The 71,835-nt window shown below is 48.7% G+C and overlaps 2 protein-coding genes and 1 pseudogene across 3 annotated transcripts; 2 read left to right on the top strand and 1 right to left on the bottom strand.

Moving 5' to 3' along the window:
• Positions 1-46,415: 46,415 nt before the first annotated feature.
• LOC147964528 (putative disease resistance RPP13-like protein 3) lies at positions 46,416-48,775 on the top strand (annotated as a pseudogene).
• Positions 48,776-49,335: 560 nt separating this feature from the next.
• ALDH5F1 (aldehyde dehydrogenase 5F1) lies at positions 49,336-58,712 on the top strand. The gene is made up of 20 exons (XM_087527134.1): positions 49,336-49,501; positions 49,621-49,737; positions 50,188-50,287; positions 51,114-51,162; positions 51,253-51,340; positions 51,435-51,545; positions 51,933-51,995; positions 52,087-52,197; positions 52,725-52,790; positions 52,914-52,991; positions 53,890-53,967; positions 54,595-54,661; positions 54,739-54,824; positions 56,798-56,830; positions 56,916-56,948; positions 57,323-57,423; positions 57,588-57,673; positions 58,013-58,119; positions 58,194-58,271; positions 58,345-58,712. Exons 1-20 carry the CDS (start codon positions 49,406-49,408, stop codon positions 58,375-58,377), a joined length of 1,581 nt encoding a protein of 526 aa, XP_087383260.1. The 5' UTR covers positions 49,336-49,405; the 3' UTR covers positions 58,378-58,712.
• Positions 58,713-65,653: 6,941 nt separating this feature from the next.
• LOC125517294 (myb family transcription factor IPN2) lies at positions 65,654-68,180 on the bottom strand. 2 transcript variants are annotated; one of them, XM_048682484.2, is made up of 6 exons: positions 67,653-68,180; positions 67,488-67,564; positions 67,308-67,365; positions 67,129-67,198; positions 66,913-67,009; positions 65,654-66,621 (listed from the first exon to the last, which is right to left on the bottom strand). In XM_048682484.2, the coding sequence occupies exons 1-6, from the start codon at positions 67,840-67,842 to the stop codon at positions 66,025-66,027; spliced, it is 1,089 nt and encodes a 362-aa protein (XP_048538441.1). In that variant the 5' UTR covers positions 67,843-68,180; the 3' UTR covers positions 65,654-66,024. The 2 variants fall into 2 exon arrangements, with proteins under 2 accessions (XP_048538441.1, XP_048538442.1); XM_048682485.2 differs by having other exon boundaries at positions 66,937-67,009.
• Positions 68,181-71,835: the final 3,655 nt, after the last annotated feature.

Below are 71,835 nucleotides of genomic sequence, written 5' to 3'. Positions count from 1 at the left end.
GAGGACATCTACGCGGTCACAACCAGGCCCGCACCTACCAAGGTTTCACTGCCCCATGGCCGTTCCGACGCGGCACCCAGCCTGCCAGGAACGCACCTACGTGGCAGCATGCAGCTTCTAGGCCAACCAGGCAAGCACCTGCGTGGTGGCATGCAGATCTTCGTGAAGACTCTGCCACCGCACCCACGCAGCAGCCAGCCAGTCAGCTGGTGTTGCATGCCTCGTTAGCTTGGACGCGCGTCGAAGTGAGGCGAGGCGGTGACAGGCGAGATGAGCTTCCTTGCCGTCCCTGATAAAGCAAGAGGACACGTCGGCAGTGCATTAAATGCATTTGTCCTACAGTTCCTGGAGATAGACTTGTACATTGTAGACACTTTCCACCTCCTGTGCGCCGCTGTGGCAGCCCCTTGGACATATAAAAGGAGGCCTAAGGCGTACTGAGGAGGGATTCGGACTTTTTGGGCTAGGCATGCATAGCAGCTAGTTCAAGAACTCAAGAACACCAAATATACACCAAAGCAGGATTAGGGTATTACGCATCGTTTGCGGCCCGAACCTGGATAAAATTCCCCCGCGTTGATCTTCTAAACCCGCTCTTTCCATAGCCCCGCGACCCATCAACCGTAGTAGGGATTCCCTGTGATCCCATAGGTGTCGTTCTTGAACCCCGACATCTTTGGCGCTCCAGGTAGGGGGTGCAAGCTGTGCAAATATGGTTTTGAAGTCAACTCATTGACTCCCTCGTCGCGATGGCTCAAGAGAAGAAGGCTACGTCGATCGGCCATGCTTTGGCGCCGTCAGCCAGGCGAGGCGATGCTGTCCGCAGCCGCAACAGCCATCCGCGTGGAAATGAAAAGCTATGTCACGCAGAACCTTGAGCAATTCCTTTTTAATATAAGGTTATTCTCCTCGGAAAATCTTGCCCCTTGTATGGGAAACTTGTACGTGATGGAACCCTTCCGCTATTGTCAACGCCCTCGTTCTGTTTCGAGTCTGCTCAACATTTCAAGCGGCTGCGCTGAGAACGGCAGGGTGGCTTGCCCGGCAGCAAGCACCCCCCCCCGGCTGGCCCCTAAGGATCCGTCCTTCAAAGCGCCATTGCATGGGTTTACGCGCCGGCAAACCTATCCAACTAGGCGTAGGGTGTGTACATACAAGAAAAGATCGAACAGGAAGATAGCATGCTTCATTTCAAAGTACTGCAGGGTTATGTTACATCAATAGTTGTTGCGGTTCTAACTTAAGATAAAATTGTCTTGGTCATGAACTCACAGCGATGATGGGAATCGGGGTGCCTAGTCCCGGCGCCGGCCCTCCACCCTCTTGACTCCATCGACGCACCTTATGATGGGCTCGATACGCTCTTCGAGCGCCGTGAGGTCCGTACCCTCCGGCAAGCTCTCCAGCGCGTCGGCGAAGTCGATGCTAGGGTTTCAGAACGCCACCTTGGTGAGCACCTTGGTCAAGGCGCCCCTGCAGAGCCTCCGGGACTCATTCGCCAGATAAACTGCTCGATTGGCGCGGAGCTGCTCCAGGGTGCAGAGGATGCCCTTGAAGAACAGGGTCAGCCTGGCATTGGGGCTCGCATTCGGCTCCTGGGGGTACCTGACATCCGGCATGCCCATGATGGCCAGCTTCGCAGAGATCCTCCCGGTGACGTCGACGAGGCGACTGATCCAGAGGTTTACTCCCTTTGCGTAATCCTTGTGCTTGGCGGTGTCATTGCTCCACAGCCGCTTCTCTTCCTCCAGGGCCTTGTTCAGGGTCTCCTCACAAGCCCCGGCCTCCGAAAGCTTCCCCTCGAAGCCGCCCAGCTTCAGCTTCAGGTCGTTGATGGAGTCGTTGGCCTCGGAGAGCAGCTTGGCCTTGTCGGATATGACCACCTATGCATCCGCCAGAGAGCGGTTGGCCATGTCCCTCTCCTCCGTCAGCCCCAAGATCTTCTTCTTCAGCTCCTCCCCCTCTAGCTCCAGCTCCATCACCTTGCCGGCGTGGTCCAGAGGCAGAGCACTAAGTGTGTCCTTGTGCTTCTACTCCAACTCCTGGGTCTGCTGCGCAACTATCTTTCCAACCTCCTCGTCCTTGCCGCGGAGCGTGGTGGCAAGCGCCTGCTCACGCGCAATGAGGTATTCCTCCTGGCCGTTCAGCAGGGCCTGCTGCTGTTGCCGGGCGGCTTCATCCTTGGCGGCATGCTCCCTCGCCGCCTCTTGGACCTTCTCGAGGTCGGCCTGCTTAAGGACGAGCTCTTGCTTGCGCTCGTCCAGCTCATCCCGGGAAGCCCTCGGCTCCTCCCGGGCCTCGGTGAACCAGACCCGCATCTGGGCGACGTGCTCCCCAAAATCTGCCTCCACCTTGTCCACCGCCGCCGTCCTAGACATCACCTTGTCCTGGCGGGCACGGAGGAGCGCTTGGAGCTTCTGGAAGTTGGCGCTCATGGCCCGAAGAAGCTGCCCCTCGTGGGAATCGCCATCCCCGGCACTTGGTTCATCGACAACCTGGAGCCCGGCGGTGGCGAGCACTTCATCAGCGAACACCTCCCCTTCGGGCGACGCTCTGGTGCTCACCGTCCCTGGGAGGCGGACGAACAGGTCGTCGCCCACCCTCATGTACTTGCCCGGGGCAGGGGCTGCAGGGGAGGAAGGTTGGTCATTGGCCACCTCCTCCTCGGTAGGCCCCTCGGCGGCCTCCCTGGCAAGCCCCTTGCCGGTCTCTTCGACAGCGGCCTTGTCGGCCTCCTCGGCAGCGGTCCCACCGGTCTCCCCAGCAGGCCCCTTGCCGGCCTCCTCGGTGGCGGACTTGGCGGCTTCCTCGGTCGCGATCTTGGCGGCCTCAGCTTCGGCGTCCTTGGCGACCTCCCTAATGACAGTGTCGATGTCCTCATGGTCCATCGAGGGAGGGTCTGGAAACCAGAAAGGAAGGATGAAACTAGGCCAAGGTTAAAGTTCAGAACAAGGAAAAAAAAGGACGAAAAAAATCCAGGGACGGGAGGCAGGCCACTTACCCGTACCGAGCTGCGGAGAAGTGTTTCCTTCCCCGCCCGCATCCGTTGGCAGGACGGAGCTACCGGCGCCCGTGTTTGTCTCCTCCTCCTCCACGCGGGTGGGGTCGGCGGTGATCGCCCTTGCCGGGGACGCCCCTCCGGGCGGCGTGGTGGATGGGGGCGGCATGTCGGGGGCGGTCCTCAGCGGCTCCTCCTGCTGCCGCTCTCCTCCTGCAAAACCCGGCAAGGTCAACACCGAAAATCCCTGCCCCGGCACCCGCCGACGAGGAGTGAGTAATGAACTTACGCTGGGGGCTGAAGCAGGGACTACGTCAAGGGCTGGGGTCCGGGCTGATCTCCACCACCGTCGGCGTGCGCGGAGTACTCTCCAAAGGCTTGCCGCCCATCGAAGCCTTGGACCTCTTTGCCACCCTCTGGGCCAGCATCTCTGTGTCCCTGCAAAGATGAGATCATGTCAGGAATAGCACAAGCTGAAGATCAAAGATAATGAAGGGCGAGGTGCTTACTCCTCCTCCTCCTCTGGTCTCCTCTTCATCTTCGGGTTGAAGGACCCAAGGTCAAAATCGGCCTCCGGGTCGCTGTCCGAAGGGGAAGGGGATGGGGTCCCATGCCGCTTGGACGAGGAAGAGGCAGCGGCCGCTGCCTTCTTCTTCGCTACCGAGGCCCTCGTCTGGCGCTCGGGCTACGCCTGGGCCTGTTGTCGATGTGTGGTCCTGGGGGGTCATCCGCCTCGGTATCCTCTTCGGCCGACTCCTCGGTCGCGTCTTCAACAAGGGGGGCCTCGGCGCCGGCGCCGCTAGCCTCCCCGGCAGACCCCGCCCACTTGACGAATTCCTTCTCTTCTGTGGCCGTGTCGGCCTCATCCTCCATGGCACCGATGCTGCCGGCCTCCTTGGCGCATTCCGCCTCCTCCGCTCTGGCGGCAATATATGCCATCTCCGCCTTGGTGGTGTCGCGGATGAGCAGCGGCTCGTCACGGACATACCTCTTCGACAGGTTGTCGAAGAAGGCCTGCACCCGCTCCGCTTCTGGCTCAGCCTAGCTTGGGTCAAGGCCGTGTGTCTTGAAGTTCGGCATCATAGCGATGATGGCGGTCTGGCAAGAGTTGTTGCGCAAAGGGACCACTCCCGCTGGCAAGCCAAACAAAGACCCGCCGGCCTTGACGGCCTTGCCGGACCTCTCGACTCCGCCGGTCTCGTCGACCTTGACCTAAAAAAGCCTCTGGCAGAGGTGGGCATGCTACGGCACCATGAAATTGTGCTTCAAGCCAGGGCGGAGCCTCATGATGTCGGCCCCATTCCTGAAGTCCCAGGCCGGCCTCCCCTTGTTGTGAAGTGGGGCAATCCGGCGGCGGATGAAGTCAGCCCCAATCATCTCAAGGGTGAGCCCGAACGAGGTGAGGTGATGGATCCTGGTGGTGGCCACTGTGAGCTTTTCGTCGTTGGCGTCGACATCGCCCCAGAATTTTCTACAAACTGGCGGGCATTCGACAGACCCAACAGAACTCCTGGGGATCTGCGTCCTCAATCCAGCACCACCGGCCCCGCCACTCTTCCCACCGCTCCTTCTGGGCACCCTTCGGGTACGTGCCCCTGCCCTGGGTCCTCGGGATCCAGGTGACGCAGCCAGAGATGGCACCCCCTGGCTGGATGTGAGGATAGAAGTAGTGGCAGAAGAGCGTCGTGCTGGGGAGCACTCCGGCGAAGCCCTCGTGGAGATGGGCGAAGAAGGCCATGCATGCCACGGCATTCGGCGTGAAGTCCAGAAGGTGAAAGCCGTAGGTATGCATGATGTCGTTGAAGAAATCGGAGAAAGGGGTAGAGTCCGTAGGAGAAGTAATCTAAGAAGAAGGGGTACCGATTCGGGCCATCCTTGACGAAGGCGGAGGGGGTAATGCGCGTGGCGGGGTGCCCCGATGTCTTCCTTCCCCATAGGGGCCTGAACATGTCCCTGAGGATGAGCGTGTCGACCGTCGAGGTGAAGAAGGCGCGCTGGGTCCGAAGCTCCACCAACTCGCTCTCCTGCGCCTCCTTCCCTCCGTCGTCTTTGGCCGCTCCCTTGCCCTTGACGGTCTTGGGTGCCATGGCAGCTGGGATGGGATGAGGGGTCGAAGGCAATGAGGGCGCGGCGGCGGCGAGTAGGGGCGAGAGCTTCGACCTGCGTTTGGAGAAGAAGAGGGGAACTGCGGTTCCGAGATTGGAGAGGGCACAGGGGGTAAACGAGCAGTGCCCCTGCAGTTCTTCCTCCTTTTTATGGGCAAGACGCGGGCTGCCTCTTTACTATTCACCATGATGTGACGCAAGCGTGGTGCAACTGCCCCACGCACAACCTCCACTTCATGCATTCAATGCGGATCATGGGGAAGCGCAACTGGTGGAGGAGTTACCGCAGTTAAAACCCTGCCACGTGCGCCCGTGCACCATTCTGGGCCTGGCCCAACAACGCTCCGCGCTTATGTGTGGCCCAGGCCCGGGGGCTCCTGTCGGTGTACAAAAGTGGGGGCCTTCTGTACCCCTTTACTTGTGCACGGGTAGTAGTAGCCAAGCATGCGACCACGCTTGGCAGGGCAGAGGAAGCGAAGATACAAACCTACCCGAGCAGCGCTGAAGCCGGAGGCGCGAAGAGCAAAGGGACAAGATGGGTTTCCCTCGGCTAGAGCCTTGCCGGGAACAACCTACGCTGCCCCGGCAAGAGCCTTGCCAGGTCAACTTACCCAACACCATCGAGACCGCCACCTTTGAGCCTGAGAATTATGACGCCATCAACAACGTCAAGACCAAGGCTCGGGAGCGCCTGCATGGTGGCATGCAGATCTTTGTGATGAACAGAGGCCCGCAAGACTAGACAAGAAACAGAAGACGAAGGCCCCCCGGCAAGACCCTTGCCGGGGATGCCCGCAAGACCCCGACAAGATCCTTGTCGGGGCCCCGACAAGATCCTTGCCGGGCCCCTGGCAAGACCCTTGCCGGGGACATCTGCGGGGTCATAATCAGGCCCGCACCTACCCAGGTTTCACTGCCCCATGGTCGTTCCAACACAGCAGCCAACCTGCCAGTCACGCACCTACGTGGCAGCATGCAGCTTCTAGGCCAACCAGGCAAGCACCTGCGTGGTGGCATGCAGATCTTCTTGAAGACACTGCCACCGCACCCGCGCAGCAACCAGCCAGTGTGGCGCTGCATGCCTCGTCAACTTGGACGCGTGTCGAAGCGAGGCGAGGCAGCGACAGACGAGACGAGCTTCCTTGCCGTCCCCGATAAAGCAAGAGGACATGTAGGTGGAGCATTAAATGCGTTTGTCCTACAGTTCCTGGAGATAGACTCGTACATTGTAGACACTTTCCACCTCTTGTGCGCTGCTGTGGCAGCCCCTTGGACATATAAAAGGAGGTCCGAGGCGTACTGAGGAGGGATTCAGACTTTTTGGGCTAGGCATGCACCGCAGCTAGTTCAAGAACTCAAGAACACCAAATGTACACCAAAACAGGATTAGGGTGTTACGCATCGTTTGTGTCCCGAGCCTGGATAAAATTCCCCCGTGTTGATCTTCTAAAACCGCTCTTTCCACAGCCCCGCGCCCTGTTAACCGCAGTAGGGATTCCATGTGATCCCATAGGTGCCGTTCTTGAACCCCGACACTTCCGTAACTGCAAAAACTCTGAAAAATTTGGACGGGCTGGGAAATTTGTATTCTAATCTTCTGCAAAATGAATTATTATTTTATCGCTCTCTAGTTAGAAATGAGAATTATTTTCGTGAACAAAAAAGTTTCTGTTTTTCAGCAAGATCAAACAACTATCACCCAAGAAGATCCTAAAGGCTCTGCTTGGCACAAACACTAATTAAAACACAAAAAACACAATCATAATAGTAGCATAACTGTGCTAAAACTCAAGAACAGAAAGCAAAAAGAAAAAATAAATTTTATTCATTCGGTTGCCTCCCAACAAGCGCTATAGTTTACGCCCTTAGCTAGGCATAAAGCAAGGATCTAAGTTTTGTCATCCTTGTTTCGAGATCCATAAGATGCCATCATGATTGATTCATATGGTGGCCTAATTCTTGTTCTAGGGAAGTGTTTCATACCCTTCCTCAAAGTAAACTGGAACTTAATATTTCCTTCTTTCATATCAATCACAGCATCGATAGTGTGTAAAAACGGTCTACCCAGAATAATTGGACAAGACGGATTGCAATCAATATCCAGAACAATAAAATCAATGGGAAAATAATTCCTATTTGCAAGAATAAGAACATCATTAATTCTTCCCATAGTGTCGGCGTTCTGGGAACGGGGGTCCCCAGACTTGCCTGCCTTCGGCCCACGGCATGGCTCTACAAGCGGGCTCGTACGGCCCATCTTCACCAACAAGCATTTAAGACCCTCGCGAGGCAGACGACACAAGACCTCCTCGGGAGAGGCCTCACCAGGATAGCTCGCAAGGGGTGGAGAGATCAAAGCAAGGCAAACCTTGCGAGGTTCCAATGACGTGAGCCATGATGATCGAGACCAGGTGGGCGCCAGCACGCACAGCGTCCTTGTTTCCTCTTTGGTGCTAAGGAGGCAAGCGCAGGTAAGGAGTACCGAGGCATCAAGCAAGGGTTTCCATATCACTGCAACGAGACCAAGACCAACAGGACAGCAAGACGGAGGTCACCATGGAGCCCAAGGCGGCGTCACCACCAGAGCCTTTGGCAGGCGAAGACTACTTTTGTCAGGATAACTTGTACTAGTTGTCCCCTTTCAAATTGGCCGTTGTTGGCTCCCTTCCCACTCAATATTTGGGGAGAGGACCAGGGCCTCTATAAATAGGATTAGCCACCATAGTAGGCAGGAAAAACGAATGAACAGAGCCTCAGCCATCTCAACTTGGACTGGATCCAACCCATCCTCACACCCACCAAGCACAAGAACACCTCACCTCAGGAGGCCGTTCTTCCCCTTGTACTGTTCATCCTCAGCTCAAGAGGCAATCCACCACACCACACTGGAGTAGGGTATTACACCACAACGGTCGCCTGAACCAGTATAAATCTTGTGTCTCTTGTGTTGCGAGTTCGTCGAGCTAAGCTTAGAGATCCCGGCGAGGCTGAGGGCGTGATTCGGTAAGGGGAAATCTTCGTGTGCACCCCAGTGTTCAAACCTTGAGGGTTTTGCCGGAACCCGAGGTCCAACATTTGGCGCGCCAGGTAGGGGTGCGCCGAAGCTTTCCTTCTGTCGCTCCACGTCCCGTCGCTTCGTCATCTCCATATCGGACGCTCGCCGAGCTCGCACTGAGTGCCGGGCCGCCCTTGCCGCCCGCGTTGCTCAGATGGCTCCTGTCGGCGGGCCACCCCGTCGTTCTCCGTCGCCTGCCGCCAACACCGCCACCGGCCCGGCAGAGAACGAGCAGCAAGCCTCCTCACTGCACCCCTCGGTGCGGTGGGACGGCCACACCGCCACTCCATCGCTGACCCCGGCCGGCTCGTCGTCTCACGCCCGTCGCGCTCCCACGGACGTGCAGGCCGCGCTGTGCATGGCGCGCGAACTCCTGCGCTACCGCCCCATCGACAACCTCTACGAGGACTGGCTCGACCGCATCGCCGAGCTTGTCAGCGCCGCAGGGGGCTCCCCTGTGCCGTCCCTCTCGCTGCCTCGCCCTCCGCCAGCTGCGGGCGACGTGGCTCATGGAGCGCCTCCACCACCTCTGCCCCAAGACAGTGCCCTGGCGCCAAGACGTGTGGCCCCCCGGCGTGATCCACCACGTTGGGCGCCTGTACGCGAAGAAAGAAGCTGCCAAGAAGTCCCTCATCCGCAAGAAAATGCTCCTGCGCTCCCGGCACCACTATGACAAGACCGTGCATCGCCTGTGTTGGCGGTGTGAGGGCGACAAGGCCAGGCTCCACATCAGCAAAGGGTCCCGATGGCCACCGCGGGCTGCCGCACTTTCACCCCTGAGCTATGTAGCGTCGCATGGCCAGGAAAGTTCAAGCCAGACCTGCCTCCGCGCTACGACGGCACCCCCGACCCTGCAGAGTTCCTGCAGCTCTACGAGCTGAGCATCAAGGCGGCCAACGGCGACGAAAAAGTCATGGCGAACTGGTTCCCCATGGCTCTCAAGGATGCCGCATGCTCGTGGCTCCTGAACCTGCCCCTAGGCTCCATCTCTTCCTGGAACGAGATGCGCGACCGCTTCGTCGCCAACTTCCAGGGCACTCGCGACCGCCCTCTGGCCGCGGGTGACATGCGCCGCATCAAGCAACAACCAGGGGAAACCCTCCAGAAGTACATCCAGCACTTCAACAACGTTCATCTCAAGATCCCCAAGGTGACGGATGAGGCCATCATCTCTGCGTTCTCCGATGGCGTCCATGACGTCAAGATGAAGGAGGAGCTCTCCATCCACGAGGAGCTGTGCACATCCCTGGCGCTGTTCAACCTGGCGACCAAGTGTGCAAGGGCTGAGGAAGGGCGCCTTTCCCTTCTCGAGCTCCCAGCTGCTGACCTGGAGGAGAAGAAAGCTAAGGCCAAGGACGTGAAGCGCAAGGGAGCGGCCGTACTCGCGGCAGAGCTGGACACGAAGCACGGCAGGGACCAGCCTGAGTCATCCAAGAGCAGCCGACCGTTGTGCGCCTTCCACAATGTGCACAACCACAACACCAACGATTGTCAAGAGCTCAGGGCCATTCGCGACGGACGCTTCGGTCGACGCCCCGAGCACAACGACCGAGGCTACGGCCGAGGAGGAGGATGTGGCAGAGGACGCTGGGACGACCGGGGCCTGCGCCAGGAGTGGCGCAACCAGACTCGTGAGGACCGCTGGCAGGATCAGCCTCGCGAAGGTGCCTGGAGGGATCAGCCTCGCGAGGATCGTCCTCAGGGCAATGCTGGGCTTCCTCCACTGCTGCCACCACCAAGAAGGAATGACCACCACCACCAAGACGAGGGGGATGGGGGCTTCCAGGAGCCGTGTGCTATCCCCTGCATCTTGGGCGGAGCTCAAGCCCCAGCCTCACAGCATATCTTCAAGCAGTTTGCTCACGAGGAGAACACAGTCCTTCCCAAGCTCGAGGCTACACGCCCGCTGAGGTGGTCCAAGTACGCTATTACCTTCAGCTCGGCTGACTAGCTCAAGTGCGCGGCCACCGCTGGCGCTCTCCCGATGCTCTGTTCACCCGTCATCAGCAACATGCAAGTCACCAAGACTCTCATCGACGGCGGCGCAAGGCTTAACGTCATGTTCGTCGAGATGTTCGACAACCTTCAAGTGCCATACGATCAGCTTCAGCCTACCAAGCCTTTCTGAGGAGTGACCGACGGCTCCACCACCCCGATAGGTCAGGTCTGCCTCCTAGTCACCTTCAGACAGCGCGACAATTACCGCACCGAGCTCATCGACTTTGACGTCGCCCACATTCGTCTGCCGTACAATGCCATCCTCAGGTATCCAGCCCCGGCTAAGTTCATGGCAGTGACCCACCACGGCTACAACGTCCTCAAGATGCCAGGAAGCGGTGGAATCATCATAGTCCCCTGCGAAGAAAGAGACGCGGTGTGCTCCCTCGAGCGTGCCTTCCAAGCTGCAGCAATCGACGACCCCGGCAGCAAGGGAGAGTACCCTCCTGAGGTCGTCCCCAAGAAGAAGAAGCAGCTACTCCGTACTGGGCCTCAGGAGAACGGCGCCACAAGTGCATCCACGTCAGGACCAGCGCCCGCACCTGGGGCGCCTCCCTCTGTCGCATAGGAAGGCGTGCCCGGCGCCCTCCTCGGGCAAGGCTCGGGGGCTCTCTTCTGGAGGGCCTCAGACCTTGCCAACATTACGAGGGAGGCGCTCAGGCACCATTTGAAGGCGTGCTTCATGGCACGTTTCCCTCAGGAGGACACATGGCGAGGAGCGCCCAACGCTCAGGAGTTCATTACCAAGACCACTTAGGAACTGCAGGATGTGAGGGCCATGCGTGGCGATCGCTGCTCACCTGGCGCTGCTCCCCATCCAGGCGAGGATGCCGGGCTGCGCGTCTGCATCGACGTCCCAGGGCTCAACAGGGTCGCGTCTCGGGAGCTCTTCTGGCCTTCGCGCATGGGACGCTGCGAGGGCCCACCGCATAGCTACGTTCGCATGCCATTCAGCCTGCCGAGTGTGGCATCCGCCTACCAACGCAACTTGCGGCGTGTCCTGGTGGCTCAGGAGGCCAGACATCAAGCAGTCCTGGCAGAGATGGCGACGGTCCTCAAGGAACTGCCTGGACCCCCAGAGCCTCCCGAGGTTCGGGGCCCCGGTGGCTCGTGAGGAGCAACCCCTTCGCGACGTACCTTGAGCTGCCTCAACACCCCTTCATCAACAGAATCAGGTGACATTTTCCAAGTTTATTTAGCTGGGAGCGCCCCTAGGGCTGCATCATTCCCAGGCCGCGTGGGTCCGTCCCTGTGGCATGTATCCCTTCTTGTTTATGTCTTTAGCTTACCTTGCTGGGGGCGCCCCTCGGGCTGCATCATCCCCAAGCCGCTCGGGCCTGACCCAGTGGCATGTTTGCTTTCCATGCTTAATCTATCTATGACTATCACCTGCTTGATTGTCACCTACCACGGGAGCCGCCGACCGTCTTTCTTTAGGACCCTTCGCGTGAGAGGGTTAGGCATGGCGTCTGTGCTCGGGCCCGTCCCTGCAGCGTCGATAAATCCAACGGCTGAGATCTGTCTGTCGGGCCAGTCCCGTTCACGTCACCTCCTGGGGCCGTTGGTGCTTGGCCTTTTCACGCGATAACCTCAGGAGATTCGTTCGGTGCAGGTTGTCTAACCACCCCGCAGGGCCACCACAGCAAACAAGAATCAAGACCAGGTGCAACCCGCCTTGAGGTAGGGCCTCGTGAGTCCCGCGCTGGCTCACAAGTGCCCAGACACACCTCGTCTAGCACTATCGTGCAAGCCACGTGTCAAGGTGGGGCTGTACACGCCCCGGGGGATCTCCACAGTAGGGAGTCCCCTCCCACGTACCAGTGGAAGCACTATGCTCCGCGCTGGCCGTCGACACTACCGAGGAGTGGCTATGCCCATGCAAGTACGAAAGCGCTATGCTCCGCGTTGGTGATAAACAACTGAGGGCGGCCCCACGATCGTATCAACTTCAGGGAGCCCTTGACCTCAGTGTCCGGCCTCACCGCAACACCTCCCCTTAGGAGAGTCGCGCGAGGGGGCTGGGCACGGGGGCTGCGCTCGGGTCACGCCCAAGCACACGCCACCCAACCAGGTCCCCCGGACCTGGTCGTCGCGCGTCCCTCCCGAGCCGAGCCTCGGCGAGGGCAAAGGTATAAAGGTATCAAGGGGGACTCCTGAGCATCGCGACTCAGGAGCCTAACTGGTCGTGTAGCCCCGCACTCCTTGGTCTCGTCCTGGTCTCCGGACGACCCAACGGCGGCTGAGGTATGCGCGCGGCCAGGCCCTGCTAACATAGAACACTAAGCCTATCCTCGCGTCTCCTTCCTATAAGCTGTTTGCGCGTCAAGGGGGACTCCTGAGCATCGCGACTCAGGAGCCTAACTGGTCACATAGCCCCTCACCCCTTGGTCCCGTCCTGGTCTCCGGACGATCCAACGACGGCTGAGGTATGCGCGGGGATGGGCCTTGCCGACGTAGAACGTAAAGCAAATAGGAGAAAATCGCAAAATCTCAAGCAAATATTACAAGACATATTGTTCTCATAATACCAAACGCAAGTTTAACGCCTCCACGAGGCACGATGCATGTTACAGGAATAAAACGGGAAAGGAGCCGCAAGTCATCCCTGGACACCACCGACGCCCGCGAGAAGCACTCCCCCCTTGACGACATCGCCTTCATCTGGGCCACCGGCCGGAGCTGCAGGAGTGGTGGCGCCTCCGGTCGAAGGCGCGGGAGCGAAGGCACGAACCTTCTTCAGCAGGGCTTCCACCTGGCCTTTCCCGGCTGCGGCAGCGACGACTGCATAGTGTTCATCAGCCACAGGCTCTAGCATCTCATCAAGGCGAGTGGTAGGGTCGCGAAGATGGAGGTGGCTGAAGACACGCGTCAGCGCAGCTGAAGAAAGGACACGAGCTTCTCCCTCTGACATGGGACCAATGCCGTCCACGACTTCCTCGAGCGCCTCGACCAAGTAGGGAAGCAGCTGGGCGGGGCCGTCCTCGTCGGTGGTTAGCGGCTTCTCCAAGCCCTTCTCATAGAGTGTCTCCAGCGCCACGTGAGACCTCTCCTCGAGGAGCATGAAGGCCACATGGTCCTCGGCCAGAACCTTCGCCTTCGCGCCAAGTTCGGCTCCCTCCGCCTTCACCTTCCGCTCCAGCTCCTCCAGTCGGCCACGCTCAATGGCCTGCGCCTTCGCCGACTGCTCCAGCTCAGCATCGTGATCCTTGACGGCGTCCTCCCGGGCCTTCATTTTCTCCTCCTCCGCCTGACGGCTATGGGCCTCCTCTGCGTGTTCGATGCACAGGGTCTTCAGTTCGGGCTCCAACGCCCGGCAGCGACTCTTGGTGGCCTCAACGTCCTTCAGCGTCGCCTTGCGAGCAGTCGCTGCCTGGGCGGCGGCTTGCTTCTCCTTCTCGAAGGTCGCCACGGCCTGGCTCGGCGCTGCCCGAACATACACGTCTGAGTGGAGCTAGCCAGAAACCAGCTCCATACGCCCGACCACCAGGAGGGGATCGGCGCCTTGAAGATCTTCTTGCAGCCGGGTCATCTCAAGAAGGGCGCGCTCCAGGATATCAGGGGAGGCAGAAGGACCTGGGATCAGCGGCATAGTGGGAGGAGAATACGGCATTGTCACCATAGCCTGGGAGACCGGGGGCTCCTGAGCCTTGGAGGCTTCAGCAGCCGAGCCAGACGCCGGTGCCTCTGGAGCCAGCGAGGCCACAGGGGCTGACTCCTCCCAAGGATTTCCCCCCATGCCTCGCGAGGATGACCGGGCCGGAGAGACATGGGCACCAATGCCGCCCTTCTCCATGGAGGGAGGTGCAGACAGAGCAGGTGGGTTGGTCCCAGGTGGCACCACCGCCTCCTCCTTCCTCTTCTTCGCCATAGGCGTCGGCCTAATCGCACAGCGGAGAAGCGTCAAGAATCAGCAGCATAATCAAGAACAAGACGGAGCACGAACACTTACTGGTCCACCGCGGTGTAGTCCACCTTCCCTTTGCTGAGCTTGAAGCCCAAGAGCCTCCCAACTCGGGGTACGGGCGCACAAGCCCCAGGAGCGGAAGAAGGGGCAGCAGGTGGGCCGGAAGCGGCTCCAGGCACGCCAGAATAGAGGCAGCATCCCGGGAGATCAGCGTCGATCGGCCCCTCGTCGGGATTATGGGTGGCTCTCCCTTCTCCTGGCGGGCGTCAGCCTCATCGTCGTCAGGAAGGGTGCAGAGGATGTCAACTTTGCTCAAGGGGGAGGTCTCCCCCATCCCTTCAGGGGTCACCTCAGAGTCTTCCTCCTCCTCCTCCTCCTCCTCTTCCTCCCCGCGGCACTCACCAGAAGACAGCTCCACCGGCGTCGGCGCCACAGGGGCCTCGGTGGGCGCCGGCGGCACCAGCCTGCGCCCGTCAAAGGTCGGCCTGGCAGCCGCGACATGCGCCCCATCCTTGCGGCGGAACAAGGGAGTGAAGACACTCGGTGGGTACTCCTGGTCGTCCCCGACCAGGAGGCGGAGAGCCGCAGCCATCTCACCGTCGGACAAGGCTTCCGGGCTCAGGCGAACCTTGTCCTCTTCGTCCCCAAGCTCCCACAAGGGGCGCGTATGCGCCTGAAGCGAGGCTACGCGCAGGTCATGAATTCCCTCAGGAGCATGGCTGAGGGAGTCCTGGATTAGGGGGTGTCCGGATAGCCGGACTATACCTTCGGTCGAACTCCTGGACTATGAAGATACAAGATTGAAGACTTCGTCCCGTGTCCGGAAGGGACTTTCCTTGGTGTGGAAGGCAAGCTTGGTGATACGGATATGTAGATCTCCTACCATTGTAACCGACTCTGTGTAATCTTAGCCCTCTCCGGTGTCTATATAAACCGGAGGGTTTTAGTCCGTAGGACAACATACAATCATACCATAGGCTAGCTTCTAGGGTTTAGCCTCTCTGATCTCGTGGTAGATCTACTCTTGTACTACCCATATCATCAATATTAATCAAGCAGGACGTAGGGTTTTACCTCCATCGAGAGGGCCCGAACCTGGGTAAAAACATTGTGTCCCTCATCTCCTGTTACCATCCGCCTAGACGCACAGTTCGGGACCCCCTACCAGAGATCTGCCGGTTTTGACACCGACTTTGGTGCTTTCATTGAGAGTTCCTCTGTGCCGTCGCCATCAGGAAGGATGCCTCATCCCATCTTTAAAAACAGCACCGTTGCTAAGGGAGCTTTGGCTATCGGCCAAACTCTCAGGCTAGGTGGTTTCCTTATGACCACCTGTTCGGCTGCTGCGCCGACGATGACCTCTCGGGTCATCGAAAGCAATCTTCACGTCAGCTCGGAATTCGCCGAGTAGCTAGATCCAATGGAGCTCTCTTCCCTAAACGAGCTCTTGGATCGCATCGCCGCCCTGGGAGTCGCTACGGATTACAACCAGATTGGGCCTAAACCCGATCTGAGAGAGATTAACTCTCCCCAGGTCACCCATCACGTTGCCATGGTAGAGGACAGTGCGGTGACCCTTCATCTATCTTACGGACTAGCTATGTCCGGATTCCCGATCCCTCCAAGCCGGATACCCGCGGAGGGGAGGACATCACTCAAGACCTGAACTTAAAGTCAGGCGACGGGCTAGATTCATTGGACAGCATCCAAGAATCCAAACTTCCAAGTTCGGAAACTCCTTGGCCTCTGGGTCTCAGATTGGGTGAGGTTTCGGATTTGATTCCACCCACCCACCCGTACATAAGCGATCTATCCCAAATTAGGCAAGAGCCCGAAGAAACAGTACATCATTACTGGGCCAGATTCCTCCTGGTTATGAATAGGATAAAGGACTGCCGCGAGGAAGACGCAATTTCATTCTTCTGCAATAATTGCACGGACAAGGGAATCCTCAACGCCATAAGTTGCCGTGATATTACACGCTTCACTGACTTGGCGTCCATAGTACGAAAGTACTGTGCGATGGACAGCACCTGGAAAACCGAAATAAAATTTTGGGACAATCCGGCCCTGAATACAAATCCAGTCCGAAATAAAAGGGTGCATCATCGCCAGACACCCGGGTTCAATACCAAAAAGCAAAAGCCCTCTACAGGGCACGGAACCGTACTGGAAGGATGGCTTAATGGACCCTGTAAAATTCACATTGCAGAGGGCGCCACACCAACTCACAGCCTTAGAGCATGTTGGATACTCCGGCAGGTGGCAAAAATTGGCGAAGATCTTCTAATTCCAGAAGCCACAGAAAGCCACCCCAGAGACACCAGTACGGTATTAACAGTCTTCGAGACTTTCGCATCAAATAATATGCAAAAAAGGACACTCCGCAGCCTTGCCGAAGTCTACCAAGTAGCAACAATAAACCCATGGAGTGACACGGCTATTACTTTCAACGCCAGTGATGAACCTAAATTCCGAACAGCCCGAGCACCAGCCGCATTGGTCCTCAGTCCAATAGTGGACGGCTTTCGTCTTACCAAGGTACTCATGGATGGCGGCAGCGGATTGAACCTCATTTATGAGGAAACCCTTCAAAAATGGAAATAGACTGGAACCGCATCGAGCGAAGCAGCACAACCTTTAGAGGAATAATCCCCAGTCGGGAAGCGCGTTGTACAGGAAAGATCACACTAGATGTGGTGTTCGACACGCTAGATAATTACAGGTCCGAAGAGGTCACGTTCCAAGTGGCCCCGTTCAGTAGCGGATACCACGCTCTGCTAGGGCGGGAAGCGTTTACAATCTTCCAAGCAATACCCCATTACGGGTACATGAAGCTCAAGATGCCCGGGCCTAACGGAATCATCACTCTCGCTAGTGATCCGGACATAGCACTCCGTGCCGAAAACAAGACAGCCGCACTGGCCCTCGAAGCGCTATCCGAAGCCCTAGCGGCTGAGGAACTGACTGCGCTGCGCTCCACGGTGAATAGGGGCGATGTGATACTTGACAAAAGATCCAAGTCCACCTCCTTTAAACCAGCGGACGAAATAGTCAAATTCCAAGTCCATCCAACGGACCCCAATAAAACAGCTTCCATCGGGGCACAGTTAAACCCTGATGTAGACGCCGCACTGCGAGAGTTCCTACGAGAGAACTGGGACATTTTTGCCTGGCACCCTTCAGACATGCCAGGAATCCCACGCAGGCTGGCCGAACACAGCTTAAATATCCTAAAAGGATTCAAGCCAGTCAAACAGGCTCTTCGGCGTTTTTCTGAACCTAAGAGACAGGAAATGGGAGAAGAACTAGCCAAGCTATTGGAGACCGGATTCATCAAAGATATATAACACCCGGACTGGCTAGCAAACCTGGTGATGGTACCAAAGAAGGACAAATCCTGGCGCATGTGCGTTGATTTTAAAGACCTTAACAAGGCTTGCCCAAAGGATCCCTTCCCCCTCCCCCGCATCGATCAAATTATCGACGCTACCGCAAGACACGATTCGTTGTGTTTCCTCAACGCATACTCCGGCTACCATCAAATAAAGATGGCAGAGTCAGACCAAGCCACAACAGCATTCATCACACCATACGGCCCATTCTGCTTCAACACAATGCCCTTCGGGCTCAAAAACGCCGGCGCAACATATCAGCGCATGATTCAGACATGTCTGGCAAACCAGATCGGCAAAACAGTGGAGGCATACGTAGATGATGTGGTCATTAAAACAAGACATGTCGAATCTCTAGTAGACGACTTGAGGCTAACATTCGATAACCTCTGGACATACGACATCAAGCTCAACCCGGAAAAATGCGTTTTCGGCGTTCCAGCCAGAAAGCTCTTGGGCTTCATTGTATCCGGTAGAGGAATTGAAGCAAATCTAGCCAAGATCCAAGCTCTGTCACAACTGGATATCCTGAAGGACCTCAAATAAATACAAAAATTAACCAGATGCGTGGCGGCTCTAAGCCGCTTTATCTCCCGCTTGGGAGAAAAGGCCCTACCCCTTTACCGCCTCCTTCGGCGCACCGAACACTTCGAGTGGACAGATGCAGCCACGGCCGGACTCGACAAAATAAAAGCCATCTTGGAAACAAATCCAGTCCTGGCCGCGCCAAACATTGGCGAACCAATACTATTATACATTGCAGCAACCCATCAGGTCGTAAGCGCAGTGCTCATCATCGAACGAGAAACGGATGGACACAAATTCCCCCTTCAAAAGTCGGTCTACTATGTGTCCACTGTCCTTACTTCGTGCAAGTCACGGTACCCGCATTATCAAAAGATTGTGTACGCGGTATTTATGGCATCCCGGAAGCTGTGACACTACTTTCAAAAGTGTTCAATAACAGTAGCCTCGGAAGTGCCACTTAACGATATTATAAACAACCGCGACGCGACGGGCCGGATTGCAAAATGGGCCATTGAGCTCTTCCCCTTCGACATAACTTACAAGCCACGGCGAGCTATCAAGTCGCAAGTTTTGGCCGACTTCGTCGCAGAATGGACGGAGGCCGAACTTCCTAAAGAGTACGGCACATATTCAAACTGGGTCATGCACTTCGACGGCTCCAAAATGTTGGCCGGTCTAGGGGCTGGCATCGTTTTGACGTCCCCCACAGGAGACACAGTTCAATATGTACTCCAGATAATGTATACAAACTCCAACAATGCAGCCGAATATGAGGCCCTTTTACATGGTCTCCGGATGGCAGTATCCATGGGCATTCAACGCCTAGAGGTGCGCGGGGACTCGAACCTCGCAATATCCCAAATAAATGGAGACTTTGATGCCAAGGATCCAAAAATGGCAGCTTATCGCAACGCCGTCCTAAAAATGTCAGCTCGGTTCAAAGGGCTCGAATTTCACCATATAGCCCGGGAAAATAATCAGGCGGCAGATGTCCTGGCACGCATCGGCGCAAAACGCGATGCAGTCCCCCCAACATCTTCTTGGAAAGGCTGTTCAAGCCATCCGTATTATGGGAGGGGGGACCCAGCAATAACAGCCCGGACCCAACCGCACTGCCCAACACCGAACACTCTGACATAATTGGAGGCTCTGCCAATGAAATAACACCTTCAGCCCACGTAATAATGGCCGTCATCGCCCCGTGGACAGAACCATTCCTCGCCTACCTTACTAGGCAGGAACTCCCCGAGGACCAAAATGAGGCACGCTGCATAGTGCGGCGATCTAAAGCCTATAAAGTCCATGAGGGAGAGCTTTATAAGAAAAGGAGTACCGGAGTCCTTCAAAGGTGCATCTCCGAAGAGGAAGGGCGGAACCTCCTGGCTGAAATTCATGCCGGACTCGGCGGTCATCACGCTGTAGCTCGGTCCCTCGTAAGCAAGGCCTTACATACAGGCTTTTATTGGCTGACGGCCCGGGCAGACGCCCAGGACTTAGTCCAACGATGCATCGGTTGCCAGCTTTTAGCAAACCAAAGCCATATGCCGCCCACCGCCCTCCAAACTATCCCCATCACTTGGCCCTTCGTGGTCTGGGGGCTTGACATGGTTGGGCCCCTTAAAGGCGGAACCCACAAGAAGAAATACTTACTGGTCATGGTGGATAAGTTCACCAAATGGATAGAAGCCAAGCCTGTTAAGACGGCCGAATCCGGACCAGTGATAGACTTTATATCTGGGGTTGTACACCGTTACGGCGTCCCCCACAACATCATCACTGATAACGGCACAAACTTTATGGCCGACGAGGTAAAACTCTGGTGCAAAAACATGGGCATCAAGCTCGATTATGCTTCCGTCTATCACCCACAAACTAACGGCCAGGTCGAACGTGCAAATGGTCTTATCATGAGCGGCATCAAACCCAGATTAGTGTGGTCCCTTAAGGAATCTAATACGCACTGGGTAGAGGAGCTCGACTCCGTACTCTGGGGGATGCGAACCACGCCGAATCACACCACCGGATACACACCATTCTTCATGGTGTACGGCGCAGAGGCAGTTTTGCCCTGCGACATAATTCATGACTCACCTCGAGTGCGCATGTACGAAGAAAGAGAAGCCGAGCTCGATCGGTAGGACAGTTTGGACGCCTTGGAGGAAGAGCGTGACGTGGCAAAAGCATGTTCCGCATTTTATCAACAGCAGGCTCAAAGATACCAAAGCAGAGAAGTACGGGCCAAAAATTACAATGTTGGCGAATTAGTTCTACGCCTGCCGGACAAGAAAAAGGACAAACTCAAGCACAAGTGGGAAGGTCCCTTCATAATTGACCAAGTCCTGACTGGTGGAGCATACCGCCTGCGAGATGCATCGGATAACCGACTCGAGCCGAACCCATGGAACGCATCCCATCTCCGAAGATTCTATGCCTAGAGCCGGACTCTATGTTCGTCTCCTTCCTCTGTCCATTTTTTATATACTTTCTGTCATACATTTCTCTCCTTCTTCTCTCTCTCTCTCTCTCTCTCTTATAGCCTTTAAAGGCTCATAAAGTGACGCGCTATCCGCGCTCATTAAACCTGGGGGCTTCTTTAAACAGAAGCTTATTTATACGGGCTTCATGCCCAACACATGTGTCACACTTCCGCATGTACCTTTTATTCACCATTATATGCATCGATATGACTTAAGTTTTGGCCAAGCTGGGTTGCCTGGCTCCTGTGCTTACCCCTACGTTCCCGATTGTTCGGCTAGGTGGTAAAGGGAGCACCTCTGCGATTGTTACTGCCGGGTCAGCCGGATGTGTACCTCAGACTGGGTGAAGCCGAAAGCTAGCGTTCTTAAGGGAACATTCGGTCGGTGAACTAAAGATGATCCTTTTTTCACTTATTTATCTATACGCCCCAGATGTTTTTCCTGCATCTCTTTTCGTAGAATGGACATGCACTTTAGGGCATGCCTCCTAGGGAAAGGAACCCCTAACGGAACTATTCTCCCTGGAAGATGTTTCTTACTAACCATGCAATATAACATAACTAGTTGGGCACTTGTCTGTTCAAGCACTAATGACCCCTACGCCTGGTCTCCATGCATACCCCGGTTCTTATATAACCGCGAGGGTATTCGGACACACTCCGGACCATCAGGTCCCGAGGTTGAAGCGAAAAGGTCGGCCATGACAAACGATCTACAATCCGGCTAGAAGGCATTACACATGTCAATTAAAACTACACAGTCAATCTGACTGATTGTATTCCTCTTCAATACCATCTAACAGGCTGTCTAGTTTACAGTCCTGTTGGGAATACTTTGCGGCCAATTCTACTTGGCCCTATACTAAGCTCACAGGGATCTCCTTCCCATCGGGCCCCATGGGTCCGACCTCGGCCATGTGGTTCGGGTCAGCCTTCGTGTACCGTGTCTTCACCATGGCCCAGGCCTCCCTGGCGCCTTGACGGCAGGCCGACATCTTCCACAATCGGAAGCGCTACCGCGCTCCCTTCAGCTTCTCTACAAGCTCTCCAAGGCCTTCGGGCATGGAGACGGATGGCCACAAGGCCTGGGCGACGCCTTGCATCACCTGCCGAACTCGCTCGTGTAGTTGTGAGAGCTCGAGAAGAAGGTCACCCATAGAACCGGGCATTTCCTCTGCAGGACGACCTGTTAGCATACCTACGGACATTACTCTGTTAGTCGACTTCCTCGCCGAACTCTTTTTTCAAAGTTCGTTTAAGCACTTACTAAATATGTCGCGTCGAAGCCGCTGATTCTCCTTAACGGAGTCCAATAGCTGGGCACGAACATCCTTCAGTTCAACGCCCAGCTTGGTGTTGGCATCTTGGAGATCATTCTTCTCCCGCCTCACCTTTGTCAGCACGCTCTCACCAGCCTTCAGCTGGCGTAGGAGTTGTTGCTTTTCCGGATTTAATCCGGCGCCATTTGCAATTTCATTTGTCAGATTTGCACCCACGCCGCACTTCGCCAAATACTTATCTTTCGAAGCGTATATTACCAGAGGGGGTCTCCTTGGGCTCCCCTGCCGCGGCTAGTGCGGCCTCAAGTTGGGCTTTGCACTCTTCAAGCTCCTAGGACAGTAGGGTATTCTTTTCTGTAAGAACCTGCATAAAAATTGATCCTCAAATCAGTTATTCTAACTGTTTCAAGTCTCGGGGGCTACTGGTACATATATAATTACCAAAATTTTCTTACCCGTATGTCTTTTACATATTGCTCCGTGGCTCTGGCTAGACCATTTTGAGCGGCACGGAGGTACGCATCTCTCGAATTGAAGGCATCCAATGCCTCTTGGGAGAAACAAGCGTCGCGAAGAACTGTCCGGCGACGCCTGTGGTTCATGGCACTCTCCACCTCGGAATTGGTGGCAGACAGCCTGTCCGCATCCTCTGTCGGAGGAGCGCCTGGTGCGCGCCTTGTGTTCGCCTCCGCTTCCGGACCAGGCTTTGGAGCCTGGCTGGTGGAGGCGCGATTGGCACCCTCTCCGGATATAGTCCGGCGAGGTCTCTTCGTCCTGAAGAGAGCACGAGCGTTAATATGCCTTGAAGGAATAACACCTGGGAATAAGATGGCGCGCGCTATACCTTTGCACCGGCGTCTCAGTCCGGACCATACTTCTTTTTAGCCCGCGGGGCCTTGCCGCCCCTCGTTGTCTAGTTGCCGCAGGCTCGGCCTCCCGTCTCAAGGACCTCCTCTGCAAAACACGGTTGTCATATGGCAATCGAAAACACGCGAGGATAGATCCCTTTTCAGAGTGCTGGGACTTCGGTCTCAGTTACCTGTGAGGCCGGGAGTAGCCATGGGTAATCGGCCGTAATGGCTACCAAGGCGTTGTCCTTGCTCAATTGATGAAACAACCCATCAATCAGCTCCACCGATGAGTCCGGATCCTCTTGAGAGGCCGGATCGAGGGACCGTCCCGGATCCTCGGGTTGTGGAGGAGGGCTGTTTATTTCTTTAACAGCCTGACGCAGTTCCTGCGTTGAAGTCATTAGACTGAATATTTAACGATGGGAATATAAAATGGATGGGCAAGTAAAAGTGTCCACTTACCCAACTTGGCGGATTGTACATAGAAAATCCACCCTCTGGGTTGACGCGGAGAAATTCCTCCTCTTCTCCCTTGTACAAAGCGGACAAGATCTTTATTAGAGCGGCAGCCGAATCTGGCCCCTTACGGCCATGGCGGGTGGCGGCGTCCTCCCCGTTGAAGTCCCACATGGGGTGGCCTCTATACTGCAGCAGCTACACCCCTCGCATGATGCATGCGGCCATGACCCCGATCATGGTCAGTCCGGAATGAGCTAACAATCTTATCCGGCCCATCAGGTAAAGAACGTCCTTGTCACTCTCCCTCTGAGGGCTCCGTGGATGCCAACTTAGGCGCTTCTTTAGGGGAGCACTGTCGAACTCAGGGAGGCCGATCCGGACAGGATCCGGCAGTGGGACGTCCTCTATATAAAACCATTCCGAAGTCCAGTCCTCGGACGCCTTCTTTGGGGTTCCGGATAGATATCCGGTCCCGGCGATGCGCCACACTTCGGCTCCGCCCACTTGATATATTGACCCCTTCTGAGAACGGGGCACAAGGCAGAATAGCCTTTTCCACAGCGCGAAATGAGCCTCGCAGCCCAAAAACAGCTCGCAAAGGGCTACAAAGCCTGCGATATGCAATATGGAGGCAGGCGTGAGGTTGTGCAGCTGGAGGCCATAGAACTCTAGGAGCCCCCGGAGAAACGAATGAATTGGAAATCCGAGCCCTCTTATTAAGTAAGGGACAAGGCATACCCACTCTCCTTTGGAGGGATTGGGGGCGCTCTCCGCTTGCTCTCCGCCATTATAGGTGGCAAGTCCGGCTCGAACCGGGACCATATAGGCCGGGGGAGAAATCCCTTGGTCTGGAGCGTCACTAGCTCGCTGTGCGGGATGGAGCATCTCTTCCAATCTCCAGGCTGAGGGCTGGAAGGGCGAGAGGAGGAGCTACGGCAGCCGGCCATGATAGAATGGACCTCTGTCGGATACGCTCTGATGAATACTCGCGGAGGGGAGAAGGAGTGGTTTGGATCTAAATCCTCGTCCCCTTAAATAGGAGGCTCATTCACGTGGCTAGGGTGTAAATGTAAAGACACCCTGACTTTTCGCATTCGTTTGACATGTGGAAGATGGCCATTATTGGGCATAGAAGCCAAGGAGCGCTACATTTACAAGAAACCGGACATTATTCAACAGGTACACGGAATTTGGAGGAGAACCCGCCTTGAAATGCCGAAGACAATTTGCGCGCTGGACTCGTCGTCATTGAATCCTGGTTCGGGGGCTACTGAGGGAGTCCTGGATTAGGGGGTGTCCAGATAGCCGGACTATACCTTCGGCCGGACTCCTGGACTATGAAGATACAAGATTGAAGACTTCGTCCCGTGTCCGGAAGGGACTTTCCTTGGCGTGGAAGGCAATCTTGGCGATACGGATATGTAGATCTCCTACCATTGTAACCGACTCTGTGTAACCATAGCCCTCTCCGGTGTCTATATAAACCGAAGGGTTTTAGTCCGTAGGACAACATACAATCATACCATAGGCTAGCTTCTAGGGTTTAGCCTCTCTGATCTCGTGGTAGATCTACTCTTGTACTACCCATATCATCAATATTAATCAAGCAGGACGTAGGGTTTTACCTCCATCGAGAGGGCCCGAACCTGGGTAAAAACATTGTGTCCCTCATCTCCTGTTACCATCCGCCTAGACGCACAGTTCTGGACCCCCTACCCGAGATCCGCCGGTTTTGACACCGACAATGGCCCCTGTCACCTTTGCCGCCTTCGCATTGCCCGGCTTCAGGTCGGTGTTCATCTGCTCCAGCACCAAGGTTGCCCGCTCATCAGTGAGCTTCGTGCAAGACCACCCCTTGTCGGACTGGGGCATCTCCGTCGGCAGCATCAAGCGTGGGTGGACGCACTTGGCGTCCATCATGGCCCACTTGCTCCTGAAGCCGTCGGCCTTCTTCCCAGTCTTCAAGATTGAGTTGGCCTTGCCGGCCGCGATGAAATTGGCACACCGGGAGGTATGACCCTTGTTGATGCGGAGGAATAAGAAGTGGCGCAGCAGAGCCACTGACGGCATCACATTGAGGTACGCCTCGCAGTAGTAGGCAAAGATCGACAAGAGAAGGATAGAGTTGGGATGAAAATGCATTGCCTGCAGCCCGTAGTGGCCAACGACCTCATAGAAGAAGTCAGAGAAGGAGGGAACCAACCCTGCGATGATGCTGCTCGTGAAGAAGGGGAGGAAGGTGCTTCCCTAGGGCTCCGGTACGTCGGAGTCGGCCCGGAGCTCAGTCCCCCCCCTCTCGTTGCTTTCCCCCACCGTCAGCAAGCGCGTGGCGGCGAGGTTCTTCTCCGAGATGTTGGGCGCGTCGAGAGCTGGCCCGTACCAAGCTGGCGACGAGGCAGGCTTGACCTTCCAGGGCGCCATTGGTCGCTGATGCGGAAGGGGATGGGGGTAGATTTGGAGATTTCGGAAGCAGGGAGCAAGAAAGGGGATCTGGAGCAAGGCGAAAGGAAGCAATGAAGGCGACCGCTGTCTACGCCAGCCTTTTGACAATCGGGCAGTTGCCGAGGCAACATGGGAAAGTGGAGACGCCCACGTCCAATTAATCGCCACGCGTCGACCAAGGCCGCAGGCTATTAGGGCCCGTGGCACTCCGCACTTGCCCCTTGGCTTCGCCTCGAAGCCAAGCCCGAGCGCGCCTTGGGACCGGGGGCTACTGTTGACATTTTGGGGATGGGGGTCCCCAGACTTGCCTGCCTGCGGCCCATGGCATGGCTCTGCAAGCGGGCCCGTACGTCCCATCTTCACCAACAAGATTCAAGACCCTCGCGAGGGGCCAAGCCTCACGAGGCGGACAACACAAGACCTCCTCGGGAGCGGCCTCACCCGGCTGGCTCGCGAGGGGCGGAGAGATCAAGGCAAGGCAAACCTCGCAAGGTTCCAATGACGTGAGCCATGATGATCGAGACCAGGCGGGCGCCAGCGCGCACAGTGTCCTTGTTTCCTCTTTGGTGCTATGGAGGCAAGCGCAGGAAAGGAGTACCGAGGCGTCAAGCAAAGGTTTCCATATCGGCGCAACGAGACCAAGACCAGCAGGATGGCAATACGGAGGTCACCATGGAGCCCAAGGCGGCGTCACCACCAGAGCCTTTGGCAGGCGAAGACTACTTTTGTCAGGATAACTTGTACTAGTTGTCCCCTTTCAAATTGGCCGTTGTTGGCTCCCTTCGCACTCAATATTTGGGGAGAGGACCAGGGCCTCTATAAATAGGATTAGCCACCACAGTAGGCAGGAAAAATGAACGAACAAAGCCCCAGCCATCTCAACTTGGACTAGATCCAACCCATCCTCACACCCACCAAGCACAAGAACACCTCACCTCAGGAGGCTGTTCTTCCCCTTGTACTGTTCATCCTCAGCTCGAGAGGCAATCCACCACACCACACTGGAGTAGGGTATTACACCACAACGGTAGCCTGAACCAGTATAAATCTTGTGTCTCTTGTGTTGCGAGTTCGTCGAGCTAAGCTTAGAGATCTCGGCGAGGCTGGGGGCGTGATTTGGTAAGGGGAAATCTTCCTGCGCACCCCAGTGTTCGAACCTTGAGGGTTTTGCCAGAACCCGAGATCCGACACATAGGCTTTTTAATAGTAGAATCCGCCAAGTGCAAATGAAGAGATTATGGTAGGGTACGAAACCACCTCAAAGTTATTCTTTCTGATCGATCTATTCAAGAGTTCGTACTAGAATAACACCTTAAGACACAAATCAACCAAAACCCTAATGTCACCTAGATACTCCAATGTCACCTCAAGTATCCGTGGGTATGATTATACGATATGCATCACACAATCTCAGATTCATCTATTCAACCAACACAAAGAACTTCAAAGAGCGCCCCAAAGTTTCTACCGGAGAGTCAAGACGAAAACGTGTGCCAACCCCTATGCATAAGTTCACGAGGTCACGGAACTCGCAAGTTGATCACCAAAACATACATCAAGTGGATCACGTGATATCCCATTGTCACCACAGATAAGTGTTGGGGAACGTTGCAGAAAAACAAAAAATTTCCTACGGTTTCACCAAGATCCATCTGTGAGTTTATCTAGCAACGAGTGATCGGATTGCATCTACATACCTTTGTAGATCACGCGCGGAAGCGTTCAAAGAACGGGGATGAGGAAGTCGTACTCGACGTGATCCAAATCACCGGAGATCCTAGCGCCGAACGGACGGAACCTCCGTGTTCAACACACGTACGGTCAACGTGACGTCTCCTCCTTCTTGATCCAGCAAGGGGAAGGAGAGGTTGATGAAGATCCAGTAGCACGACGGCGTGGTGGTGGATGCAGCAGTCACCGCAGCAGGGCTTCGCCGTTCTTCTGCAGGAGGGAGAGGTGTGGCAGGGGAGAGGGAGGCGCCAAGAGTCAAGGGTGCGGCTGCCCCCTCCCTCCCCCCCTTTTATATAGGCCCCCTAGGGGGTGCGCCGGCCCTAGGAGATGAGATCTCCTAGGGGGGCGGCAACCAAGGGTGGAGTGGCCCCCAAGGCAAGTGGGGCGCCCCCCCCCCCACCCTAGGGTTTCCAACCCTAGGCGCAGGGGTGGGCCAAGGGGGGCGCACCAGCCCACTATGGGCTGGTTCCCCTACCCACTTCAGCCCATGGGGCCCTCCGGGATGGGTGGTCCCACCCGGTGGACCCCCGGGACCCATCCGGTGGTCCCGGTACAATACCGGTGACCCCCGAAACTCTCCCGATGGCCGAAACTGCACTTCCTATATATAATTCTTCACCTCAGGACCATTCCGGAACTCCTCGTGATGTCCGGGATCTCATCCAGAACTCCGAACAACTTTCGGGTTACTGCATATTCATATCTCTACAACCCTAGCGTCACCGAACCTTAAGTGTGTAGACCCTACGGGTTCGGGAGACATGTAGACATGACCGAGATGGCTCTCCGGTCAATAACCAACAGCGGGATCTGGATACCCATGTTGGCTCCCACATGCTCCTCGATGATCTCATCGGATGAACCACGATGTCGAGGATTCAAGCAACCCTGTATACAATTCCCTTTGTCAATCGGTACGTTACTTGCCCGAGATTCGATCGTCGGTATCCTAATACCTCGTTCAATCTCGTTACCGGCAAGTCACTTTACTCGTACCGTAATGCATGATCCCGTGACCAGACACTTGGTCACTTTGAGCTCATTATGATGATGCATTACCGAGTGGGCCCAGAGATACCTCTCCGTCATACGGAGTGACAAATCCCAGTCTTGATCCGTGTCAACCCAACAGACACTTTCGGAGATACCCGTAGTATACCTTTATAGTCACCGAGTTACGTTGTGACGTTTGGTACACCCAAAGCACTCCTACGGTATCCGGGAGTTACACGATCTCATGGTCTAAGGAAAAGATACTTGACATTGGAAAAACTCTAGCAAACGAACTATACGATCTTGTGCTATGTTTAGGATTGGGTCTTGTCCATCACATCATTCTCCTAATGATGTGATCTCGTTATCAATGACATCCAATGTCCATAGTCAGGAAACCATGACTATCTATTGATCAACGAGCTAGTCAACTAGAGGCTTACTAGGGACATGTTGGTGTCTATGTATTCACACATGTATTACGATTTCCGGATAACACAATTATAGCATGAATAAAAGACAATTATCATGAACAAGGAAATATAATAATAATCCTTTTATTATTGCCTCTAGGGCATATTTCCAATAGTCTCCCACTTGCACTAGAGTCAATAATCTAGTTACATTGTGATGAATCGAACACCCATGGAATTCTGGTGTTGATCATGTTTTGCTCTAGGGAGAGGTTTAGTCAATGGATCTGCTACATTCAGGTCCGTATGTACTTTACAAATATCTATGTCTCCATCTTGAACATTTTGACGAATGGAGTTGAAGCGACGCTTGATGTGCCTGGTCTTCTTGTGAAACCTGGGCTCCTTGGCAAGTGCAATAGCTCCAGTGTTGTCACAGAAGAGTTTGATCGGCCCCGATGCATTGGGTATGACTCCTAGGTCAGTGATGAACTCCTTCACCCAAATTGCTTCATGCGCTGCCTCCGAGGCCGCCATGTACTCCGCTTCACATGTAGATCCCGCCACGACGCTCTGCTTGCAACTGCACTAGCTTACTGCCCCACCATTCAAAATATACACGTATCCGGTTTGTGACTTAGAGTCATCCAGATCTGTGTCGAAGCTAGCATCGACGTAACCCTTTACGACGAGCTCTTCGTCACCTCCATAAACGAGAAACATTTCCTTAGTCCTTTTTAGGTACTTCAGGATATTCTTGACCGCTGTCCAGTGTTCCTTGCCGGGATTACTTTGGTACCTACCTACCAAACTTACGGCAAGGTTTACATCAGGTCTGGTACACAGCATGGCATACATAATAGACCATATGGCTGAGGCATAGGGGATGACACTCATCTCTTCTATATCTTCTGCCGTGGTCGGACATTGAGCTGAGCTCAATTTCACACCTTGCAACACAGGCAAGAACCCCTTCTTAGACTGATCCATATTGAACTTCTTCAATATCTTATCAAGGTATGTGCTTTGTGAAAGACCTATGAGGCGTCTTGATCTATCTCTATAGATCTTGATGCCTAATATATAAGCAGCTTCTCCAAGGTCCTTCATTGAAAAACTCTTATTCAAGTAGGCCTTAATGTTGTCCAAAAGCTCTATATCATTTCCCATCAAAAGTATGTCATCTACATATAATATGAGAAATGCTATAGAGCTCCCACTCACTTTCTTGTAAACGCAGGCTTCTCCATAAGTCTGCATAAACCCAAACGCTTTGATCATCTCATCAAAGCGAATATTCCAACTCTGAGATGCTTGCACCAGCCCATAAATGGATCGCTGGAGCTTGCATACCTTGTTAGCATTCTCAGGGTCGACAAAACCTTCCGGCTGCATCATATACAATTCTTCCTTAAGGAAACCATTAAGGAATGCTATTTTGATGTCCATTTGTCATATCTCATAATCATAGTATGCGGCAATTGCTAACATAATTTGGACGGACTTCAGCTTCGCTACCGGTGAGAAAGTCTCATCGTAGTCAACCCCTTGAACTTGCTGATAACCCTTAGCGACAAGTCGAGCTTTATAGATGGTAACATTACCATCCACGTCCGTCTTCTTCTTAAAGATCCATTTGTTTTCTATCGCTCGCCGATCATTGGGCAAGTCTGTCAAAGTCCATACTTTGTTTTCATACATGGATCCTATCTCGGATTGCATGGCTTCAAGCCATTTGTTGGAATCTAGGCCCGCCATCACTTCTTCATAGTTCGAAGGTTCACCGTTGTCTAACAACATGATTTCCAAGACAGGGTTGCCGTACCACTCTGGTGCGGAACGTGTCCTTGTGGACCTACGAAGTTTAGTAGCAACTTGATCTGAAGTTTCATGATCATCATCATTAACTTCCTCTCTAGTTGGTGCAGGCACCTCAGGAACATTTTCTTGAGTTGCACCACTTTCCGGTTCAAGAGGTAATACTTCATCAAGTTCTACTTTCCTCCCACTTACTTCTTTTGAGAGAAACTCTTTCTCTAGAAAGGATCCATTCTTGGCAACAAAGATCTTGCCTTCGGATCTGAGGTAGAAGGTATACCCAATAGTTTCTTTAGGGTATCCTATGAAGACGCATTTTTCCGACTTGGGTTCGAGCTTTTCAGGTTGAAGTTTCTTGACATAAGCATCGCATCCCCAAACTTTTAGAAACGATAGCTTAGGTTTCTTCCCAAACCATAATTCATACGGTGTTGTCTCAACGGATTTCGACGGAACCCTATTTAAAGTGAATGTGGCAGTCTCTAAAGCATAGCCCCAAAATGATAGCGGTAAATCGGTAAGAGACATCATAGATCGCACCATATCTAATAGAGTGCGATTACGACATTCAGACACACCATTATGCTGAGGTGTTCCAGGCGGCGTCAGTTGTGAAACTATTCCACATTTTCTTAAGTGTGTGCCAAATTCGTGACTCAAGTATTCTCCTCCACAATCTGATCGCAAGAACTTGATTTTCCTGTCACGTTGATTCTCAACCTCACTCTGAAATTCCTTGAACTTTTCAAAGGTCTCAGACTTGTGTTTCATTAAATAGACATACCCATATCTACTCAAGTCATCAGTGAGGGTGAGAACATAACGATAGCCACTGCGAGCCTCAACACTCATTGGACCGCACACATCAGTATGTATGATTTCCAATAAGTTGGTTGCTCGCTCCATTGTTCTTGAGAACGGAGTCTTGGTCATTTTACCCATGAGGCATGGTTCGCATGTGTCAAATGATTCGTAATCAAGAGACTCTAAAAGTCCATCTGCATGGAGCTTCTTCATGCGTTTGACACCTATGTGACCAAGGCAGCAGTGCCACAAGTATGTGGGACTATCATTATCAACCTTACATCTTTTGGTACTCACACTATGAATATGTGTAGCATTATGCTCGAGATTCATTAAGAATAAACCATTCACCATCGGAGCATGACCATAAAACATATCTCTCATATAAATAGAACAACCATTATTCTTGGATTTAAATGAGTAGCCATCTCGTATTAAACGAGATCCTGATACAATGTTCATGCTCAAACTTGGCACTAAATAACAATTATTGAGGTTCAAAACTAATCCCGTAGGTAAATGTAGAGGTAGCGTGCCGACGGTGATCACATCGACCTTGGAACCATTCCCGACGTGCATCGTCACCTCGTCCTTCGCCAGTCTCCGCTTATTCCGCAGCTCCTGTTTTGAGTTACAAATGTGAGCAACTGCACCGGTATCAAATACCCAGGAGCTACTACGAGTACTGGTAAGGTACACATCAATTACATGTATATCACATATACCTTTCGTTTTGCCGGCCTTCTTGTCCGCTAAGTATTTGGGGAAGTTCCGCTTCCAGTGACCACTTTCCTTGCAATAAAAGCACTCAGTCTCGGGCTTGGGTCCATTCTTTGGCTTCTTCCCGGCAGCTTTCTTACCGGGCGCGGCAACTCCCTTGTCGTCCTTCTTGAAGTTCTTCTTACCCTTGCCCTTTTTGAACTTAGTGGTTTTATTCACCATCAACACTTGATGTTCCTTTTTGACTTTTACCTATGCTGATTTCAGCATTGCAAATACTTCGGGAATGGTCTTTTCCATCCCCTGCATATTGAAGTTCATCACAAAGCTCTTGTAGCTCGGTGGAAGCGACTGAAGGATTCTGTCAATGACCGCGTCATCCGGGAGATTAACTCCCAGCTGAGTCAAGCGGTTATGTAACCCTGACATAGTGAGTATGTGCTCACTGACAGAACTATTTTCCTCCATCTTACAGCTTAAGAACCTGTCGGAGACTTCATATCTCTCGACCCGGGCATGAGCTTGAAAAACCATTTTCAGCTCTTCGAACATCTCATATGCTCCGTGTCTCTCAAAACGCTTTTGGAGCCCCGGTTCTAAGCTATAAAGCATGCCGCACTGAACGAGGGAGTAATCATCGGTACGTGTCTGCCAAGCGTTCATAACGTCTTGTTCTGCAGGGAGAACAGGTGCTTCACCTAGCGGTGCTTGTAGGACATAATCTTTCTTGGTAGCTATGAGATGATCCTCAGGTTTCGGACCCAGTCCGTATAGTTTCTGCCATCGTCTTTCATCTTGGTTTTCTCTAGGAACGCGTTGAAGTTGAGGACAACGTTGGCCATTTGATCTACAATACATGTTGTAAAGATTTTAGACTAAGTTCATGATAATTAAGTTCATCTAAATCAAATTATTCAATGAACTCCCACTCAGATAGACATCCCTCCAGTCATCTAAGTATAACATGATCCGAGTTAACTAGGCCGTGTCCGATCATCACGTGAGACGGACTAGCCAACATCGGTGAACATCTTCATGTTGATCGTATCTTCTATACGACTCATGCTCGACCTTTCGGTCTTTTGTGTTCCGAGGCCATGTCTGTACATGCTAGGCTCGTCAAGTCAACCTAAGTGTTTGCATGTGTAAATCCGTCTTACACCCGTTGTATGTGAACGTTGGAATCTATCACACCCGATCATCACGTGGTGCTTCGAAACAACGAACTGTCGCAATGGTGCACAGTTAGGGGGAACACTTTCTTGAAATTATTATGAGGGATCATCTTATTTACTACCGTCGTTCTAAGTAAACAAGATGCAAAAACATGATAAACATCACATGCAATCAAATAATAATATTGACATGATATGGCCAATATCACATAGCTCCTTTGATCTCCATCTTGGGGCTCCATGATCATCTTGTCACCGGCATGACACCATGATCTCCATCATCATGATCTCCATCATCGTGTCTCCATGAAGTTGCTCGCCAACTATTACTTCTACTACTATGGCTAACACGTTTAGCAATAAAGTAAAGTAATTTACATGGCGTTTCTCAATGACACGCAGGTCATACAAAAAATAAAGACAACTCCTATGGCTCCTGCCGATTGTCATACTCATCGACATGCAAGTCGTGATTCCTATTACAATAGCATGAACATCTCATACATCACATATATATCATTCATCATTCATCACAACTTTGGCCATATCACATCACAAAACACTTGCTGCAAAAACAAGTTAGACGTCCTCTAATTGTTGTTGCAAGTTTTACGTGGCTGCAATAGGGTTCTAGCAAGAACGTTTTCTTACCTACGTGAAAGCCACAACATGATTTGTCAACTTCTATTTACCCTTCATAAGGACCCTTTTCATCGAATCCGCTCCAACTAAAGTGGGAGAGACAGACACCCGCCAGCCACCTTATGCAACTAGTGCATGTCGGTCGGTGGAACCGGTCTCACGTAAGCGTACGTGTAAGGTTGGTCCGGGCCGCTTCATCCCACAATACTGCTGAAGCAAAATAAGACTAGTAGCGGCAAGAAAGTTGACAACATCTACGCCCACAACAAATTGTGTTCTACTCGTGCAAAGAGAACTACGCATAGACCTAGCTCATGATGCCACTGTTGGGGAACGTTGCAGAAAAACAAAAATTTTCCTACGGTTTCACCAAGATCCATCTATGATTTCATCTAGCAATGAGTGATCGGATTGCATCTACATACCTTTGTAGATCACGCGCGAAAGCGTTCAAAGAACGGGGATGAGGAAGTCGTACTCGACGTGATCCAAATCACCGGAGATCCTAGCGCCGAATGGACGGCACCTCCGTGTTCAACACACGTATGGTCAGCGTGACGTCTCCTCCTTCTTGATCCAGCAAGGGGAAGGAGAGGTTGATGAAGATCCAGCAGCACGACGGCGTGGTGGTGGATGCAGCAGTCACCGCAGCAGGGCTTTGCCGTTCTTCTGCGAGAGGGAGAGGTGTGGCAGGGGAGAGGGAGGCGCCAAGAGTCAAGGGTGCGGCTGCCCCCTCCCTCCCCCCCCTTTTATATAGGCCCCTAGGGGGTGCGCCGGCCCTAGGAGATGAGATCTCCTAGGGGGGCGGCGGCCAAGGGTGGAGTGGCCCCCAAGGCAAGTGGGGCGCCCCCCACCCTAGGGTTTCCAACCCTAGGCGCAGGGGGTGGGCCAAGGGGGGCGCACCAGCCCACTATGGGCTGGTTCCCCTACCCACTTCAGCCCATGGGGCCCTCCGGGATGGGTGGTCCCACCCGGTGGACCCCCGGGACCCATCCGGTGGTCCCGGTACAATACCGGTGACCCCCGAAACTCTCCCGATGGCCGAAACTGCACTTCCTATATATAATTCTTCACCTCCGGACCATTCCGGAACTCCTCGTGACGTCCGGGATATCATCCGGGACTCCGAACAACTTTCGGGTTACTGCATATTCATATCTCTACAACCCTAGCGTCACCGAACCTTAAGTGTGTAGACCCTACGGGTTCGGGAGACATGTAGACATGACCGAGATGGCTCTCCGGTCAATAACCAACAGCGGGATCTGGATACCCATGTTGGCTCCCACATGCTCCTCGATGATCTCATCGGATGAACCACGATGTCGAGGATTCAAGCAACCTCGTATACAATTCCCTTTGTCAATCGGTACGTTACTTGCCCGAGATTCGATCGTCGGTATCCCAATACCTCGTTCAATCTCGTTACCGGCAAGTCACTTTACTCGTACCGTAATGCATGATCCCATGACCAGGCACTTGGTCACTTTGAGCTCATTATGATGATGCATTACCAAGTGGGCCCAGAGATACCTCTCCGTCATACGGAGTGACAAATCCCAGTCTTGATCCATGTCAACCCAACAGACACTTTCGGAGATACCCGTAGTATACCTTTATAGTCACCCAGTTACGTTGTGACGTTTGGTACACCCAAAGCACTCCTACGGTATCCGGGAGTTACACGATCTCATGGTCTAAGGAAAAGATACTTGACATTGGAAAAACTCTAGCAAACGAACTATACGATCTTGTGCTATGTTTAGGATTGGGTCTTGTCCATCACATCATTCTCCTAATGATGTGATCTCGTTATCAATGACATCCAATGTCCATAGTCAGGAAACCATGACTATCTATTGATCAACGAGCTAGTCAACTAGAGGCTTACTAGGGACATGTTGGTGTCTATGCATTCACACATGTATTACGATTTCCGGATAACACAATTATAGCATGAATAAAAGACAATTATCATGAACAAGGAAATATAATAATAATCCTTTTATTATTGCCTCTAGGGCATATTTCCAACAATAAGCACATGCAAGACATACATCAAGTGTTCTCAAATCCTTAAAGACTCAATCCGATAAGATAACTTCAAAGGGAAAACTCAATCCATTACAAGAGAGTAGAGGGGGAGAAACATCATAAGATCCAACTATAATAGCAAAGCTCGCGATACATCAAGATCGTGCCAAATCAAGAACACGAGAGAGAGAGAGAGGGATCAAGCACATAGCTACTGGTACATACCCTCAGCCCCGAGGGTGAGCTACTCCCTCCTCGTCATGGAGAGCGCCGAGATGATGAAGATGGCCACCGGAGAGGGATTCCCCCCTCCGGCAGGGTGCTGGAACGGGTCTAGATTGGTTTTCGGTGGCTACGGAGGCTTCTGGCAGCGGAACTCCTGATATAGATTTCTTTCTGGTAGTTTTGGGTTATATAAGGGGTGTTGGAGTCGGGAACAAGGCAGGGGGGTCTCCGGGCTGTCCACGAGTCAGGGGCGCGCCCAGGGGGGTGGGCGCGCCCCCCCACCCTCGTGGGCAGCCCGAGACTCTTCTAGCCCAATTCTTTTACTTCCTGGCCTTCTTCTGGTCCAAAAATAAGTTCCGTGAAGTTTCAGGTCAATTGGACTCTGTTTGGTTTTCCTTTTCTGCGATACTCAAAAACAACGGAAAAAAAGAAACTGGCACTAGGCTCTAGGTTAATAGGTTAGTCCAAAAAATCATATAAAATAGCATATAAATGCATATAAAACATCTAAGGTTGATAATATAATAGCATGGAACAATAAAAAATTATAGATACGTTGGAGACGTATCAAGCATCCCCAAGCTTAATTTCTGCTCGTCCTCGAGTAGGTAAATGATAAAAACGGAATTTTTGATGTGGAATGCTTTCTAGCATGTTCTTCATTGTATTTTTCTCTATTGTGGCATGAATGTTCAGATCCGAAAGATTCAAGATAAAATTTTATTGTTGACATAAAAATAGTAATACTCCAAGTATGCTAATCAAGCAATTATGTCTTATCAAAATACCATAGCCAAAGAAAACTTATCCCTACAAAATCATATAGTTTGGCCATGCTTCATTTTTGTCACACAAAATGCTCCCATCATGCACAACCCCGATGACAAGCCAAGCAATTGTTTCATACTTAGCCTTTTCAAAATCTTTCAACTTTTACGCAATATATGAGCGTGAGCCATGGACATAGCACTATGGGTGGAATAGAATATGATGATTGAGGTTGTGTGAGAAGACAAAAAGGGAGAAAGTCTCACATTGACGCGTCTAATCAATGGGCTATGGAGATGCCCACCGATTGATGTCAATGTAAGGAGTAGGGATTGCCATGCAACAGATGCACTAGAGCTACAAATATATAAAAGCTCATCAAAGAAACTAAGTGGGTGTGCATCCAACTTGCTTGCTCACGAAGACCTAGGGCATTTGAGGAAGCCCATCATTGGAATATACAAGCCAAGTTCTATAATGAAAAATTCCCACTAGTATATGAAAGTGACAAAATAAGAGACTCTCTATCATGAAGATCATGGTGCTACTTTGAAGCACAAGTGTGGAAAAAGGATAGTAACATTGTCCCTTCTCTCTTTTTCTCTCTTCTTTTTTTTGTTTGGGCCTTCTTTTTTTATGGCCTCCTTTTTTATTTTATTTTATTTTTCGTCCGGAGTCTCATCCCGACTTGTGGGGGAATCATAGTCTCCATCATCCTTTCCTCACATGGGACAATGCTCTAATGATGATCATCACACTTTTATTTACTTACAACTCAAGAATTACAACTCGATACTTAGAACAAAATATGACTCTATGTGAATGCCTCCGGCGGTGTACCGGGATTGTGATGAATCAAGAGTGACATGTATGGAAAATTAAGCATGGTGGCTTTGCCACAAATACGATGTCAACTACATGATCATGCAAAGCAATATGACAATGATGATGTGTGTCAAAATAAATGGAACGGTGGAAAGTTGCATGGCAATATATCTCGGAATGGCTATGGAAATGCCATAATAGGTAGATATGGTGGCTATTTTGAGGAAGATATAAGGAGGCTTATGTGTGATAGAGCGTATCATATCATGGGGTTTGGATGCACCGGCGAAGTTTGCACCAACTCTCAAGGTGAGAAAGGGCAATGCACGGTACCGAAGAGGCTAGCAATGATGGAATGGTGAGAGTGCGTATAATCCATGGACTCAACATTAGTCATAAAGAACTCGCATACTTATTGCAAAAATCTACAAGTCATCAAAACCAAGCACTATGTGCATGCTCCTAGGGGGATAGATTGGTAGGAAAAGACCATCGCTCATCCCCGACCGCCACTCATAAGGAAAGCAATCAAAGAACACCCCATGCTTAAAATTTGTCACACAACTTTTACCATACGTGCATGCTACAGGACTTGCCAACTTCAACACAAGTATTCATAAATTTCACAATTACTCAACTAGCACACCTCTAATATTACCATCTTTATATCTCAAAACAACTATCAAGCATCCAACTTCTCTTAGCATTTAAAATTTATAACCAAAGTACATTACCATGCTGTTCTAAAGGACTCTCAAAATGATATAAGTGAAGCATGAGAGATCAATTATTTCTATAAAATAGAACCACCGCCGTGCTCTAAAAGATATAAGCGAAGCACTAGAGCAAATGATAAACTACTCCGAAAGATATAAGTGAAGATCAATGAGTAGTCGAATAATTATGCAAATATGTGAAGATTCTCTAACATTTAATAATTTCAGATCTTGGGATATTATTCAAACAGCAAGCAAAACAAAAGAAAATAAAATGACGCTCCAAGCAAAACACATATCATGTGGTGAATAAAAATATAGCTCCAAGTAAAGTTACCGATGAATGAAGACGAAAGAGGGGATGCCTTCCGGGGCATCCCCAAGCTTAGGCTTTTGGTTGTCCTTGGATATTACCTTGGGTTGCCTTGGTAATCCCCAATCTTAGGCTCTTGCCACTCCTTATTCCATAGTCCATCGAATCTTTACCCAAAACTTGAAAACTTCACAACACAAAACTTAACAGAAAATCTCGTGAGCTCCGTTAGTAAAAAAACAAACCACCACTTAAGGTACTGTAATGAAATCATTCTTTATTTATATTAGTGTTAAACCTACTGTATTCCAACTTCTCTATGGTTCATACACTCAAATACTAGCCATAGATTCATCAAAATAAGCAAATAACACACGAAAAACAGAATCTGTCATAAACAGAACAGTCTGTAGTAATCTGTAGGTTTCTAATACTTATGGAACCCCAAAAATTCTAAAATAAATTTCTGGACGTGAGGAATTTGTCTATTAATCATCTGCAAAAATAATTAACTAAATATCACTCTCCAGTAAAAAAATGGCAGCAAATCTCGTGAGCACTAAAGTTTCTGTTTTTTGCAGCAAGATCGCAAAGACTTTCCCCAAGTCTTCCCAAAGGTTCTACTTGGCACAAACACTAATTAAAAAAAATCAATCATAACAGAGGCTAGATAAATTATTTATTACTAAACAGGAGCAAAAAGCAAGGAACATAAATAAAATTGGGTTGCCTCCCAACAAGCGCTATCGTTTAACGCCCCTAGCTAGGCATGATGATTTCAATGATGCTCACATAAAAGATAAGAATTGTAACATAAAGAGAGCATCATGAAGAATATGACTAGAACATTTAAGTCTAACCCACTTCCTATGCATAGGGATTTTGTGAGCAAACAGCTTGTGGGAACCATAATCAACTAGCATAGGAGGGCAAAACAAGCATAACTTCAAAACTTTAAGCACATAGAGAGGAAACTTGATATTATTGCAATTCCTACAAGCATATGTTCCTCCCTCATAGTAATTTTCAGTAGCATAATGAATGAATTCAACAATATAACCAGCACCTAAAGCATTCTTTTCATGATCTACAAGCATAGAATTTTTATTACTCTTCACATAAGCAAATTTCTTCTCATTCGGAATAGTGGGAGTATCATAAGAAACTCGAATACTACAAATTGTTTCCACATTAAAAGAGTAATGTTCAGAAAAAGGGTAATCATAATCATGACAAGTTTTATAAATATAATCATCACTACTTTTTATAGCATAAGTATCATCATAATAATTATCATAGGTAGCAACTTTGTTCTCATCATAACCAATTGAAACCTCTTCCAAGATAGTGGAATCATTACTAAATAAAGTCATGACCTCTCCAAATCCACTTTCATAATTATCATAATAAGATTCAACATCCTCCAAAATAGTGAGATCATTACTTTTTAAAGTTGACACTCTTCCAAACCCACTTTCATCAATATAATCATCATAAGTAGGAGGCATGCTATCATCATAATAAATTTACATATCAAAACTGGGGAGACTACAAATATCATCTTCATTAAACATAGCATCCCCAAGCTTGGGCCTTTTCATATCATAAGCATAATCACTCTCATCATTAATAGTATGGATAGCACCAATAGTATAGCAATTATCATCATTGCAATGAGTAATAGGAGCAACACCATTTGGGAGGGATAACTTTTTACCTTTGCTTCTACGTCTTTTCTTTTGCTTCTTCACACCATGTGTGGGTTTAACCCTCTTTTTGGAGCTCCTTATTAATGATATTGGTTGGATAGAAGGCTCCTCCTCCTCGTTACCTGATTCATCATAAGAAATAATAGGAGAATATTGGGAAGTCTCTTTCCTTTCATTAGTATTCTCTTCATCTTCTATTTGTTTTCTTGTCTTTATGTAATTGGCAATATAAGGATTTTTCAATGCAATTCACCGCACAATACATAAAAATTCCTTCTATATCAAAATCAAGAAATCTATCAAGATTAAATTTTGGAATACCCTCAGTTATACGTTTCATTTCTTCATACCCCAAAAGAAGACTAAGATCTTTATGATGCTCAAGGGTAATCAAGTTATCACAATTTTTGGACACGATTTGATCATGAAACAAATAGCATTGGAGCTTTAAATGACCATGTTCATTGCAAAGTTCACAAGGATGGCGATAAATATTGAATCTTTCAGCACAATCATCTAGCCTTTCTTGCAACCATTTAGTTTCCAAATATTTATGCCTCTTGCAAAATCTATCTTCCCTATTTGGTGTGTGCTTGCAAGCTCTGTGTATTCCACAAAAGTTGACATGCTTATAAGAGACATTTTCATCATGACTAGTGCAATCATCATTAGTACCATGGATATTCAAGGAATTCATACTAACAACATTACAATCATGCTCATCATTCAAATATTTAGTGCCAAACATTCTAATGCATTCTTCTTCTAACACTTTGGCACAATTATCAGAATCCTTATTTTCATGAAAGATATTAAAAAGATGAAGCATATGAGGTACCCTCAATTCCATTTTTTTATAGTTTTCTTTTATAGACTAAACTAGTGATAAAACAAGAAACAAAAAGATTTGATTGCAAGATTTGAAGATATACCTTCAAGCGCTAACCTCCCCCGCAACGGCGCCAGAAAAGAGCTTGATGTCTACTACACAACCTTCTTCTTGTAGACGTTGTTGGATGATTTAAGGTTTGTAGGACAGTAGCAAATTTCCCTCAAGTGGATGATTTAAGGTTTATCAATCCGTGGGAGGCGTATGATGAAGATGGTCTCTCTCAAGCAACCATGCAACCAAATAACAAAGAGTCTCTTGTGTCCCCAACACACCCAATACAATGGTAAATTGTATAGGTGCACTAGTTCGGCGAAGAGATGGTGATACAAGTGCAATATGGATAGTAGATAATGGTTTTTGTAATATGAAAATATAAAAACAGCAAGGTAGCAAGTGGTAAAAGTGAGCACAAATGGTATTGCAATGCTAGGAAACACAACCTAGGGTTCACACTTTCACTAGTGCAATTTCTCTCAACAATAATAACATAATTGGATCATATAACTATCCCTCAACATGCAACAAAGAGTCACTCCAAAGTCACTAATAGTGGAGAACAAATTAAGAGATTATGGTAGGGTACGAAGCCACCTCAAAGTTATTCTTTCTGATCGATCTATTCAAGAGTTCGTACTAGAATAACACCTTAAGACACAAATCAACCAAAACCCTAATGTCACCTAGATACTCCAATGTCACCTCAAGTATCCGTGGGTATGATTATACGATATGCATCACACAATCTCAGATTCATCTATTCAACCAACACAAAGAACTTCAAAGAGCGCCCCAAAGTTTCTACCGGAGAGTCAAGACGAAAACATGTGCCAACCCCTATGCATAAGTTCACGAGGTCACGGAACTCGCAAGTTGATCACCAAAACATACATCAAGTGGATCACGTGATATCCCATTGTCACCACAGATAAGCACATGCAAGACATACATCAAGTGTTCTCAAATCCTTAAAGACTCAATCCGATAAGATAACTTCAAAGGGAAAACTCAATCCATTACAAGGGAGTAGAGGGAGAGAAACATCATAAGATCCAACTATAATATCAAAGCTCGCGATACATCAAGATCGTGCCAAATCAAGAACACGAGAGAGAGAGAGAGATCAAACACATAGCTACCAGTAGCCCCGAGGGTGAACTACTCCATCCTCGTCACGGAGAGCGCCGAGATGATGAAGATGGCCACCGGAGAGGGATTCCTGAAGGAAATATGCTCTAGAGGCAATAATAAAGTTATTATTTTTTCCTTATATCATGATAAATGTTTATTATTCATGCTAGAATTGTATTAACCGAAAACATAATACATGTGTGAATACATAGACAAACAGTATGTCACTAGTATGCCTCTACTTGACTAGCTCATTGATCAGAGATGGTTAAGTTTCCTAACCATAGACAAAGAGTTGTCATTTGATTAATGAGATCACATCATTAGGAGAATGATGTGATTGACATGACCCATTCTGTTAGCTTAGCACACGATCGTTTAGTATTCTGCTATTGCTTTCTTCATGACTTATACATGTTCCTATGACTATGAGATTATGCAACTCCCGTTTACCAGAGGAACACTTTGTGTGCTACCAAACGTCACAACGTAACTGGGTGATTATAAAGGTGCTCTACAGGTGTCTCCAAAGGTACTTGTTGGGTTGGCGTATTTCAAGATTAGGATTTGTCACTCCGATTGTCGGAGAGGTATCTCTGGGCCCTCTCGGTAATGAACATCACTTAAGCCTTGCAAGCATTGCAACTAATGAGTTAGTTGCGGGATGATGTATTACGGAACGAGTAAAGAGACTTGCCGGTAACGAGATTGAACTAGGTATTGAGATACCAACGATCGAATCTCGGGCAAGTAACATACCGATGACAAAGGGAACAACGTATGTTGTTATGCGGTTTGACCGATAAAGATCTTCGTAGAATATGTAGGAGCCAATATGAGCATCCAGGTTCCGCTATTGGTTATTGACCGGAGACGTGTCTCGGTCATGTCTACATAGTTCTCGAACCCGTAGGGTCCGCACGCTTAAAGTTCGATGATGGTTATATTATGAGTTTATGTGTTTTGATGTACCGAAGGAGTTTGGAGTTCTGGATGAGATCAGGGACATGACAAGGAGTCTCGAAATGGTCGAGACGTAAAGATCGATATATTGGACGACTATATTCGGACATCGAAAAGGTTCCGAGTGATTCGGGTATTTTCGGGAGTACCAGGGAGTTACGGGAATTCGTATTGGGCCTTAATCGGCCATACGGGAAAGGAGAAAAAGGCCTCAAAGGGTGGCTGCACCCATCCCCATGGGCTGGTCCTAATTGGACTAGGGAGGGGGGCGCCCCCTTCCTTCCTTCTCCTTTTCCCTTCCCTTTCCTTCTCTCCTACTCCTACTACTTGGAAGGGATCCTAGTTCTACTAGGAAAGGGGGAATCCTACTCCCGGTGGGAGTAGGACTCCCCTAGGGCGCGCCATAGAGAGGGCCGGCCCCTCTCCTCCTCCACTCCTTTATATATGTGGCCAGGGGGCACCCCATAGACACAACAATTGATCCCTTGGATCTCTTAGCCGTGTGCGGTGCCCCCCTCCACCATAATCCACCTCGGTCATATCGTAGCGGTGCTTAGGCGAAGCCCTGCGTCGGTAGAACATCATCATCGTCACCACGCCGTTGTGCTGACGAAACTCTCCCTCAACACTCGGCTGGATCGGAGTTCGAGGGACGTCATCGAGTTGAACGTGTGCAGAACTCGGAGGTGCCGTGCGTTCGGTACTTGATCGGTCGGATCATGAAGACGTATGACTACATCAACCGCGTTGTGCTAACGCTTCCGCTTTCGGTCTACGAGGGTACGTGGACAACACTCTCCCCTCCCGTTGCTATGTATCACCATGATCTTGCGTGCGCGTAGGAATTTTTTTGAAATTACTACGTTCCCCAACAATTCCCCCCTCCAGCAGGGTGCCAGAACGGGTCTAGATTGGTTTTCGGTGGCTACGGAGGCTTCTGGCGGCGGAACTCCCGATATAGATTTCTTTCTGGAAGTTTTGGGTTATATAAGGGGTGTTGGAGTCGGTAACAAGGCAGGGGGGTCTTCGGGCTGTCCACGAGGCAGGGGGCGCGCCCAGGGGGTGGGCGCGCCCCCCACCCTCGTGGGCAGCCCGAGACTCTTATGGCCCAATTCTTTTACTTCTTGGCCTTCTTTTTGTCCAAAAATAAGTTCCATGAAGTTTCAGGTCAATTGGACTCCGTTTGGTTTTTCTTTTCTGCGATACTAAAAAACAACGAAAAAATAGAAACTGGCATTGGGCTCTAAGTTAATAGGTTAGTCCCAAAAATCATATAAAATAGCATATAAAACATCCAAGGTTGATAATATAATAGCATGGAACAATCAAAAATTATAGATACGTTGGAGACGTATCAACATATCACTTGCAGACTAGGATTTTCGGTCCGCCCTACCCTTCTCTGCTCTTCGAACGGAGATGTACTTATTCCTAAAGGCTTTACCCCATAACCCATCATGGTTAGTTAAAAATTTCCAAGCCCACTTTACTATCAAACTCCAATTCACCAACTTGGCATTTATCATCCCTAAGCCCCTACTTCCTTAGGGGAACAAACGGTGGTCCATTTTACCATGTGATACTTTTGCCTACCATGTTTCTTTTGCCAGAAGAATCTTGGCCTAATTGTATCAAATTTTCCTGAAGAAGATAGAAACCCATTGCATACATTAGAACATTGGACAGACAAGCATTAAGAAGGATTAGCCTCCATCCCGAGGGTAAGTACCTACCTTGCTAAGGTTCCACCCTCACCATGACATTTTCAACCACCGAATCCATATTCGCAATAGTGAACTCTCTATCCTCAATAGGAGATGAAGATATGTAAGGGGACAAGCCCCCAACTTATAATTCATCATATGGTCCGCCCTTAATTGGCTCTCAAGACCCCCCCCCCTCCCTATAACAATCGCCTTGCTTTTCTCAAAATTGACTTTTAGACCCAACATGGATTCAAAACACACAAGTAGGAACTTAAGACTCACAATGGCCATAGGGTTATTCTTTATTAGTATGAGGGTATCATCTGTATATTGCATAATGGTTAGCCCTCCCGCGACCAACCTCGAAGCGACACTCACAATATGCCTAACAACTTTTCCCCCATCAAGCATGGCAGTAAGGGCATCTTCCACAAAATTTAAGAGGAGGGGGAAATCTCGGGTTCGCCTACCTCACACCTCCAGCATTTCTAAAGAAAGGGCCAATCTCTCCATTAATGTTAATCGTAGTCTGGCCATCTCTGACTAGCTGCATCATCCAACTCTTCCATCTCGAATCAATACCTTTTTTATGCAACACCACTTCCAGAAAGTCTCAGTTGACTCTATCGCAAACTTTCTCGAAGTCAAGCTTTAGGATAAAACTTTCTTTATTTGTCCCTTTGATATCATGTGGTACCTCATGATAAACGGCAATACGATCCAAAATACTTCTGCCTTTAATGAATGCCATCCTATTCGGATGTATCGCCTCATGTGTAACTGGAGCCAGCCTCGAAGCAAACCCTTTGACCAAAAGCTTTAAACTCACATTGATAGGAGTAATGGGTCGGAGTTGCCTAATAAACTTCGCCCCATTCACTTTCGATAGGAGGGAAATGACACCATAGTTCAAGCGCCTGACATTGACCAAACACTTGGTGAAATCTTCTAGAATACTAAAAAGTGTTGTACTGACTAACATCGAGAACTTTTTGTAGAAAATGACCGGGAACCCATCCTGACAAGGGGTGCATTTTGTACATGGATAATGTAAATTCCTAAAATATTTTTAACTTTAACATGACAAAAAAAATTGTACCCTGATATTAAGAGGCTATTATAATTTGCACCCTTTTAATTAACAACAGAGGCTCCAAACATTTGGCAATTGCCTCCTACCAATTAACAATAAAATATGCAATTGGATAAAAAATATCGTCCCATGCTTAGTTCTCTCATTATTGTGAGTATGGAAAACAGAATCCTAACACATGCTTAAATTGAACTGCATAGATGATTTTGAGCTACCTTTGGTGGGACGAGATGTCCAACTAGATGATCTAGTATGTATGCTTATTTCGGAAGAAACTGAGCGCTCAACGGGGAACTCTGGAATAACAAAGAGTGATCACCCAATGGTGATCTCTGTGATAGGAAAGAGTGGTGTCGGCAAGACAAAGCTAGTGAAGGAGAGCTACGAGAAGCACTCAACCAAGCGTTATTTTGACGTGAAGGCATGGGTGACCTGTGCTCCCAATCTTAGTGCCTCCAACATCATGAAACTGATCCTTTTGCGTTTGACAGAGGGCCCTGTTACAAGGCTCCAAAGAAGAGGAACTCCAAGGAAGGCTAGAGGGTGTGTTGAAAGTTTGTACATATTTGTTAGTTATAGACGGGGAAGTTAGCATCACGGAATGGAGCTACCTGCTATCCATCCTCCCAAATGACAATGTCAACAGCAGAGTAGTGAGAATCACACAAGCAACCGATTTAGAATCACCACCACCAGACAAAATTGTAGAGAAAAAAATTCTGCTTGAACACTTTAATGAACAAGGCAAAACTCTCTGGTTGTTCCTAGAAACACTGTTCATGGATGAGAAAGAGAAGCTCGTCAATGATCTGGAGAAGAAGGAAGATAAGCATGACAATGGACTGGAGAAGAAGGAAGAGAAACATCTCAGCGCTCAACTACTTTGGTTGATCCTGAGTGTTGTGAACAGTTTGATGTTGTTTTTTCTTGGCTCATTTGCAATAAAGTGGGGCTGCGGTCCGGAGAAGAAGGAAGAAAGGCACGGTGATGATCTTGAGAAGAAGGAAGAGAAACACAACGTTGATCTGAAGAAGAAGAAGGAATTCATAATAAGCCATGCCAAGTTCATCTTTGATGTTACAGGTGGGCCATTGGTGATCGTTCTTTTGTCCGGTCTTTTGCGGACCAAGGAGTACCCTGGAGAATGGGAGAAGGTATTCAAGCACCTCGAGAGCAACTTCACTAGACGGAAGCGGCTGGACATCATACTATCCATGTGCTTTGATGACCTCCCACACGACCTCAAGTCTTGCTTCCTCTACTTTGCCGGCTTCCCGGCAAACACACTCGTCAAGGCACGCTCCTTGGTGTGCATGTGGATGGCGGAGGGGTTCCTGATACCAAAAGAGGGAAAGACAATGGAGAAGATGGGTGAGCGCTACTTGCGTGAGCTGATCCATAGGTGTGGAGATGAGCGTGTCACCGTCCAAACCATAGTCCATGACTTCTTGGTGCTCGAGGCATAAGAGGCAAACTTCATGGAGATCCATAGTAGGGATGATGTGCCCACACTGTCCACTGCTCGTCGCCTTTCATTGCAGAATCATAGGGACAAGTATGTTGCTCTCGCAGAATCTTTGCCCAAGTTGCGATCCATCTTGTCCAACTTCGAGAAAGAAGAGCCCGGAACCCAGACCAAGGAAGGCATCAAGACTAGTGATGACATACAGAAGCTCCTACAAAGATCTCGATTCCTCCGTGTCATCTACCTCGATGGCCTAGAGATCGGCAATAGGTTGCCCTCCGAAATAGGAAATGTGATGCACCTGCATTACCTTGGCATCACGTCCTGCTCCCTCAACGAGATACCATCATCGGTTGGGAAGCTCACACATCTACAACCGCTAGACGTTCGGGGCACCTTTGTCAGAAGACTTCCTTGGGAGTTCTGGAAGATTCCAACACTACGACATGTGTCTGTATCCATCATCTTGCCTAGGCGAGTCGGTGACTTGGAGCAGCTGCAAACGCTGCAGGCTGTAAAGCCAGGTGAAGATGGTGGTATCTGGGACAAAAAAAACTTTCGCTGGCATGAAGCGCCTTCAGTCCTTGTACATCTGGGGCCTCTCCACCAAAAATGTCCAGGCCTTGGATGCTATCTCCGCAATTAACAACCTCATGCTCCTAAGCATTCAGGGCAAGGTAATTTCCTTGGATTTATTCACTTTCTCCAATTTCACACGCCTTCATGTACTGATTTTGAATGGGAGGATCATGCCACTATCAAGAGAGATCAATGGGTCGTTAAAATTCCCAACTCTGACAAAGTTGTCTCTGAAGAAGACCATGGTGTCACAATACTTTATCAACAAACTAAGTAATGAGCTGCCCCTTCTTACTTCTCTAGCACTACTCCCTGAATCCTATGAGGAGGCACGTCTTGCCTTCATTGATGGTTTTCAGAGTCTCAAGGAACTTAAGATAGACCTAGATGTGGGCGTGAACAACATTATTATAGCGGATCAAGCATGTCCTTCCCTAGAGAAACTGAAGATCTCTATGTACTCTGAGGATCTTCATCTCCAACTCCAACCCAAGATTTGGGAGATAATCGAACTATAAGATAATTTCTTATTCAAGGAGATGCAAAAAAACAACAACACACCATTCTCATGAAGATAGAAGCTCCTGCTGAAGATCAACGGCGTGAAGTTCATACTATGTACAGTATCCCTATAGCACAAGACATACAAGTTTTATTCATGTGTGATGCATAAGCTTTCAGAGTGTTACTTTGCGTCTATTTGATTTGTTAAACATTTGTATTTGTCTCTGTATATATGTGTGTGTGCACCCGAGAGAGAGATGGTTGTTATTTGGCCCGTATCTCCGGCCACCATTTCAAATATATGTATTTGACTATGTAAATAAAGTGGCATAAACTGCTTACTAATGCCCGATCTATTAATAAAATGATTGAGCATGTTCAGTCGAAATGGATTTCCTTTGCTTGTCTGCATGGCGCTGCATAGAATGTTTTTTACGAGGGCAAAAAGGGCAAGTGCATTCTTTGTGCCATGATCTGGAGCGCCCTGGCCGTCCGTGCGGTCCACGCCGGCCCGCGAATTTTTGCCGACCTCGGGGAGGGGAGGGGAGGTTGCGAGGTCGCCATCGGCATCGCACAACGTTCAAAATTTCCCACATCCGCACCAGCACTGTAGGCCACGTGTAAAGCGCTCGTGTGAATAAGACACAGAGACCCGGCCACACCAGGTGCAGGTGTTCGTCACTCGTCGCTTCCTTCAGATGGCGATGGCGATGCGACGCGCGGCGGCGCTCGGCGCCCGCCACATCCTGGCCGCCTCCGCCTCCGCCTCCTCCCGCGTCGCCAGCCGCCGCCACGTACGCCTTCTTTCCCCCTACCCCACTCGCCTGCGCTCCTTCATTCATACCCCTCGCGCCCCCCGGCGGTGGTGCTCGGTGGGTCGTGTCTTTCTGTTAATCGCTGGGTGGGTGCGCAGATGGGCAGCCTGGACGCGGGCGCGGCGATGGAGAAGATCCGGGCGGCGGGGCTCCTCAGGACGCGCGGCCTCATCGGCGGCCAGTGGGTCGACGCCTACGACGGGAAGACCATCGAGGTACTGTCCCTCCCTCCATCCGTCTCACCGTAGTGGTGCCTTCGCGATGCCTGTGGATCGTTGCGGTTCGGATAGCGTTCGATTTCGAGGGGAAATCAGGGATTGTTGCGGTTCAGATAGCGTTCGATTTCGAGGGGAAATTAGGGATTGTTGAGGTGTTCCAGTTGCTACTTAATGGAACGCGTGGGAGTTGGAAATTTGTGCCGAATTTGGGAACAACTACCGTACGCCTTGATAACCATGAAAATAGAGGCGGAACTTAGCTGGTCTTGAGCCTTTTGAGTTTGCTGTTTAGGTTGTTTCTGTAAATTGTGCCGGACAGTATGTGAATCAGTGAAATGTTGCTACTGCAACTCTACTCACTTTTTATATTTCAATTCTCTAACCTATGCTAAGTTGCTAATGTTGATTGTCAACCTTTATAACTGGAATAACTTCTTTTTCTTGTAGGTGCAAAATCCAGCAACTGGCGAGGTCCTAGCAAATGTAGCCTGCATGGGCAACAGAGAAACAGCTGATGCAATAACTTCTGCTAACACGACATTTTACAGTATGTCAAACACATTAGTGTATTTACTTTTAATGCTTGAACACTGACCAAATAATGTTTTGTAAGTGTCATAGTTAAAATGTTTTGATATGCTTATAGTATTAATAATATATGCAAATTAAATTGCTTCTGTGTTTGCGGAAGATCAGCATTGGAACACCATGAATCAAGTGAACCCTTACTCAGATGCACTTTCGTCTCCACAATCAACTAATATCTTCTGTGTATCAGAAAATGCTTTCATTGTGGCCTAGTTGTTTTATTGCCATATATAGTAATTTAATAAATAAAAATCAGAACTACTATACTGTCTCCATATTAGGTGAATGTGTGACGGTTGTTTTGTTTCTGGTAGAACAGAGGAGTTGTACTTCGTAGTAGACAGAGTACATCTTGTAGACTCCCAAAATCCTCTAGTTTTTTAGTACAAGCTCTGAAAGGCAGGAAGAGAATACATGATCAGCACTTAGGCAAAGAAAATTAGGAGCGACAGATTGGTCTCTAAAAGCTTATTTGGCTAAAGCATTGGCAACTTTGTTGTCTCGGAAATGCTTGTTTAAAAAATATCTAATGCATGCCCTCTTTTGATGCAAACCTTATCTAAATCAAGTTTAATTATGATTTTCAATACCTAGTAGGATGCTCATCTTCACCTCATAACAAAAATACGAGTCCTGCATGGAATTGTGCGTTTTCTGTTGTTGTTTCCCTTTGCTAAATATTTGTATGCCTAAGAATGCTTTTCTTTGCATATTTCATTATAGTTGCTTTTCCATTTACCACTTGTAATTTTCTTTGCTTGTTTATTACCCTTTCTTTTTTGTAGCTTGGAGCAAACTCACTGCAAGTGAAAGGAGCAAGGCACTAAGAAAATGGTAGTTTGTATGGATTGAAGTGTTAATAATAGCATGAATTTCTTGTAGTAATGCCAGGATATTTCTTCTCACTGTGTATATTCCACAAAGGCATGACCTACTTATGTCACACAAGGAAGAACTTGCACTTCTTATGACACTGGAACAGGGGAAGCCTATGAAAGAAGCCCTTGGGGAGGTACTTGCTGAAATCATGCACTGACAATAGTTTGTTGGAGCTTGTCATTATCTAGGGTTATGGTAGGCTAATTTGTTGCTAATCATATATTCAGGTGAACTATGGTGCAAGTTTCATAGAATTTTTTGCTGAGGAAGCAAAGCGTGTGTATGGTGATATTATTCCCCCTACTCTAGCTGACCGCAGACTATTGGTTCTGAAGCAGGTAATATGCTAATACCCTCTAAACATTTATTATGCCTGTTCCTTCTGGTAGTCACTTCTCCTTTCATTACCACATTACGTTTATACTCCCTCCGCCCCGAATTACTTGTCACAGAAATGGATGTATCTAGACGTATTTTTAGTTTTAGATACATTCATTTCTATCAATTTCTGCGACAAGTAATTCGGGACGGAGGGAGTATTACATTATTTCATCATCACACTGTACACTTCTCACCTTTCATTTCATCAAGCAAAATGTCATGTTAGGTACTGACATCCTCTTGGAATGCTACTCTAGTTTCTCAGTTCATTTTCTTGTACTAGTACAGTAAACCTGTGTTTTTATTTTTCTAATATTAGTTTTTTACTATGGATATTTTTGCAGCCTATTGGGGTAGTTGGAGCTATTACACCATGGAATTTTCCTTTAGCAATGATAACCAGAAAGGTCTCAAGCAAAACACACTTCTCCATTGGTTAAAATGTCCAAAAGAAAATCAGCTATGTTTTTGCATTTTCTTATATATGCCTTCCCGCAGGTTGGACCAGCATTGGCTTGTGGATGCACTGTTGTTGTCAAGCCATCAGAGTTCACACCTCTGACAGCATTAGCTGCAGCAGACCTTGCTCTTCAAGCTGGAATACCAGCTGTAATTCTCTCAAGTTCTCTACTATTCCAGTATTATTTGTGTACAAGTGTATTTATTCTGTTTCCATCTGTTACTTGTCGAAGATCATGTTTCAAAATGGACTACTAAATTTCTGTAACGAAATTTTCATATTCATGGTATGGGTACTGTTACCGAGTAAATTCTGTTACTCCCTCCGATCCATATTACTTGTCACTCAAATGGATGTATCTAGCACTGAAATACGAGTGGATACATCCGTTTCAGTGAATATGGATTGGAGGGAGTACTAGATTTCTGAGATGCCTTACTCGTTTTGATTAGTAAACTGTTTAAACTAGTCATAACTGCAATCCTGCAAAAGTCACTAGGGGAAAGACCAGGTTTTGGGTATTATTGGAACAAATCATAGTATTTTCCCATCTTTTACTTGCACCTGCCAAGTTGTTTCATTGTAACAGAAGGTTTATTCATCACAGTTATTTTTTCATCATCTATTTCTGTGAGTCTATTCATGACATCTGTTTCAATCATATTTCTTCATCTAGGGTGCACTAAATGTTGTGATGGGTAATGCTCCTGAGATAGGTGATGAACTAATGCAGAGCACACAGGTTTTATTTCCTTCCCTTTCTTTCAGTATTAATTATCTAGTATGTTTTCTTGCAAGTATTTTCTTAGATATGTTAAATCATATAAATTGTGGTATACATGATCACATGTTTTCCTCTTTATAGGTCAGAAAGATTACGTTCACGGGTTCAACAGCTGTTGGCAAAAAACTGATGGCTGGATCAGCAAACACTGTGAAAAAGGTATGTACTGAGAAACTACTTAAGGAGAAATTACTGTACCTCTGAAGTTTAAAGTTCTTGTGCATCTTTAGAGCTTTCTCCTCCCAAGAACACATCCAATAGAGTTTAATCTTGGGATGTCCACTGAGCCCATGGCGGCTGTGAAAATGCCTCCTAGGAGGATGTAAATTCCCTATCTTTCCAATGCAATGAAACGCAAAAGCTATTTGCGTTTTCTCGAAAAAAATAGCTGCAACTTGCTGTGTTGATTTCGTTTGGTGACTTATTGCAATAACTAACCTTGTTTCAGATGAACATGTAAGATGTCTGTGCAGAAGGGCTCAGCAAACCAGGAGTAGCTCGCTGCTTCTGGTCACACTAGCCCTTGTCTAATTTTCATAAAAATGTGTCTGTCTGGTTTAGGCCCTAGATACCATACTGCATGCACTTCAGCCCGCAATGTCTATATATCCCAGTATTAAATATGCCCCAAACATCATTCTAGAAAGTCTCAGACCTTACCAATAAATGATCCAAAAACTACCCGATCTCTGGAACCACCCTGCTTGTGGTTTTCTGGTCCTGTGCCACTTTCAAAACTTGCTATTCGGTCAGTTCAGCGTTGATAGCATTTATTCTTTAGGGTGTTGGATATAGATTTTTCACTTTTTTATTTAAGCACCCTAACTACTTGCTGGCTAGTAATACCATTATATGTTAATAATTGCTTTGCCATTTTGACTTAATTTTCCAGTGGAATTTTGGTCGGGATATATGCAGTATTGTTAGTTAGCAAGATCTTTTCACTGTGCGGTTAACTTCCTTTATTTTAGTTGGAATGTTTCTGCAAAAGCTTTTATTGTTTCATTTCAGTGTGATATCATCAATGTTGATATTTGGAAGAATAATTCTCATGTAGGTTTCTTTGGAGCTCGGCGGGAATGCGCCTTGCATTGTTTTCGATGATGCAGATATTGATGTTGCCGTTAAAGGCAGTGTAAGTAAAAAAATTACTTTTCCTCACTTCCACAACTATTTTCGGGTCTTGTATTTCCACTAACATACATACCAAAAAGATCATGATTAGCTCTCTAGGCAGAGATGAACATCATAATAGATATCATGAATTTGTGCTTTATGTCTAAGACTTACATGAATTGGCTAATTGACTATTGGGGCCTGTTTCGTGGTTTTAAAGAACGATCTTGAAAATGCTCAGTTTTCTTAGGTCAATGCATGCATATGTATGTCTCTTGACTTCCCTTTTTTTTTCCTGAGCTGCAACTGAGAAACATAACGTGGGCTAAACACATGTCGCTTTCCTCACTCTTTCCCAACATATATTATGTTAGAAATTCAGTGTTGGGTTGGTATCCAGGTAATGCAGCTGCCTTCCAGGGAATGCGCATATCCCTGTTACTTTTCTAGAGGATAACATCACAATATGGCCAAAAAAACATGATAATGGCTGAATCAGCTAATGAAGTTCATTTCATATGTATCACTTTCTCTTACTAACATATTTTACACTTTCCCACTTCAGCTAACAGGCTATTGAAATGTGTAAATTCTATCATTTTGATCATAGTATGATGCATATTTGACCTACTCCATTCTTATTTAGCTTGCTGCCAAGTTTCGGAACAGCGGACAGACGTGTGTATGTGCAAACAGGATATTGGTGCAAGAAGGTATACTGATCATTTATGTCATATATATGTTATTGGTGCCTCTTGTGTTCTGTTAAGAATGCAAGTTGCATCTGTAGGTATCTACGAAAAATTCGCAAGTGCATTTGTCAAGGCTGTTCAGAGTTTGCAAGTCGGTAATGGGCTAGAAGAGAGTACATCACAGGTATATAAAGTGTTTAATCCCCCTCTGTTATATATTGAGCTACAAAATTTGAACTATGTCTTTCTTGTGTTAGTTGCTTGGACAATGTTTTCTCACACTGTATGAGTTATAAGAATACCTAATTTGAGAGTACTTGGGGTCTCTTTGGATTGAAGGATTTTCATAGGAATTCTGTAGGATGTCAGTCAATAGGATTTTTCTCATGAAATCCATCCGGATCAAATGAATGAGACCACCAAATTTGTAAGGCTTGCTTTTATACGCTCCAATTCCATCTGATATCTAGCAAGAGGTTAGACCACACGGAAAATTACTTAGTGTCTTGCATCAACCTTCTCTCTCTCTCTCTCTCTCTCCAAATTCCTACAATTTTTTTGTGGATCACCCCAAGAACCACTTTTCCAGATTCATATGTTTTTGTTTCCTGAGCCGAAACCACCAACTATTGAGGTTGATTTTGTGCAGAACACCTACTCTACAAGCTTATTGTACGAAACACCACCTATTCGTGTAATCTGTTGCAGGTAGCTAATCCATCGTTTGGCTCCGTTGACATGATCCCTGTTGGTCCCGCTTATAAGTGCACACATGAAAAAAACCCGGGTTGGACGACAGGTTTTGGAGATATTTGCAGTTTTAGTTGGCTCATTCAAAAGTTTGGTTCAGAATTCAACATTTCTAAAATATGCTAAAAAATCAGTAAATTATAATTATATTCACTACTTATGTGGGATATTTCAGCTCATTTGGACCACATGTTTGAATTCTATCAGCATCTGGACACTTAGGCCCCGTTCGGATCTCCTCCACGATCCAGCTTCCTGAGAAGCGAGCGAGAAGTGACCCGAACGGTTCAGCTTTGAGAATCCAGCTCCTGGAGAACGAGCGGCCTGCAGTGCAATTTTGTGGAGCAGCTCCGGCCCAGCTTCGCAAAAATGAGAAGCAGGAGTTGCTGGAAATTACGTATGATTACCCTCCCGAAGTTCCACGTTCAGCTTCCTCGAACCGTTTTTCTCGCTAAAGCCTGACCTGACGAGAGCAAGCTCAGCGAGACAGACGCGAGCCTCTGCTCTCGCAACCCTAGCTGCGGCGCCGCCAGTCCGCCACCGCAAGTCTTCTGCCACCGCCCCACGCTTCTCGGCCTCGTCCTGCAGGTCGCCGCCCGCAGTCAAATTCCGCATCTGCAGCCACACTCCATTGGTTGCCGCCGGCAGCCGGACGACCTGCTCCGTCCAGCCTGCAACAAGATCCATGCAGCACATACGCGCAGCCATTTTCAGCCCTACTCTTCCAAGTGCATTGGCCCAACCCTTGGCTGAACAGGCCAAGCCCATTTCATGGGCTGTGCACGTGAGCAGCTGCTCACGTCAGCCGAACGCGAGGCTGCTCCAGCGAGAAGCTGGAAGCCAGCGAGAATTCGAGAAGCCAACTAAACGAGAAGCTAGAGGAGATCCGAACGGGGCCTTAGTTAAGGGAGAAATCACTCCATAATTAAGTCTAGCTATGTCCAGTCTAACATTGTAAAAATCATGAAGCAGGGAAAGCGAGTCCTCACTAATCGAATCCAAGAAATGCTGATAAAAATCGAACAAAGCCGCTTCATCAACGTGGGCCCATGGCTGTCTTCCTGAAGGTTCTCTTAGGTTCCGTAAGTTGTGGGTACAACCCTCTTGAAACGGTCAACAAGGTCTGCCTGCCAGTCATCAGTTGCATCAGGCAGCATGACGGCTTACCCTGGGAGATATTTGCTGTTTTAGTTGACTCAATTCAAAACCTGACGGATGCCACAAGCCATGAGATCTCAATCCTACGTGTTTTTTATTCCTTAATTTATAGAATTCTGTCTTCCAAAGAGACCCTTATGAATTATGATTGAACTTTGTGCTGCGTCATAATGGATAATGCTCGTGATCTGCTATGTTATTTTCTTTTTGGTACCTCATGCCAGGTTTTACAGTTTCTTTCACATGCAGGGTCCTCTAATCAATGAAGCTGCTGTTGAAAAGGTTCATATTTTGCACTTGCAATAATTCTGAATTATTTTATGTAGCGATCCTTACATGTTTTATTTTCTGGCTTGTTCTCTTGTAGGTAGAGAAGTTTGTAGGTGATGCTACTTCAAAGGTAATCTCAAATGACTGTAACGGCGTACATTTTCTCTATTGGAATTAGATGTTAGGTTCCAAACTATGGCTAGACCATTTCCTGGCCCCAGCTGGATTGTTGGTAACATTTCCTAAAAGGTGAATCAAAAAGTTAAGTGGTTGAGGAACCACAATTTTCCTGAATCTTGACTCTGGTTCATCCCACCTAACTGTAAATTAACTGGTTGAGGAACCACAGTTTTCCTGAATCTTGACTCTAGTTCGTCACCCACACACTAATAAGAGACAATTCTATACCAAGATGCTTGTCTGATGATTCTATACCAAATTTCCAACATAACCTGCAACTGCATGTAAACTGTAAATTATCTCCTTATCTCGGTCCTTCTGTAGGGAGCCAACATCATGCTCGGTGGTAAAAGGCACAGCCTTGGGATGAGCTTTTATGAGCCAACTGTGGTAGGGAATGTAAGCAATGATATGCTTCTTTTCAGGTAAAGATTGAATTTCTACATCGTGTCCATCTTGTTTCAGTGCATAGATCTTACTTTTATGTGCAGAAATCATGAAATCGTTGGTCCAGTCCTTTGCAAATTTATAATTATCTTCAGATTTTGAACTCTTAATGATGTAAAAAGGCCAATACATTTTGCTTCAGGGAAGAAGTTTTTGGTCCAGTTGCACCACTTATACCATTCAAAACTGAGGAGGAAGCAATCCATTTAGCAAACGACACCAATGCAGGTTCATTATCTGGCCCAAGTTTGCTTGTAACGTTTTAGGATTCCCTTTCTGTAGACTGCCATATATGTCAAGCCCTTAACAAGAAACCTGCAGTGAAACATAATGGACAGGGTATGTCGCAGTCAGAAAACGTTGGTAGAGAATGATACAACATTCACATATTTCTAGATAGTGGTAACTAGCAATGTCTGAATTCTTTGTGTTAAGTACATAACCATCTTAAGAAAACCTAGCGGTAATGAATTTTATTTTAGTAATTCATAGTCTTGGCTTAAGGCTAATTTTGTGAAAACATGTTGTAAAGTCATTATAGTAACCTCATTATCCACGACGCTGCAGGCTTAGCCGCATACATGTTTACAAAGAGCATTGCGCGGTCGTGGCGTGTTTCCGAAGCTCTTGAATACGGGCTTGTCGGTGTGAACGAGGGATTGATTTCAACAGAGGTAATAGAATGCCAAATCGAATTACTTAATCTCCTGCGTTGGGCTTACAATGTAAGGTATAACATAATTTCCAGGTAGCGCCATTCGGTGGGGTTAAGCAGTCTGGGCTTGGGCGAGAAGGATCAAAATACGGCATGGACGACTACCTGGAGGTTGGTACATGCGACTCTCTAAACTGTTTCCCGACATGTTACTCGTTTCTCATTTGCTTGACCGTGGTTGCAGATTAAGTATGTATGCATGGGCAACCTGGGTTGATGCTTGAAGTTGGCATCCGCTTCCACCTGAATGGAGAAGAAGGATCGAGAACCTACTGGGGCCAGGTGTGCTGATAAGCGTGGATAGCTATGCAGGCGTAAGGTGTAAGATGGAACGAAGAGGGAGGACAGTTTTAGAAGCTTGGAATAAAGAGAGTAAGCCGTGTCCGAATAAAAGGTGCAAGAGTTAGAATGAAGAGGGAGGGCAGTTAAGAAGCTTGGAATAAAGAGAGTAGGCCGTGTCCGAATAAATGGGTTGTAAATGAATGAAACGTGAAGCACGGCTTCGTCTCCGAACTTTGATACTACTCAATAATCATCACGTTGTTCACTTGATGCAGAGAGCAGATCCTCTCAAATGTTGTAGTGATACTGCATTCTGTGTTTCTGGCCACTGTCGCTCCTGCATGTGAGCTGTACCCGTGTCACCAAAGCGTCACAGATCATCAGTAACTAACACTATCCTGCAAGTAGCAGTGGGCCCGTGTGTCATTTTAACCATCGATGCATTGAATTGTGGTATTTGAAATAGTAAAATCTACTGTATTCTGTACCATGAACACGTCACTGAAGGCTGCGTAACAATTTGGCATTGTCAATGTTGGCTATTCGTGCTAAACTGGTGGTCGAACCCGAAATGCTTGACCGGCGTAGGTTATTAAACAACACGTGTGTTAGTAGCTGTAAGACGGAGTGAGTAGTGACCATGTTGTAAGTACGGAGTGCTCCTACTTGTAAACGCTTGTTGGCAAGCAGGAATTTCGCAGAAACCACTCCCACATGCGGCATGAGCCGATGAGATCTCTCACATTCTGAACAAACAAAAGGACACCTAATACGAAAAGCTGATAAGATCTCGCTGGTATCTCCTCTTTCCCGCTTACCGAGGTAGCAGCAGCTAGATCGAGCGATGAGTGCAGACCCTGGGCAGGCGGTAAGAGTGAATGGGCCAGAAGGCAGCACGATCCAACCAAAGCTCTGCCTGCTACTCCTACCTACTACTCCCTCATTTCCGATTTATAAGGCTCAATTTAAAAATCTCACAAACCAAGATAGATGATGAGTGATGAAATATTTTTTGTAGTTTGTAAAAGCACCCAATTAATGCTCTTGTTTTTCTCAAAAAATTATGTTTACGAATGCATTAGTACTTGGTCAGTTTTCTTTTAATACTTGCATGCAATGATTTAATGCACCTTAAAGTCTGAACATGTGATGGGAAACAACCAAATTGAGTCTTATAAAATGGAAAAACTAAAATTTTGAGATAAGCCCTATAAACCGGAAAGGAGGGAGTACTACTTGTACTAGTACAGTATATGTCCCTATTTGGATTCATGGGTTAGAATTAGTTTGGGTTAGTTTGGACTCAACTAACCCAAAAATATTCAAACAGGGTTAGTTCGGGTTAGATGCATCTAACTCATCCAAAAAATCTAACCCACCTAAGAGGTGCTTATTTGGGTTAGTTCTTCTCAAGATCACTAAAAAACATATTTTTCTCACGCTCTTCCCGCAGCAGATCTCTCCCCACTTTCTCGAAGCTTCTCGTCCTTTCCTTCCCTTCCTCTCGCACCGTCCGTGAAGACGCATCGCCATATCCGCGCTCCATCTAACCCTGCCATCCAAACACCTCTTTGGCTAGAGTTAGTTTAGAGTTAGTTCAGGGTTAGAATCTAACTCTAACCTCTAACTAAGTTAGAGTATCCAAACAGGGCCCGATCTGCTTCAGCAGCAACAGGTGGAAGTAGAGGGAATAAACGGGACGAAATCACTATTCTGACCCTTTGAACGAACTTTGTCACAAAATGAACTCGACGTGAAAGTATTTCACGATCTGACCCTTTTAGCAACGCCATCGCCCGCGGCATTTCTGCTTAAAGAAGAAACGCCGAGGTAGCTAGCGTTTCTGATAAAAAAAAAACGCCGAGGTAGTTAGCGTTGCGGACCAGGTAAGAAACGCCGAAGGCGCTGGCGTTTCTGGCCATCATAGAAACGCCAAGGAACCATGGCGTTGCTGCCCTCTTTGGTCATAATTAATTAGCCTTATTAATTAGGTTGTTCATCCACGTTCCACATGCACATAAAAAAGGGCAGCAACGCCATGGTCATTGGCGTTTCTATGATGGACTGCAATGCCAGCGCCTTCGGCGTTTCTTATCTGGTCCGCAACGCTAACTACCTCGGCGTTTCTTCTTTGGTCAGAAACGCTAGCTACCTCGGCGTTTCTATGTTGGACAAAAACGCCACGGGATGTGGCATTGCTAAAAGGGTCAAATCATGAAATACTTTCACATCAAGTTCATGTTATGACAAAGTTCGTTCAAAGGGTCAGAATAGTGATTTTGTCCGAATAAACGAAGCTTCCTCCGTCGTCAAAAACTGACATGCACCTTTACCTTTTTGTTCACCCCCCTCTCCTCCAAAGGGCGGCAGCAAAAGGGCGCTTGTCTCTTGCATACTGGACCCACCGACAGGGGGCGAGCCCGAGGCGAGCCAGCCCGGGCCACCAGGGGCCGGCCTGCCCTGCGGGCCGCTTTGCTTTGGTGAAACCCAAGATGATTTGCCTCGGGAGCTGCCCCCCCCTCGCGCGCGTACTGTAGCAGGGACATCTGGCATCAGCTTTTGGAACTTGCTCCTGCTTCAGTGTACTCCCGGTAAGGCTCAGGAAGAAGCTTCCTTCGAAATCTCTGCGTCTCCTCGTTAGTCAAATAAAGGGCAAGCCTAGTGCCTAGGGTGCTGGGCTTGAGTAGCTAATTAAACTGCGCCTGCTTCTGTTGCTTCTCCTTTTTTGTGTTTATTACCAAAGACAGGCCGGGCACAGGCTGAAATGCACATGCTGACAGGGGAGCCGATGCGGTGATCTGGGTGCTGACTGCAATGCAGGGAGTATACTTCGAACAACGAACTGAAAATTCCTCTTTGGGAACATATAAGGCGATACTACCTGGGTTCCGGCAAGCAGTTTTGGCTCCTAGCAACGATTGCCAAACAAATTCAAAATGTACTGTTTTTTTATACATGTTCACGTTAATGTCCAAGACATGCATGGAAATTTTCATGCGGAAAAGCACAGATGTATTTCATAAAAAAAAAGTTCAGTGGTCTATATATGCCAAACATTTGACACTCAACTTGTCTTTTTTTTTTTGCATAGTTCAAAATGATTGGCTTTGCCCTGAACATTTGCATACAGTATGTAACATTTGGACATGAACATGTTTTTTTTTTTTTTGCATTTCCACATGAACATAGATGACCCTATGCGAATTACATCACTCCACTTAATTTAATAAAAATCACACTGCTGTATTTCATAAAAACTAATGATGCTGTATTCTGTCTTGTTTTATTGTGGGGTGCCCACGGATTTTAATTTCCAAACCTCGGATTTGTACCGATTGTCGTGATTTTATACATCCCATTCAATTTTCTAAACTTAAGTTGTCGCTTTGCACACGGGCATATTTGACTTTTGAAACTTTATTGTCAATATATTTCAAAATGTTCAAACTAATTAGACACTTCAAGTATATATGCATAAATCTGTCATAAAACTGCCTGTACGTACAATATCTCAGCATACATATGTTCAAACATACTGATATACACTCTTTTGTTTTTACCCTATATAAATCACTTCTGGATTAAATAGAAGATACTTCCTCCGGTCCTTTTTACTCTGTATATTAGGTTTGTCCGAAGTCAATCTCATCTAACTTTGACCAAGTTTATACAAAAAATTATTAACATTCACATAACAACACATTTTTATTATTAGTTCCATCTTGGAATATATTTTTATATTATATTTATTAGATGTTATAGATGTTAATATTTTTTAATATAAATTTTGTCAAACTTAGCAAACTTTGACTTCAGACAAAGCTAATGTGCGGAGTAAAAAGGACCGGAGGGAGTACTATCAAATTCCGATGGATTGGGCACCAACTCCATAGGAATTTTAATAGACACATTTTCATACTTATTCACATAGCTAGGTTGATTCACTTATATGTATGTTTTTGATCGAAGCGACTATCCCCATAGATTTTCTAGTTGTTAATCTTTTACCAATTTCATGCAATTCAAGCAAACCCTAAATTAACTATGAACCGTGGTCTAGAACCTCGTATGACCAGGATACAAGATACACGAGGACTGAATTAAGCATGCACGTTTCTTTCGTCTTCTTTTTTCTTCTGAAAAGAGGTTCAAACCTTGCACGCTAAAATCAAATTAGTAACTTAGAGATAATTTACTAGTTTCTATAACTGATATTTTGCTGATAGTTCCAGTTATCATTTGATGGAATCAGATTCCAAAATACACACATCCCTTGCGTACATGAAGTACGAGTATCCTGACCACTTTTTTCTCTCCCTTCTCTTTTCATCCTTTCCTCTTTAAATACTGTAGAACCATCATTTCTGTTTGGCCCATATCTCAGGTACTGAGTGCATGTACTTAGTTTGCACCAAATTTAATTTTCCACAGATATACATAGTAACAATGCGATCTACATGGTGCCGGACCTTTGTAATGCAGACATGGCTGCTGGTTGATGAATGAAACATTTTTCCCTCGCAAAAAAAAAGCGATCTACATGACCCAGCATTGCTCCAAATAATATTTCCATGATTCTACATTGTCCACATTTAGTGGTTCTACAGATCGCCCCCAGCTGCTCTGGCTTTTCATGATCTCTACTCCTATAAAAACCTGAGTTGGTGATGATGATGAGCCTGCCATCTTTCACTAATAGCTGTTGGATCTAGATCTGACGCATACAAAGCAAACTGTTGTAGTTTTGCAAAAAGATGCACACACTTGTTTCCATATTTACAAACGACTCATTGTCTTTCACAATCAGCCTTATCTCTTCCCCACCACATCCAGAAGGCCATGGGACAATCTGGTGCGATGGCCGCTGCCGGCGCCATCCATCCTCAATCTTGGTGTTCCGTACAATGCACGGGTATCTTACTATAGTCACTAATTAGCAGCACACATTTGCATATTTTTTCCGTGAGCATGGATGTTGAATTGTATTTTCCGAAACATGCATGCTTTTCAAATACATGTTCACTTCATTTGTTTTTTCTAGAAAAGAAGGATGATCCCCGGTCTCTGTATCTGGAAGATGCATACGACCACTTTATTGATTATTCTCGAGGACCTTACAAAGTATTACAAACAATATACCTGAATCCACCATCTTGGCAACATATGCCGCTACTCCTATCCATATGATGAAGGGATGCTAGCTGGGCCACTACCCAAACCACTCACCTAAGCCTAACATCAAAAGCCGGAAACCCCAGCCGAGCCAAATACCGGGTCTGGGGCACAATTCGGTCAGACGCACTCGTGTGTCGTCGCCGCCATCTTCCACAGGCCCGTCTTCAGATCATATTGAGGCTTCTACCTTGTCTGGCCACTCTGCCATCGACGTCAACATCACTCCAGACAGCTACCTTCTCCTGCGCGAGTCCATCTCCGCGCATCGGACGCCGAGCCTCCACAGCGCCATGCCGCCGATCTCCGCCGCCATCAATGTGTGAGATGAAGTACCGCTCCACCATCCCCCTAGCCATCACTTGCTCCAAAACGATGCCCCCAGGAGGGAAAGCGATAAAACGCCAAAATCGTCCGATCCGAAAGACCCAGATCTAGGGTTTTCCTCGAGCATCCCGAGCCTGATGATGCAGACTGCAACGACGATGCCTCGACAAGGGAACGGCATCTAAGACGCCGTCATCGTCCGCCATGACCGTAGTCGGCGCGATTTTCATCGGCAGTTGCTCCACCAGACGTGCGCCACTGACGTCGCTGGTCCCTTCAACCGGAGTAAACTCCAAAACGATGCCCTAAAGAGGGACTACGACGCAAAATCGCCGTCACCGCTCGATCCCAAGGAGATCTAGGGTTTCCCCCGGAGATCCCCGCGCTGTCAAGGATCAGACAAGGGTAGAATCTCGGCGAATCTGCCCAGCTGTCGACGAGTCGCACCCGCCACAGTGCCGACGACAGACCAGCGATCAAGGCCCACGTTTAGGCATAGATCCGGCCGCGCCGCCGCGACCCGATCCGGTCACGCCGCCGCCGTCCCTGGCGACCGCGACGCACCAGATCGCGAAACCTCCTGCCGCGGGGGAGCGAAGTCGCCGAGGCGCCGCCACCACCCGCCGTGGCGTCCGCCCCCCGCCATGCTGCGGCCCGGGGGCGCTGGCCCACGCCAGCCCCACGCGAGCGAGAGGGCCCGAGTCCCCGCCGCCGCCGGCGACGACCAGGCTTCGCCTGGCCGCGCCCTTGGGCGGCAGCGAGGGAGGAGGAGGAGTGGGGGAGGACCGGCCGACGGGATCTGGGGGCCTCCCGGCCGCCCATACGGGGGGCGACTCGGGAGGGAAGAGGGGAGGGCGGGCGACTCGGGAGAACGATGTTTCAATCAAATCCAGTTCATTTGTTGTTGAAGACGTAGCACTTTTTGGATGGCATTGCTTTGTAAGACAAGGGCATTATGTAATACATACTACCCCTCTATCCGAATCTGTAAGGTGGACACAAGTTTCTAGGCTTTTCTTTTGTGGGAAGTTTTTAGGCTTTCAACTTCACTAACAAAACATGTGTTATATACTCCCTCTGTTTCTAAATATACGTCTTTTAAATATTTCAATACGGACTACATATGGATGTATACAGACATTGGAGTCTCTAAAAAAACTTATATTTAGGAATGAGGGAGTATATTTTTTAGTGGCATATACCACATGATTTAGTTAGTCAAACCGAAGACCTAAAAACCCATGCCATCCTTACAAACTCAATGGATGGGGCACTATCTCATGCATGCATGTGCATGCAAGCTTTGCCTTGAAGGTACTAAGTTACCACACTAACTAGCTAGAGTTGCGAACTCTGAAACATAAGCATAGGCATTAGATTGTGTATTCCTCAGTCATCCAAAGAGGTACTATTTCTAGATCGATGAGGTTGCACGTCATCAGTGCAATTTATAGCCTTATTATGCATGCAAGCACATATCATATATGTTGTGCCAGTGTTCCTCGGTTTAGCAATAATTTGGCTGTGGGCATCCTCAGTGGTGATCAAAAGTTTTTTCTCTCTCTCAGTGTATATATATCCTGACATTCTTCCTTTTTATCCAAGAAAAATATAGTTTTGTTAGTTGATACGAGGGCAAGTGTCCGAAGTTACATTTGCACCACAACTCCACAAGTCACACAGCAATGCAAGAATTCAAAATTATGCCCATGTTCCAGACCCAACCAATAAGAATTAATTAACAATATGTTTTTGACGATATACATGTGTCCCATGATCAATGCATGGAAGCTTGCCACATCAGCATGCAAGATCACAAAATAATTAGATTACAAATTTACAACCGTCATAATTAATTAATTTAGAACACGTACAATTACACAACAGATCATCTTAGTTAGACCTTGAGCATCATCATGACATAGACATGTGATGCATCACTATATGTGTAAGATCATCCTGATCGACGCATAATTTCTTCTATAATTTCCTTGATTCCATGCACTCAAGCTATACTTATTTAGCCACATGCACCCGGTTAAGCAAAAAGCTCTAGTTAACTTAATTCGGTCGATCGCTTGATTTACCCGTAGATCACCGACGAGCTGCCCATCCTCTGGGCTCCCATGTGCGGCCGCCGGGGGGACGGCCTCTCGAGCTTCGACCCCATGCCGCTGTCGAATCCTCTGCTACCAGCGGAGTCGCCGGACATGGTCATCATCGGCTTCGCTTCGTACATGGAGTCTATGTCGTCCATCATCGGCGGTGCCATCTGGAGTAGCTGATCGCCCTTGTCATCCTCGTCGCCGTCGTCGTCGTCACCCCACATCATAGGGCTCTTGCCTCCGGCGTACTGGTTGGACCTCTTCTTCCCCAACGACCCAATGCCGCCGCCATCGCTGCACGCGAAGAAGCTCTCCATTGGCTGCTGCTGCTGCAGGTCTAAGTGACCGCCTCCGTAGAGGTGCAGGTCCTGCAGGGAAGGGAAACCCATGGAAGCCGGGCCAATGTCCTTGATGGAGCACACGTCCAGGACGCCGGCGTGGCTGCCTAGGGATTTGTACCCGGCAGTAGGGCTCGCCGCGACGTCGCCGGTGGCAAGCGTCTGGTATGCTTTCTCCAGGATGGACTGCATGTACTTTCCCTGGGCTTCAATCCTCATTTGGAGGTGCTTCTGCACCTGCGTGTCAATTGTCATGTACTCATGTTCATGCATGCATGAGCTAACTAATTTAAGCATCATTAAGCTACACAATTAGTGACAACCTAGTAAGCAATTAAACTTGATGACAGTGTTTTTGCATGCATGCATGTAAGATGTATCTAAAAGTTGAGGAGCATGAGCTGCATGGGAAGGTGGTAAGGTGCTCAGGAGGAAAGGGGAGTTGAGTAAACTTCCTAATGTTCTTAAAAGGAGAAAAATAAACTTCATGAGAAATTGACAGTCTTTTTAACATCCACCCATGCGTACTTTGATTCTTGGTTGATTAATCACCTCTAGTTGCTCATGCAGCCTCCTTTGAACCTCCATTTGCATTCTGATGGCCTCGTTCATGTGCACGTTGCGGCTGAAATTAAGATTCACAAACGGTAAAGGAAAAGTGGTGAGTGAAAAGCTTAATAATTGGGATATGAGTGAACGCAGAGTAATTAACATACTCTACTTCTTACTAACTGATTAACTTACTCGTTCATGTTTCTCCCCATTATGCCTGAAGAAGAGGCCGCGTTTCTATGCATCTCCATTGCTGCCGCAGCTGCGAAAAAATTTCAACAACACGAAGATATAACATATATACCGGAGTAGTAGAGTAGTCATATGCACAATTTTATCTTCACAATTGAATCGCATGAGTTAGCTCTTACCATCCTTAACTGCATGATCGTTGAAGTCCTTGTGTGGCTGCTTTCCCAGCCTGAATTTCTGCACATGAAAAGACCAAACAGATTAGCCAGCATGCATGTGTGAGAGAGCGCATCATGCCAACAAGAATTAGACCTAACCCTAATTAGAGGGTGCAACAACACACACATGGCCGGACGCACCTGAAGGTGGCTCTTGAGGTGGTAGAGAGTGAGCCCCTTGACCCCCATGACCCTCATGATCGTCTTCGGCGTCGCCTCTACAACAAGCACAAAATTCTCAGCGACGGAATTAATAATTAAAAAAAGTGACGAGCACGCAGCACATGAAGGGTTTTGGAGCCGTACTGTCGGGGCCGCCGAGCTGGGCGACGGCGTCGACGAAGCGCTCATGGAGCTCCACCGTCCACCGGAGGCGCGGCTTGGGGTCGGTGGTGAGGACGAGGCCCGAGTCGCCCTGCACGCACATGGGCGCCCCGCCCCCCTGCACCGCCACCGCGCCAGCGCTGCTGCTAGTGGCCTTCTTGGAAGAGAACATTCTTCTCTTGTACTATTCTCCCCTGCCGCTGCCTCTCCTCTCCCTAGATCTCCCGGATTGAGCGCGTAGGGGGATTGGATTGGAGATTCAAGGACAAGGAATAGGGTTCGATCGCCCGCCCGCCTCCCGCGCTACGAGGCGACGCCGAGAGACCCCTTCTTGTTGCCCTCGTGGTCGTGGCGCGCTGGTCTGTGTGTGGTGGCTGGCTATAGCTAGCTAGGTCTGCGTTGGGGTGGTGTCTTCTTTCTTTCTCGCTTGCTTGGCCGGGCTGTGTAGCTTTTGCTTTCTTTTCCTCCCCTCTCTTTCTTGCGAGGAGTCTTCACCTACAAAGCCCCCCCCCCCCCCCCCCCCCCCCCATGGGTGATATTCTATCATGGCGCAGAAAAGCAACCAGCTCGAAGGCTCCCCCTCCCGCCTTTGGCAAAAGAGGAGAGTCGTGGGGTCTTTTGAAGCCTGCTAATTAGTGATATTCGTCTACTATCATTTTTATTATGGGCCCAATACGATCGAGCATCATAGACACTGTTCATAGATACCTAAGCTAATAATATCAGAGGAAGACAGAAGAAAAGCTAATATTGGTTTTAGTTATTCATTCATACATGTTCATGCATATGTAGTAGGATTAACCGGCTTATATAAACTGAGTAAGTTACGCAAGATACCCCCGCGTCGCCCCTCCGCTCGGGCCACTCGGGTGGCTCCCCAACCCTAGCCGCCGTCGGGGCCTAGCCCATCTTCCTCCCCTCCTCCCGCCGCTGCCGGAGGACGCCGCCGGCTTGCGCCCGAAGGCCGACGGCGGTGGCGGGGGCTCTTCCTCCCTCCCGCGTCTCAAGGGTGGCGGGGCCCCAACATGCGTGAAGGTACAGTCGATCTAGAAGCGACGGCGTTGGCTTCGACGGCGGTGGCGGTCGGCCCTGCCTCGGGCCACGGGCGGCTGCTGCGGCGGCTGGCCTAGATCGGGCGACGGCACGATGCGGTCTTCGGCGGCATGTCATCTGGCTTTAGATCGGCGGCGACGTCGAGGGCCTGGTGGACTGCTTGGCGGCACCCATGGCAGATCTGTTCTGGTCGGCGTAGCCAGTGGTGGTGGTCATCTTCTTCGTCGGCGGTGGCCGGCCAGAAGCTTGGTGATCGGATCTCGAGATCCATCATCTAGTCCCGGCTGCGAGTTGGGGAGACATGGTTGCCGGTGAAAACCGAGCCGACGGCAGGCGATGGCGGCATTCTACGCCGTTATCTTGATGAAGGCATCGTCGTGTAACTACTGTCGATGCTCTGGGGGAAACCCTAGGATCTGGTGTTCCAGATCGGACGATGGCGGCACTGCGGTGTCGTTTCTCTCTTGGGAGCATCGTTTGTGGAGCAGCACTGGAAGTCAGAGGCATGAGGAGGAGCGGCTTCGTCTTGCACGGAGCTTCGGTGGAGATGTCAAGTCATGCTTGACCGACAGGTGCTACGCTTTGTCATGCCTGGTCGGCAGGTGCTACGCATGACAGATCTTACAAGGACTTCAAGCTGTGTCGGCTGGTGGTACTTGGCAGCATGTTGCTGAGGTGTATCAGTGGCGACCGCGACGTGCTCAGCTGTTTGCGCGCAGGGAGGAGGTGCCGCTGGGCGCCATGGTGGCGTCGACGATAGCTAGACCGAGCAAGGTTGATGCATCAGTATAGTTCTGAAGATGGAGCGGTGGCAGTTGGAGGCGGCGGCCTCTGAGAGCACGCCGGACCAGTGTGTGTCCCAGACCCGGCAAGTGGCTAGGTTGGGGTATCGGGTCTTAGATGTTAGGCTTAACTGCGATGCCTGTTTGGTATTAGGCCCAGGCTATCTGTGCCCCTTCATCAACTGGATAGGTGTAGCGATAGTTTGTTGCTTAGAGAACGACTTTTGTCTTACTGTTGTATGACTTTGTAAGGTCTTGTGAGAATAATTAATAAAGTGACCGTATGCATCGCCCAGATGCAGAGGCCGGAGATCATCCTGCTTTTCTAAAAACACAAAACCCACCACGATTGTTACTAGGTATTTATAAAACCGCCGGTTTTGATTTCTTTTTCAACAAATCACCGGTCCGATGCAACTCTTCACAAATACCACTAATGCCCGGCTAAGCATGCTGTCAAACCATGCCCCTTAAAAAAGCATGGTTTGACAATATTCTTGATTGGTGGGACCCATCTATCAAGGCTGGCATGGTAGTTTAGGTAGACAATATGCTGAGGTGTACGTCGATGAGTGATACGTCTTTAACAATTTTTGATTGTACCATGCTATTATATTATCAATCTAGGATGTTTTATATGCATTTATATGCGATTTTATATGATTTTTGGGACTAACCTATTAACCTAGAGCCCAGTGCCAGTTTCTATTTTTTTTCCTTATTTTTGAGTTTTACAGAAAAGGAATACCAAACTGAGTCCAATTGACGTGCCACTTTTTGATGGTTTTTTATGGACCAAAAGAAGCCCCTGGAGTAAAATAGTTGGGCCAGAAGAGTCCCGAGCCGTCCACGAGATAGGAGGGCGAGCCCAGGGGGTAGGGCGCGCCCTCCACCCTCGTGGATGACTCGGGCACCTCCCTGACTTGTTCCCGATGCCAAAAATTCCTATAAATACTGAAACTTCCAGAAAATAACCTAGATCGGAAGTTCCGCTGCCACAAGCCACTGTAGCCACCGAAAACCAATCTAGACCCGTTCCGGCACCCTGCTGGAGGGGGGGGGGATCCCTCTCCAGTGGCCATCTTAATCATCCCGACGCTCTCCATGATGAGGAGGGAGTAGTTCACCCTCGGGGCTGAGGGTATGTACCAGTAGCTGAAGAAAATATGCCCTAGAGGCAATAATAAAGTTGTTATTTATATTTCCTTATATCATGATAAATGTTTATTATTCATGCTAGAATTGTATTAACCAGAAACTTAGTACATGTGTGAATACATGGACAAACAGAGTGTCACTAGTTTGCCTCTACTTGACTAGCTCGTTGAATCAATGATGGTTATGTTTCCTAACCATAGACATGAGTTGTCATTTGATTAACGGGATCACATCATTAGAGAATGATGTGATTGACTTGACCCATACGTTAGCTTAGCACGATGATCATTTAGTTTGTTGCTATTGCTTTCTCCATAACTTATACATATTCCTATGACTATGAGATCATGCAACTCCCGAATATCGGAGGAGAACTTTGCGTGTTACAAACGTCACAATATAACCGGGTGATTATAAAGGTGCTCTATAGGTGTCTCCAATGGTGTTTGTTGAGTTGGCATATCGAGATTAGGATTTGTCACTCCGAGTATCGGAGAGGTATCTCTGAGCCCTCTCGGTAATGCACATCACTATAAGCCTTGCAAGCATTGTGACTAATGAGTTAGTTGCGGCGGGATGATGCATTACAGAACGAGCAAAGAGACTTGCCGGTAACGAGATTGAACTAGGTATTGAGATACCGATGATCGAATGTCGGGCAAGTAACATACCGATGACAAAGGGCACAACGTATGTTGTTATGCAGTTTGACCGATAAAGATCTTTGTAGAATATGTAGGAGCCAATATGAGCACCAGGTTCCGCTATTGGTTATTGACCGGAGATGAGTCTCGGTCATGTCTACATAGTTCTCGAACCCGTAGGGTCTGTAGGCTTACCGTTCTGTGACGATTTGTATTATGAGTTATGTGATTTGATGACCAAAGTTTGTTCGGAGTCCCAAATGAGACCGGGGACATGAAGAGGAGTCTCGAAATGGTCGAGACGTAAAGATCGATATATTGGAAGGCTATATTCGGACATCGGAAAGATTCCGAATGATTCGGGTATTTTTCGGAGTACGGAGAGTTACGGGAATTCGTATTGGGCCTTAATGGGCCATACGGGAAAGGAGAGAAATGTCTCAAGGGTGGCCGCGCCCCTTCCCCATGGTCTGGTCCGAATTGGACTAGGGAAAGGGGCGCCCCCTTCCTTCCTTCTCTTTCTCCCTT

This window comes from Triticum urartu, chromosome 6A (genome assembly GCF_056163025.1).
Source record: "Triticum urartu cultivar PI428250 chromosome 6A, HENAU_Tu73, whole genome shotgun sequence".
Lineage (NCBI taxonomy): Eukaryota > Viridiplantae > Streptophyta > Magnoliopsida > Poales > Poaceae > Triticum > Triticum urartu.
This window is presented reverse-complemented; position numbering and strand designations above follow the sequence as displayed.

Bases quoted from the DNA above. Each gene is read 5' to 3' on its own strand.
- LOC125517294 (XM_048682484.2), bottom strand. From the start codon at position 67,842: ATGTTCTCTTCCAAGAAGGCCACTAGCAGCAGCGCTGGCGCGGTGGCG. The intron at 67,366-67,487 runs GTGCGTCCGGCC...TTTCATGTGCAG, and splicing joins ACCTCAAGAGCCACCTTCAG to AAATTCAGGCTGGGAAAGCA. The intron at 67,010-67,128 runs GTAAGTTAATCA...TCTTAATTTCAG, and splicing joins ATGGGGAGAAACATGAACGA to CCGCAACGTGCACATGAACG.
- ALDH5F1 (XM_087527134.1), top strand. From the start codon at position 49,406: ATGGCGATGGCGATGCGACGCGCGGCGGCGCTCGGCGCCCGCCACATC. The intron at 51,546-51,932 runs GTAATATGCTAA...ATATTTTTGCAG, and splicing joins GACTATTGGTTCTGAAGCAG to CCTATTGGGGTAGTTGGAGC. The intron at 52,992-53,889 runs GTATGTACTGAG...ATTCTCATGTAG, and splicing joins CAGCAAACACTGTGAAAAAG to GTTTCTTTGGAGCTCGGCGG.